Source organism: Lethenteron reissneri, unplaced genomic scaffold (assembly GCF_015708825.2).
Source record: "Lethenteron reissneri isolate LAM-NWPU_2019-01 unplaced genomic scaffold, ASM1570882v1 scaffold_147, whole genome shotgun sequence".
Taxonomy (NCBI): Eukaryota; Metazoa; Chordata; class Hyperoartia; order Petromyzontiformes; family Petromyzontidae; genus Lethenteron; species Lethenteron reissneri.
Window position 1 is genome coordinate 1 of NW_026891190.1, and position 71,874 is coordinate 71,874.

At 50.0% G+C, this 71,874-nt stretch overlaps 4 protein-coding genes across 4 annotated transcripts; all 4 read left to right on the plus strand.

The window, feature by feature from the left end:
* The first annotated feature begins 4,129 nt into the window (after positions 1-4,129).
* On the plus strand, positions 4,130-27,307 carry LOC133362419 (zinc finger protein 239-like). The gene is made up of 3 exons (XM_061581361.1): positions 4,130-4,150; positions 15,271-15,363; positions 24,808-27,307. The coding sequence occupies exon 3, from the start codon at positions 24,818-24,820 to the stop codon at positions 25,976-25,978; it is 1,161 nt and encodes a 386-aa protein (XP_061437345.1). The 5' UTR covers positions 4,130-4,150; positions 15,271-15,363; positions 24,808-24,817; the 3' UTR covers positions 25,979-27,307.
* Positions 27,308-37,389: 10,082 nt separating this feature from the next.
* On the plus strand, positions 37,390-42,994 carry LOC133362420 (zinc finger protein 239-like). The gene is made up of 3 exons (XM_061581362.1): positions 37,390-37,437; positions 38,863-38,974; positions 40,778-42,994. The coding sequence occupies exon 3, from the start codon at positions 40,852-40,854 to the stop codon at positions 41,929-41,931; it is 1,080 nt and encodes a 359-aa protein (XP_061437346.1). The 5' UTR covers positions 37,390-37,437; positions 38,863-38,974; positions 40,778-40,851; the 3' UTR covers positions 41,932-42,994.
* An 11,624-nt stretch (positions 42,995-54,618) lies between these two features.
* On the plus strand, positions 54,619-56,161 carry LOC133362421 (interferon-induced very large GTPase 1-like). Its single transcript, XM_061581363.1, has one exon. It carries the CDS (start codon positions 54,988-54,990, stop codon positions 56,023-56,025), a length of 1,038 nt encoding a protein of 345 aa, XP_061437347.1. The 5' UTR covers positions 54,619-54,987; the 3' UTR covers positions 56,026-56,161.
* Positions 56,162-56,547: 386 nt separating this feature from the next.
* LOC133362417 (interferon-induced very large GTPase 1-like) lies at positions 56,548-61,580 on the plus strand. Its single transcript, XM_061581359.1, has one exon. It carries the CDS (start codon positions 57,304-57,306, stop codon positions 59,863-59,865), a length of 2,562 nt encoding a protein of 853 aa, XP_061437343.1. The 5' UTR covers positions 56,548-57,303; the 3' UTR covers positions 59,866-61,580.
* The last annotated feature ends 10,294 nt before the right edge of the window (positions 61,581-71,874 follow it).

The following is a 71,874-nucleotide window of genomic DNA, read 5'->3' on the forward strand; positions in this document are numbered from 1 at the left end:
TCACGTTTACGGTGACTTTCAGACCGCAGTCCACTCACTGGCATTGACTATATATCTTGTACTAGCTGTACTACCCGGCTTCGCCCGGGACTTGTATCCACCACGGCCGGCCGCCTTTGTCTCCCCAGTGGCGATGTTAATACGCCACAGCAGTTACTCGTTTGAGGCAGAGTCGACCTAGGGGAGGTTCAAATAATGGTCACCGGTGGTGGCCGTGAGCGGGAATCGAACTGGGTTCGCCGGGTTGGTAGCGCAGCGTAGCGTTAAGCACTACACCCACCGATCCTCACACACCACACACGCACAGACACACACACAGACACACACACAGACACACGCAGACACACACAGACACACACACACACAGACACACAGACAGCACGCTAAGCACTACACTACCGCTCCCCACACACCACACACGCACACACACAGACACACACACAGACACACACACAGACACACAGACACAGGCAGCACGCTAAGCACTACACTACCGTTCCCCCTACACAACACACGCGCGCGCGCGTCCATAGGTACACATACACGCGCTTGCTGCAGACACACACGACTTTCAGGGTGCGTACGGCAGTAAACGACTGAAATAATAAAACGGCAATGCTGCGCAAGGAACGCCTTAGACCTGCAACACATTTGTGTAATGCGAGCGTAAACACACAAACACATACAAACACATACACAATACACACACACATACATGCAGACACACAGACAGACACATAACACACATACATACACACACATACATACACAGAAACACATACACACACATACATAGACACACACATACATACACACAAACACATGCACACGCGTACATACACACATACATACAGACACGCAGACATACACATAAAGACATACAAAAAAACCCACATACATACACACACACATACACACACACACATACATACACACATACATACATACACACAGACATACACATAAACACATACACACATAGACATGACCCGGCTTCGCCCGGGACTTGGATCCACGATGCCCGGCCGCCTTTGTCTCCCCAGTGACGATGTTCACACACGACAGCAGTTACGCGTTTGAGGCTGAGTCGACCTAGGGGAGGCCCAGGTCCGTTTCAAATAATCGTCAGCGGTGGTGGGCGTGAGTTGGAATCGAACTGGGGACGCTCAACCAGCTTAATGACTATTTGTACAAACATATAAAGAATCGATTATAATAAGCAGGCAAAAGTCCACATTATAGACTGCCAGTACACGCACTCAGCTTCATAAGCAGGCTAGAGTGTACATGATAGAGTGGCAGTACGCTCACCGAGCTTAATAAGCAGGCTAAGGTCTACATGATAGACTGGCAGTACGCTGACCCAGCTTAATGACTATTTGTACAGTGAACATTTAAGTAATCGATTGTTGGCGCGTTGGGTTTAAAAGTAATATGAATTGCACACATTGTGGTGGGGGTGGAGTGAAAAGTACGAAAAACTTTGATGAATTTACCTCAGAGTGGCGTGGTGGGTGTCGAGGCCTAGTAGCGTGCAGAGCCTGCGGCCTCGCCAAAATTGGGCACCCGGCAGAGGCAGGGTACGGGTGGCGTTCCTTCCCCCGCCCCTCAGCGCTCCAACAATACTGTGTAATGGCTATTATTTAATTAATTACGGAGCCTATGAAAGTGGCGAAGGCGTGGCTAGCCATTGGCAGGGGCAACCGCCGTCCAATGAAAGTGCAGCCCTTGGCGAAGGCGTCGCTAGCCGTTGCCAGGTCCAATGAAAGCGGCGAAGGCGTCGCTAGCCGTTGCCAGGTCCAATGAAAGCGGCGAAGGCGTCGCTAGCCGTTGGCAGACTCAACCGGCGTCCAATGAAAGTGCGTATGGTCCGGCGACACACACACACACAGACAGACAGACATTCACGATTTTATATATATAGATTCTCCACAGGGAATGGATTCTTTGCTCCGCTGCAAGTCTCCTTTCACCACTCTCCTATTGACATATTTCGTTGCTTCCTTTTAGTATCTTTCACGCGATGGTCAATGGTATAGTGTATAGCAGATATAAATAGTATAAAATTGTAATGTTTAATACAATATATAAGGTAATATACAGTATCGTAATTGTATAGTGAATATACAGCAGTGTGGTATACAGTAGGGTGGGTAGAATAATACTTATGGCAATATTAAAGTCGAAGGTATAGAGTGGTGTATAGTAATACAATATATAATTTAATGCTGGGTTTGTCTATGGTAGTATATAGTACGGGGTAGACCCGTGTGATGTAAGAGAAAAAAGTTTAGCTGGAAGCATATTATATTTTTTGCGACATAGAATTGTAATGTATTACTTCCTGTTAGTAGCTCCGCTTATTGGAGAGTATATTTAGTATACTGATGATACTATGTAGTTTAAACTTTAGTTTTTTAAGTGGTTGTTAAGTAACTGCAGCTACATACTATTAACATTCCTTCCCTTTGTTAATGCTACCCCCATCCCCTCCCTTTGATGCTGCTAATCCTGCATAATGCACGGGCTTAATGACTTTGAAACCCCCCGCCCACCTTCTACGCATTTCCCATAAATATGCTAAATTCCTCTTGATATGCAAATTCTTCTGTCAAGGCACTCTTCTTCCCACCTCCCCCCTCCAACCCAGCTTAAATATACGCTCCAAACTAGGTGGTGCTTCATTCTTCACCTGAGGACGGCTGCTTGCGTTGTGGCCGAAACGTCGTGAGAATTATTTTATTATTTTTATTATTTTATTACTTCCCTTCTCCGTGACTTTACCGAAAGAACCAAGAAGATGGGCTCCTAACATGGTTGAGCAATAAGGAGCCATCCCTCGACTGCACCCGGGCATCGATCACATGCAGTACACCCAGTAGCAACACATACATATTACACTATATATACACACATACACACAACAATAAACTATTTGACACTGTTGTGACATCACCACGTGCTTGTGCCAGGCACTGTGCACTTTAAGGCCATGTGAATTGTTGAACGCCTGCTGGCTGGTCACAAGACAGACCCAGATACAATGGGTTGACTGAGATAATTGGCAGATGCATCACCTGTGTCCTCTACTGTGCCAGCTCGATGTGTTTTAGCCACCCGGCGCTCCTCTCATTTGTAGAGAGCGTCGCTCCTCTGCCCTCCGTTGTTGCTGGAGGGTGACTGCCTCCAACTGTCCAGTAGCGTCCTTCACGAGCCTCCTCCTCCTCCAGAGGCCGATCTTGACACCGCTGGTACCAGTCGTGAACAAGTTAACTCAGCTCCACATCCTCCTGTATCACATCACTCACACATCGTCCTGTATAATATCATCTCATCTTTAGCCCATGACACACACGTTTAGGCTCCTGTATATAACTTATCAAAAGCTGCTTGGGCATGCAGTGGCTGGGCATACGGGCACATGACCCAGCCGACGCAGCCTCGCCTGTTGGAGGAGTTCACCGATGGGACTGTCCAGATCTTTCAAGGACTTGCGAGCTCCTCACATAAAGCAGCCTGCTTCAATCTAGGCGAGATCGAAGGCAGCGGCGGTAGTAACGTGGGCAGCAGTAGCAGCTGTTGAAAGTGATCACTTATGGCCTACAAGAACCTTGATCCGTCCCTGCAGCAACCACCACTACTACGAGCACTAAAACCACAACCAAAACAACAACTACGACCACAACTACGACGGCCGCAACTACAACCACTACGACCACAACAACTACGACCACAACAACTATGACCAACACAACCACCACAACTATGACCACCACATAACAACCACCACCACAACCACAACACACCACCACAACACAACCACCACAACACAACCACCACAACACAACCACCACAACACAACCACCACAACACAACCACCACAACACAACCACCACCACAACTACGATGTCAGCACCTCTGCTCAGAGACTCACAGAGTCGACTCCCCGACGTCACTTCCTGGTTCAGGGGTCGTCTCGTGACGTCAACGAGCACGTGACGCTCCCCTGCCCCTTTTCTTCCCCCCCCCGCCCCTTTTTCCCACCCCCGCCCCTCACTCTGAGCGCGTTTCGCGCTCAATGACGTCACGAGACGACCCTTGAACCAGGAAGTGACGTCAGGGAGTCTACTCCGTGGATCTATGAGCAGAGGTGCTGACATCGTAGTTGTGTTGTGGTGGTTGTGTTGTGGTGGTGGTGATTGTGGTGGTGGTTGTGTTGTGGTGGTGGTTGTGTTGTGGTGGTGGTTGTGTTGTGGTGGTGGTTGTGTTGTGGTGGTGGTTGTGTTGTGGTGGTGGTTGTATTGTGGTGGTGGTAGTTGTGTTGTGGTGGTGCTTGTGTTGTGGTTGTGTTGTGGTTGTAGTTGTGGTGGTTGTGTTGTGGTGGTTGTAGTGGTGGTTGTGTTGTGGTTGTGTTGTGGTTGTATTTGTGGTGGTGTTGTGGTGGTGGTGGTTGTATTGTCCGGCAAAACAACCCCCTACCTCGCAGTGCCGGACGGGCAACTCTGTCGTGGACATCGCTGTGGGGGGAGGGCCAATGCCCATTGGCCTCTCCCCTCATGGCGTCTGTGACCACCACAGTGGCTAAACGGGGGCTTTGGACAGGTGCTAGGGGCTGGTAACCCCTCCACCTTCAATTAATTACCACTAAACCACGACGTAAACATAAATATGTAACTAATAAGCTTGTGGCGGAGGTCCCGGGGGAACAGGGGTCCATGACGTCTCCTGGCCAAACCCCAATTGGCGGAGCCAGGAGATTGAATCTTCACCCACGGGGCTCCTCCAGAAACAACGAAAAGCCACTGCCTGTGGCCACGTGGAATGTTCGAACGCTCACTGCGGAGGAAAAGCTGCCACTCCTTTGTCAGGAGCTGGATCAGTACCGCCTGGATCTGTGTGGCATGCAGGAGGTCCGGTGGACTCGTTCTGGCTCCTGCCACCATGAGGGTGGACAGTCCTCTACTCGGGGCAGGAGACTGCCAAACAACAGGGTGTGGCTCTTCTGAACAAAAGAAGGAAGGGGGAGTGGGAGCGTGGCGGTGAGGTGTGGGAAGCTGTAAGCCCCAGGCTACTTTGGGCTCGCCTTCCCATCAACCGGAGGCGAGGAGTGGTGGTCGTGGTTACTTATGACCCCACTGAAGACGAACATCCGTGGGGGGATGCAGGGAAAGCCGATGAGGCAGATGCCTTCTATGACCTCCTGTCACAGGTGCTGGCTAAAGTGGCCACTCAGGACAGAGTTATCTTGTTGGGTGACTTCAATGCCCAAGTTGGTCATGATACTGGCACCTGGTCTGGAGTGATTGGAAGGCATGGGCCTGATCAGCTCAATAACAATGGTAGGAGGCTGTTAGATTTGTGTGCATCCCATGGGCTTGTAATTACCAACACGCTCTTCCGGCATCGGAGCATCCACACAACATCATGGATGCATGCCGGGTCCAAGCCAGAACATCTGCTGAACTACATAGTGACGGACCAGCGGATGCGAGCCCATGTCCTTGACACCAGGCCCTACCGTGGATCTGATCTGCCCTCTGACCATCGACTGGTCATCTGTAAGATGCGCCTGCCATTCTTCCACTCCGGTGTTGGGTGTACACCCAGGACCACATTCCAACCTAAAGTGGCTTGGTCTCAGATGATGAGTTGCAAGCGAGAATATCGCTTGCGGGTTGACATCGTCCCCCACTCCTGATGTCGAGGGTAAATGGGCGAGGTTTAGGACTGTGGCTCATGCAGCTGCAATGGCTGCTTTGGGTACGTGGTCCAGTCCTCCCCAGAGACCCTGGCTGACAGAGGTGTTCAGGATAGTTGAGAAAAAGCGACAGGCCCACTCTCATCGGCTACAGCATCCCACGTCGGAGAATGAGGAGGCTTACCGCAGCCTTCACTCGGAGGTTCGGAGAGCCGTAAGGCGCTGCAAGGATGGGTTGTGGTCGCGGGTTGCTGAGGAGATGGAGTCTGCCTCAGTGGCCCGCGATCACAAATCACTATTGAACTCCATCAAAAAAGTAACCTGCAGCACCACACCTATTACCATCATTAGGGGAAAAAACGGCGATCCAATCTCCGACAGGTTTGCAGATTTGCTGAGCATTTCTGTGAGGTCCTTGGGGAGGGGACATCCCTCAGCCAGGAGAACATCATAGCACAAAGTGGGGATAACTCTGCTGAGGCTGCAGTGCCTCAAGTATTGGAAGAAGTCAACCCCTGTGAGTGGCTGGCTGAGGTGGCATCTGTTGATGAAGCACTGAAGGCGATCCGGATTCTGAGACCAGGAGAGGCACCGGGCAGAGATGATCTCGCAAGCGAAATGCTGAGGGAGGGTGGCGTTTGTGCACAGACTGCCTTATATGACATCATAACAACAGTCTGGACCACTGGACGGGTTCCGCAGGATTGTAAGGATGCCCTGGTGGTCCCCCTCTTTAAAAAGGGGGACCGCACAGACTGTAACAACTACAGGGGCATCTCACTCCTCAGTGTGCCGGGAAAGGTCCTGGCAAGGATTATTCAACATCGCCTTGCTAGGCACGCTGAGGAGAGGCTTGCGGAGCCCCAATGCGGTTTCAGGAAAGGCCGGTTCTGCACAAATGCCATATTTTCTGTCCGTCTGCTACAGCAGAGGTGTAGGGAATTCCAACAAGACCTACATCTCTGCTTTATTGACCTGGTCAAGGCCTATGATACCATCAGTAGGCCTGGGCTCTGGGTTGTTCTTCGTGCTTTCGGAGTCCCTGACCCTCTGCTCATGATCATTAAGGACCTTCATGATGGTGAGCGGGCCCGGGTAAAACTACGTGGCCGGAAGTCAGAGCCTTTCCCTGTACACCTTGGGGTGCGACAGGGATGTCCTCTGGCTCCCACATTATTTAACATCTATTTTGACCACGTAGTTCGTGAAGCCTTCAATAGCTATACCGGGGGAATTTCCATTTGGTACAGATATAATGGGAGGCTGATCGATGCCCGGGTGTGATCAAGGGACGGCTCCCTATTGGTCAACCACGTTATGTATGCTGATGATTTGGTAATAGCTGCTCATTCAGAGGAGAAGTTGGAGATGCTGCAGCTGAGACTGGAGGGTGCCACAAAGAGGTGTCGCCTTACCATCAGCCCCACCAAAACTAAGCAGCTGCCTGGGTATTTTGTACCATCGGACACTCCACCCCCACAACTCCCAATCGGTGATGGGGCAGTAGTGGAGAGAATGGAGAGTTTCCCATACCTGGGCAGTGTGCTTATGACCGGCTCCAGTTTAACAGCAGAGGTGTCACTCCGAATCAGTCGAGTGGCTGTGTGGAAGCTACCTGGTCTGTCACTCCGCACAAAGCTTCAGGTCTTCTCGGCCACAGTCATTCCCTCCCTTGTCTACGCTTGCGAAATGTGGACCCCCCTAATGGAGCCATCTTCGCCGGTTGGAAACATTTAGTCTGGCCTGCCTACGATCCATCCTGGGTTTAACCAGGCTGGATTGTGTAAGGAGCTCACAAATCCTTGAAAGATCTGGGCAAAGTCCCATCGGTGAGCTCCTCCGGCAGGCAAGGCTGCGTTGGCTGGGTCATGTAGCCCGCATGCCCAGCCACCACATGCCTAAACAGCTTTTGTTCGGCCGGATCGAGGGGGCTAAACGGGCGCGGCACAGGCTAGAGAAGAGATGGAGTGATGTGGTACAGGAAGACGTGGAGCTGAGTGGACTTGCCGATGACCGGTACCAGCGGTGTAAAGATCGGCCTCTGTGGAGGAGGCTCGTGAAGGACTCTACTGGGCAGTTGGAGTCGCCCTCCAGCAACAACGGAGGGCGGAGGAGCAACGCTCACAACAACGAGCGGAGCGCCGGGTGGCTAAAGCACAGCAAGTTGGCACAGTAGGGGGCACAGGTGGTGCATCAGCCAGTCATCTCGGTCATCTCAGTCAGTCGACCCGTGACACCTGGGTCTGCCCCGTGACCTACCAGCGGGCCTTCGACACTTCACGTGGCCTCAAGGTGCACATGGCCTGACACAAGCGTCGTGGTGACATCGCCGCCACTTAGTGGCGAATGGCGGTTGTTGTGGTTGTTGTGTTGTGGTTGTGATGTGTTGGTGTTGTGGTGGTGGTTGTGTGGTGGTGGTGGTTGTTGTGGTGTGGTGGTGGTTGTGGCGGTGTTGTGGTGGTGTTGTGGTGGTGGTTGTGTTGTGGTTGTGTTGTGGTGGAGGTGGTAGTGGTGATTGTGTTGTGGTGGTGCTGTGGTGGTTGTGTTGTGGTGGTGTTGTGGTGGTTGTGTTGTGGTTTTGTGGCGGTGTTGTGGTGGTTGTGTTGTGGTTGTGTTTTGGTGGTGTTGTGGTTGTATTTGTGGTGGTGTTGTGGTGGTTGTGTTGGTGTTGTGGTGGTGGTTGTTGTGTTGTGGTGTGGTAGTGGTTGTGTTGTTTTGGTGTTGTGGTGGTGTTGTGGTGGTGGTGGTTGTGTTGTGGTTGTGTTGTGGTGGAGGTGGTAGTGGTGATTGTGTTGTGGTGGTGCTGTGGTGGTGGTGGTTGTGTTGTGGTGGTGTTGTGGTGGTTGTGTTGTGGTTGTTGTGTGGTGGTGGTACTGGTTGTTGTTTTGTGGTGGTGTTGTGTTGTGGTGGTGGTTGTGTTGTGATGGTGATGTTGTGGTGGTGTTGTGTTGTGGTGGAGGTGGTGGTGGTGGTTGTAATGTGGTGGAGGTGGTAGTGGTGGTGTTGTGGTGGTGGTGGTTGTGTTGTGGTGGTTGTGTTGTGGTGGTGGTTGTTGTGTTGTGGTGGTGTTGTGGTGGTGTTTGTGTTGTGGTGGTGTTGTGTTGGTGTTGTGGTGGTGGTTGTGTGGTGGTGGTTGTGTTGTGGTAGTTGTGTGGTGGTGGTGGTTGTGGTGTGGTGGTGGTTGTGTTGTGGTGGTTGTGTTGTGGTGGTTGTGTTGTGGTGGTGGTTGTGTTGTGGTGGTGGTTGTGTTGTGGTGGTTGTGTTGTGGTGGTGCTTGTGTTGTGGTGGTGCTTGTGTTGTGGTGGTGGTTGTGTTGTGGTTGTGTTGTGGTTGTATTTATGGTGGTGTTGTGGTGGTTGTGGTGGTTGTATTGTCCGGCAAAACAACCCCCTACCTCGTGGTGCCGGACGGGCAACTTTGTCGTGGACATCGCTGTGGGGGGAGGGCCAATGCCCATTGGCCTCTCCCCTCATGGCATCTGTGACCACCACAGTGGCTAAACGGGGGCTCTGGACAGGTGCGAGGGGCTGGTAACCCCTCCACCTTCAATTAATTACCACTAAACCACGACGTAAACATAAATATTGAACTGATAAGCTTGTGCCGGAGGCCCCGGGGGAACAGGGGTCTATGACGTCTCCTGGCCAAACCCCAATTGGCGGAGCCAGGAGATTGAATCTTTACCCACGGGGCTCCTCCAGAAACAACGAAAAGCCACTGCCTGTGGCCACGTGGAATGTTCGAACGCTCACTGCGGAGGAAAAGCTGCCACTCCTTTGTCGGGAGCTGGATCGGTACCGCCTGGATCTGTGTGGCATGCAGGAGGTCCGGTGGACCGGTTCTGGCTCCTGCCATCATGAGGGGTGGACAGTCCTCTACTCGGGGCAGGAGACTGCCAAACAACAGGGTGTGGCTCTTCTGAACAAAAGAATGAAGGGGGCGTGGGAGCGTGGTGGTGAGGTGTGGGAAGCTGTAAGCCCCAGGCTACTTTGGGCTCGCCTTCCCATCAACCGGAGGCGAGGAGTGGTGGTCGTGGTTACTTATGACCCCACTGAAGACGAACATCCGTGGCGGGATGCAGGGAAAGCCGATGAGGCAAATGCCTTCTATGACCTCCTGTCACAGGTGCTGGCTAAAGTGGCCACTCAGGACAGAGTTATCTTGTTGGGTGACTTCAATGCCCCAGTTGGTCATGATGCTGGCACCTGGTCTGGAGTGATTGGAAGGCATGGGCCAGATCAGCTCAATAACAACGGTAGGAGGCTGCTAGATTTTTGTGCATCCCATGGGCTTGTAATTACCAACACGCTCTTCTGGCATCGGCGCATCCACACAACATCATGGATGCATGCCGGGTCCAAGCCAGAACATCTGCTGGACTACATAGTGACGGACCAGCGGATGCGAGCCCATGTCCTTGACACCAGGCCCTACCGTGGATCTGATCTGCCCTCTGACCATCGACTGGTCATCTGTAAGATGCGCCTGCCATTCTTCCACTCCGGTGTTGGGTGTACACCCAGGACCACATTCCAACCTAAAGTGGCTTGGTCTCAGATGATGAGTTGCAAGCGAGAATATCATCGCTTGCGGGTTGACATCGTCCCCCACTCCTGATGTCGAGGGTAAATGGGTGAGGTTTAGTACTGTGGCTCATGCAGCTGCAATGGCTGCTTTGGGTACGCGGTCCAGACCTCCCCAGAGACCCTGGCTGACAGAGGTGTTCAGGATAGTTGAGAAAAAGCGACAGGCCCACTCTCATCGGCTACAGCATCCCACGTCGGAGAATGAGGAGGCTTACCGCAGCCTTCACTCGGAGGTTCGGAGAGCCGTAAGGCGCTGCAAGGATGGGTTGTGGTCGCGGGTTGCTGAGGAGATGGAGTCTGCCTCAGTGGCCCGCGATCACAAATCACTATTGAACTCCATCAAAAAAGTAACCTGCAGCACCACACCTATTACCATCATTAGGGGAAAAAACGGCGATCCAATCTCCGACAGGTTTGCAGATTTGCTGAGCATTTCTGTGAGGTCCTTGGGGAGGGGACATCCCTCAGCCAGGAGAACATCATAGCACAAAGTGGGGATAACTCTGCTGAGGCTGCAGTGCCTCAAGTATTGGAAGAAGTCAACCCCTGTGAGTGGCTGGTTGAGGTGGCATCTGTTGATGAAGCACTGAAGGCGATCGGGATTCTGAGACCAGGAGAGGCACCGGGCAGAGATGATCTCGCAAGCGAAATGCTGAGGGAGGGTGGCGTTTGTGCACAGACTGCCTTATATGACATCATAATAACAGTCTGGACCACTGGACGGGTTCCGCAGGATTGAATGGATGCCCTGGTGGTCCCCCTCTTTAAAAAGGGGGACCTCACAGACTGTAACAACTACAGGGGAATCTCACTCCTCAGTGTGCCGGGAAAGGTCCTGGCAAGGATTATTCAACATCGCCTTGCTAGGCACGCTGAGGAGAGGCTTGCGGAGCCCCAATGCGGTTTCAGGAAAGGCCGGTTCTGCACAAATGCCATATTTTCTGTCCGTCTGCTACAGCAGAGGTGTAGGGAATTCCATCAAGACCTACATCTCTGCTTTATTCACCTGGTCAAGGCCTATGATACCATCAGTAGGCCTGGGCTCTGGGTTGTTCTTCGTGCTTTCGGAGTCCCTGACCCTCTGCTCACGATCATTAAGGACCTTCGTGATGGTGAGCAGGCCCGGGTAAAACTACGTGGCCGGAAGTCAGAGCCTTTCCCTGTACACCTTGGGGTGCGACAGGGATGTCCTCTGGCTCCCACATTATTTAACATCTATTTTGACCACGTAGTTCGTGAAGCCTTCAATAGCTATACCGGGGGAATTTCCATTTGGTACAGATATAATGGGAGGCTGATCGATGCCCGGGTGTGATCAAGGGATGGCTCCCTATTGATCAACCACGTTATGTATGCTGATGATTTGGTAATAGCTGTTCATTCAGAGGAGGAGTTGGAGATGCTGCAGCTGAGACTGGAGTGTGCCACAAAGAGGTGTCGCCTTACCATCAGCCCCACCAAAACTAAGCAGCTGCCTGGGTATTTTGTACCATCGGACACTCCACCCCCACAACTCCCAATCGGTGATGGGGCAGTAGTGGAGAGAATGGAGAGTTTCCCATACCTGAGCAGTGTGCTTATGACCGGCTCCAGTTTAACAGCAGAGGTGTCACTCCGAATCAGTCGAGCGGCTGTGTGGAAGCTACCTGGTCTGTCACTCCGCGCAAAGCTTCAGGTATTCTCGGCCACAGTCATTCCCTCCCTTGTCTACGCTTGCGAAACGTGGACCCTCCTAATGGAGCATCTTCGCCGGTTGGAAACATTTAGTCTGGCCTGCCTACGATCCATCCTGGGTTTAACCAGGCTGGATTGTGTAAGGAGCTCACAAATCCTTGAAAGTTCTGGGCAAAGTCCCATCAGTGAGCTCGTCCGGCAGGCAAGGCTGCGTTGGCTGGGTCATATAGCCCGCATGCCCAGCCACCGCATGCCTAAACAGCTTTTGTTTGGCCGGATCGAGGGGGTGATGTGGTACAGGAAGACGTGGAGCTGAGTGGACTTGCCGATGACCGGTACCAGCGGTGTAAAGATCGGCCTCTGTGGAGGAGGCTCGTGAAGGACTCTACTGGGCAGTTGGAGTCGCCCTCCAGCAACAACGGAGGGCGGAGGAGCAACGCTCACAACAACGAGCGGAGCGCCGGGTGGCTAAAGCACAGCAAGTTGGCACAGTAGGGGGCACAGGTGGTGCATCAGCCAGTCATCTCGGTCATCTCAGTCAGTCGACCCGTGACACCTGGGTCTGCCCCGTGACCTACCAGCGGGCGTTCGACACTTCACGTGGCCTCAAGGTGCACATGGCCTGACACAAGCGTCGTGCTGACATCGCCGCCACTTAGTGGCGAATGGCGGTTGTTGTGGTTGTTGTGTTGTGGTTGTGATGTGTTGGTGTTGTGGTGGTGGTGGTGGTTGTGTGGTGGTGGTGGTTGTTGTGGTGTGGTGGTGGTTGTGTTGTGGCGGTGTTGTGGTGGTGGTTGTGTTGTGGTTGTGTTGTGATGGAGGTGGTAGTGGTGATTGTGTTGTGGTGGTGCTGTGGTGGTTGTGTTGTGGTGGTGTTGTGGTGGTTGTGTTGTGGTTGTTGTTGTGGTGGTGGTACTGGTGATTGTGTTGTGGTGGTGTTGCGTTATGGTGGTGGTTGTGTTGTGATGGTGATGTTGTGGTGGTGTTGTGTTGTGGTGGAGGTGGTGGTGGTTGTGATGGTGGCGGTTGTTGTGTTGTGGTGGTGTTGTGTTGGTGTTGTGGTGGTGGTTGTGTGATGGTGGTGGTTGTTGTGGTGTGGTGGTTTTGTTGTGGTTGTGTTGTGGTGGTGGTTGTGTTTTGGTGGAGGTGGTAGTGGTGGTGTTGTGGTGGTGGTTGTGTTGTGGTGGTGATTGTGTGATGGTGGTGGTTGTTGTGTTGTGGTGTGGTGGTTGTGTTGTGGTGGTGTTGTGTTGGTGTTGTGGTGGTGGTTGTGTGATGTTGGTTGTTGTGTTGTGGTGTGGTGGTTTTGTTGTGGTGGTGGTTGTGTTGTGGTGGAGGTGGTAGTGGTGGTGTTGTGGTGGTCGTTGTGTTGTGGTGGTTGTGTTGTGGTGGTTGTATTGTGTTGTGGTGGTGTTGTGGTGGTGTTGTGGTGGTGTTGTGGTGGTGGTTGTGTTGTGGTGGTGGTGGTGGTTGTGTTGTGGTGGTTGTGTTGTGGTGGTGGTTGTGTTGTGGTGGTGTTGTGGTTGTGTTGTGGTGGAGGTGGTAGTGGTGGTGTTGTGGTGGTGGTGGTTGTTTTGTGGTTGTGTTGTGGTGGTTGTGTTGTGGTGGAGGTGGTAGTGGTGGTGTTGTGGTGGTGGTGGTGTTGTTGTGGTTGTGTTGTGGTGGTGGTTGTGTTGTGGTGGTGGTTGTGTTGTGGTGGTGGTTGTGTTGTGATGGTGGTTGTGTTGTGGTGGTTGTGTGGTGGTGGTTGTGTTGTGGTGGTGGTTATGTTGTGATGGTGGTGGTAGTGGTGGTTGTGTGGTGGTGGTTGTGTTGTGGTGGTGGTTGTGTTGTGATGGTGGTTGTGTTGTGGTAGTGGTTATGTTGTGATGGTGGTGGTGGTAGTGGTGGTTGTGTGGTGGTGGTTGTGTTGTGGTGGTGGTTGTGTTGTGATGGTGGTTGTGTTGTGGTGGTAGTGGTGGTTGCGTGGTGGTTGTGTTGTGGTGGTGGTTGTGTTGTGGTGGTGTTGTGGTGGAGTTGTGGTTGTGTTGTGTTGTGGTGGTGTGGTGGTGGTTGTGTTGTGGTGGAAGTGTTGTGGTGGTAGTGGTGGTTGTTGTGGTTGTTTTGTGGTGCTGTTGTGGTCATTGTATTCTTGTGGTTGTGTTGTGGTGCTTATGGTAATGGTTGTTGTGTTGTGGTGGTGGTGGTAGTGGTGGTTGTGTTGTGGTGGTATTGGTTGTGGTTTTTGTATTGGTAGTGGTGGTCGTGTTGTGGTGGTATTGGTTGTGGTGGTTGTGGTGTTGATATGGTTGTTGTAGTTGTGCTACACATCTCATTTATAACAAATGATGGCTCAACGAAAGTGGCTTATCACCTGGAATTGTATAGCACCCACAAACTTTAAAATGTTAACTACCTCGCCTTGTATGCAGGAGGTCGTGGGTTCGATCCCGACCCTGATGCCTGCTGTATATTTGGAGTTTTCACGTCACTCATCATCACTACGGTGGCTATGAGATGTTAACTATCTCGCCTGGTATGCAGGAAGGTCGTGGATTCGATCTCGACCTTGATGCCTTCTTCATTTTTGGAGTTTGCGGTGTCTCTCTCTCTCCGTGGTCCCGTGGATGTTTTCTCTGGGTTCTCCGGTTCTCCCCCCCTCTACATTTAGAAACAGGCATTGAGATTATTTAGATGATTTGCCGCTGTAATTGTCCACGTGATACGCCACTTTTTTATCTATAATTTGTGATAGCCAGGTCGCTTATACATCGGTGAGCTTCGCCTGGTAGGATTGGGATGGCTTAGTTTTATCTGTATGTGTGTGTGTGATTTGTTTCTCTTTATTGTACTGTGCGCTAATATCGTGTTCTTACCCCGTGCCCATACTGGACATCTGTGAAGAAGTGATTTACATCTCATCAGATTGCTCCTGCAGTATAAATACAACATTCTGATTCTGTTGTGATTGTTGTGGTGCTTGTGGTTGTTATTGTGGTGCTGGTTGTCGTGGTGGTTGCTGTGGTTGTCGGTAGTTGTAGTGGTTGTGGTGGTTGCGGTTGTTGTGGTGGTTGTAGTAGTTGTGTTGTGGTATTAGTGGTTGTCGTGGTGGTTGCTGTGGTTGTCGGTAGTTGTAGTGGTTGTGGTGGTTGCGGTTGTTGTGGTGGTTGTAGTAGTTGTGTTGTGGTATTAGTGGTTGTTGTGGTTGTTTTGGTGGTTGTCTACCCAGCTGAAGCCTCGCCGTCCAGGCTGTGACAGCGACTCGCTAGAGCGTGGGGCTTCTCCGCCGCTCTTCACTGATGGCGATTCTCTCTCTGTCTCATTTGTCCTCAGCCTGGCTCATTGCTTCACCTCACTGAGGGGACGACACTCGGCCGAGTCCTTCGCTACTTTCCTGTCCCTTCGCTGTGTCGTCGTTCTACACTGGTCCGTCTATAAATCATCCGTCCTGGTTGCCACGGGATGTTGTGCCAAACCTTCAATATGTTACTTGGATTTACGTTATACAGTTGTTTTTCCCATAATTGCTTTCTCCTTTTGTAACGATATCGATTGAGGAGCACAGCTGTGGATCAGGTGTCTCGAGTGTAACTTACGTCAGCGTTTCATGTCTGGCCTACTACTACTCTGTGCAGGGCTGGCTATTTACTTTGGATGAATTATCCTCGTTCACTTTGTCTCAAGCCTGCTGTACCTCACCGGTGAGATCCTCACTTTCAGGACTATCCTTGACAAATCTTTGCAACAGTGGGGGGCGGTGTTGCCACTGCGTTTGTTATAATTCACTTGGGTAGTTTGCAGGCAACTACATTTTCAGCATACAGATGCTATTTCAATTGCATTTGGGTTTTTTTTGCATGCATTTTTTTAATGGACGGAAACCCGCAAACTCTGCGCAGAAAAGTTCGGGCAGAAAGGTTCAGGCAGAAGAGTAATTCCTGTGTGAAGCCCATTGAGCTAAAAAGCTCCTTTTCAAGGGCAACTCGGTCGACAGACAACATCAAAACATTACACATTAGCACCCACTCACTTAATCACTGACTCACCTACTCACCCACTCACCCACTCACCCATTCACTTACCCACCCACTCATCCACCCACTCATCCACCTGCTCACTCACTCACCCATCCACTTGCCCGAACAGTTTGTTAAGGCTATACGGGGGGGACTTTGTCATTGTGTATATATTATTTCTAATGTGTATGTGACTGAGCGAGAAGGACATCCAGCCCGTCAATACAAAGACATCAAACCTAATAATGCAACTCAGAGAGTCAGCTAAAATCGCAGGAAGGATGGAATGTATTGACGTGCTGGATGTCCTTCTTGCTCAGTCACCGATGCTGCGACATACTAGGCAAGTCACCGTACATTGACATGCTAATCTCTCACAATACAATGGCCACTTCCACAGCCTTAGGGAGACCATCTCTAGCCCCGCCCTCTTACCCTGAGGCTTCACCCATCTCAGGCCTATATAATAGACCTTGTTTCAGTAGCTTCTCTCTCTCACCTGAAGATGGTCACTTGTGTTGCGATCGAAACGTCGTGATCTATTAATTTTCTATCTACGTGACTTTACCGAAAGAACCAAAGATTATGGATTCCTGCAGTCACGAAAGCTTCAAATCAAGATTGTGTGTAATGTGGATGTGTATCAATGGGAGGTTGTGGAGACAGTGTAGAAGTTTCCGTACTTGGGTGGCATGATTTTGACCAGCTCCGGTTTGCAATTTGAGGTCTCAAGCCGAATCAATTGAGTGGCATTATTTTTTCATCAGCTGCACAACGCTGTGTGGAAGCTACCTGGTCTTTCACTCCATACATAGTTTGAGGTATTTTTGACCACAGTATGCCCTCCCTTATCTATGGTTGCAAAACGGGGAGCCCTCTAACTGAACATCTGTGACAATTTGTACTTTTCAGGCTAGCCTGCCTATGATCCATCCTGGGTTTAACCACAATGATTCATGTGAGGGGTTCAGGGATCATTGAAATATCTGGACACAGTCGCATCAGTTTTGGTGAGATGTTAACTACATCGCCTGGTATACAGAAGGTTGTAGGTTCAATACCTGCCTTGATACCTATATATTTGAAGTTGGTTTTGTTGTCCCCGTGGTCAAGTGGATTTTAATCCGGTCCTACAGTTTTTCCATCCACATTTAGAAACGTGCGTTCAAAGTATTTGGCTGCTATACATTTCCACATCATTGTAAGCCGCTTCGTTGAGATATTATTTATGGCCAGGTCGCTTGTTAAAAAAAGCTACGTATCTCAGCGGATCTTACCTGGTAAAATATTAATAGTTTGTAGTTTTAAAAAGTAATAATTGAGCTCCTCCGGAAAGCGAGTCTGCATTGGCTGGGTCATGTAGCCCGCATGCCCAGCCACCGCATGCCCCCAAGCAGCTTATGTTTGGCTGGGTGTACTGCATCTAAGTGTATATTGTCTGTGTATATTGTGTTTAATGTGTGTATATATCTGCTGGGTGTACTGTGTGTGGGTGTGTAATGCGTATGCATATTGCGTATATTGCGTGTAATGTGTAGGTGTTGTATAATGTGTATGTATCATGTATATTTCGTGTAATGTGTGTGTATATGTAAAGTAGTAACTCGGCAGGAGACGACTTCACGGGTAGCACACTCTTTATTTTCACCAACTTGTAGTTACACGGATGACTAACACCCTACTTCGTTACACGGGTGACCAACACCCACTTAGCTACACGGGTGACGGACACCCACTCAACTACAACTTCGTTACACGGGTGACCAACACCCACTTAGCTACACGGGTGACCAACACCCACTCAGCTACACGGGTGACCAACACCCACTCAGCTACACGGGTGACTAACACCCACTCAGCTACACGGGTGACCAACACCCACTCAGCTACACGGGTGACTAACACCCACTCAGCTACACGGGTGACCAACACCCACTCAGCTGTACTGACACGGGCTCTTACGCCCTGTAGCCTTCCGGGACACACCCAGCCGGGGTGCCCGTCTCGGCTCTGGGTACCACCGTCCCGACCCACACGGGCGTCGGACTACGGTCCCCCCAGTCTCGGCTCCGAGCCACACAGGGCCCCTACCTCCTCCACCCCGTCTTCGGTCTTCAACTGGTTAACACTGACCACGAGTGCTCTCGCGCGTCCCCCTTTATACCCCTCCTGCGGACGTCGCTGAGAGTACTCACTTATCTGACCAATCACTGCGCACTCGCTACGATCCTCTTTTCCCAGCTTGTGTGAGCGCGCCTCACCACCGGCGCGCGCGTCCCTGCCACGCCCACACCGCGTGCCCAACCCCGCGCCCCGTGATCCATCACTCCCGGCGCACGTCAATACCACCACTACATCACCCCCTACCACATAGCTCGCAGCCGACCCGGCTGCTAATAAAACATACAACACCCCTTCACCCCCACGTGTGCCCCGTAACATAACACAAACCCTAACAACACAACATGAACACCGCAATCCGCAAAACCCAGCAACCGCCACACCCGCAACAAGAACAACATGCACAATCCGGCGAATGGCAACGATACTGTGTATGCGGAAAGAGTAACAATAAAAAAAAAATTTCTTTAATCATTTTCTCTTCTTTTCTCTCCGACTCATGCAGCGTCCCGATGTCCGAGCGTCCCTTGAACGGGACATTACCCTGGCAGAGGGGGAAGCCGGCAACGAAGTCGGGCTTTAACAAAAAAAGAAATTTTTTTTTTTTTTTTTTCATGAAAAGTGTTGCGTCCTTGACCGAGTCCGCCTTGCCGGACCGTCGTACGGCACAGTACGCAGTTGGCCATCCGGCGGCGCCGGCAGTTCAGGAAGGCATGGGCCAGGCATCGGGGCTCCGTGCGAGCCGCGGGGTTCCGGTTCCCGACGGTCAACAGCCGTCAGGTCCGAGACACCTGGGGGTGGGTCAGGTGGAGACACGTGAGGATCAGCCTGCGACACATCCCTCCCCGAGTCGACGGTCACATCACACGCTCGGTCGTCACGGCACAACCCGGGGTCACGTGGTGCCGCGTAGGGTTTCAGTCGGGAGGAGTGCACGTACCAACGGCGTTTTCCCCATTTAATCTGTATACTCTGGGGTCGTGCAACCCGCACAATTTCCACCGGTCCCCTCCATGGTCTCAACAGTTTGGGGGACGTAGCCAACGGTGCGTGTGGACAATGCAGCCAGGCCTTATCGCCCGGTTCCCAATTGTGCGTATGCACCTTCCGTTCACGCAATCGCTCGTTCGCGATCTGCCGAGAGCGTGAATTCAACCTCGCAGCCTCCCGCGCCTCAGCCAATTTGGCGATGTTAAACTTAATGTGGTCTGCCAATTTTGATTTCGCACGTGGCTGTGAAATCCCCAGTTGGACGTCCATGGCCGGATCAGCCTCCCGCCCATACATCAGAAAAAATGGAGAAAACCCCGTCGCCGCATGGGGTGCCATCCGATAGGCCGCTAGTACCCCCGGTACCTGTAAGTCCCAATCCACCTGGTCGTCGCATACCTGTTGGCACAGCATAGACGTAATCGTCCTGTTCAGACGTTCAACCATACCGTCAGTCTGCGGGTGGTACGGGGAGGTACGTACTTTCTTTGTACCCAACAGGTCGCACACCTCGCGCAACAAAACACTCGAAAAGTTTTTCCCTTGATCCGTCAGCAAGCGTTCGGGGGCGCCTTTGTCCAAAACGTAACCTTGGACAAAGGCGTCCGCCACCGCCGCAGCCGACTGGTTGGCGAGTGGCCACGCCATGGGCCAGCGGGTGAAGTACTCTACGCCAACCAGCAGGAACTTATTTCCCCGAGGTGTAGTGGGAAAGGGCCCCAAGATGTCTAGCGCGACCAATTCGTTCGTGCGCGAAACTTGAATGGATTGAAGCGGTGGATTAGCCGCTATTTGTGGCGGTTTTCTTTTAGCGCACCCTACACACCCCTTAAGAATGTTCGCCACGTCACTGCCCATCCCAGGCCAATAGTAGTCTCGCTGAATGAGGGCGAGCGTTTTATGAAACCCCAGATGCATGAGTCGTTCATGGGCAGCCAGGACGACCTTACCCCGTACAGCAACCGGCACCACAAGCATGTGACGCCGGGACATGGAGTCCCACTTCATCAAGAGGCCCTGTCTGCACACCCAGGAACCGACCCGCGTTTCCCCGCCCTCGGGAACGTTAACCTTCCGACGTAGCGCGAGTAGGGAGCTGTCGGCCATTTGCAGACGGCCCCACTCGATGAGAGGCAATGCTAACAGCGAGTCCCTCCCCGTGGGGGCGTCGACCCCCGTAGTATCCGTGGCGGCTAGCACTACTTCCGCGGGGACATCGACAGAAGGTTTACACCGCGCCGATCCCAACTGACATGCGCATTCCGTACGCGTCGGCAACCGTGACAATGCATCCGCGTTCGAGTGGCGCAACCCCTTGCGGTAAATCGTCGTGAATTGGTAGTCCTGAAGGACCTCCAACCATCGGGACAATTGGCCCGATGGCTGCGCCACCCGCATAGCGTATTGGAGAGCCGCATGGTCCGTGCGAACCGTAAAGTGACGGCCATACAGATACGGCCTGAATTGCTGTATAAAAAACACAATCGCCAGCAATTCACGCCGTGTCACGCAGTAGCGTTGTTCCGCGGGGGACAGAACCCTGCTACCGTAGGCGACCACCCGTTCGACCCCCCCGACCACCTGTGAGAGCACTCCCCCGATACCCGTGTTACTGGCATCCGTGTCGAGCACAAACGGTTGCGTGAAATCGGGGTAACACAAGGGGGGAGCCTGCACCAAGGCGTCACGAAGGGAGCAGAACGCGGCCTCCTCCTCCGGCCCCCAGTGAAACCGCACCCCTTTAGCCGTCAAGGCGTGCAGGGGCCTGGCTATGGTGGCAAACTGTTTGACAAAACGACGGTAATAGGAGGCAAATCCTATGAAGCTGCGGACTTCAGTAACAGAGGTCGGTGTTGGCCATGAGCCGACGCATTGCGTCTTAGCAGGGTCCGTCGAGATCCCCGAACGGCTAACGATATGGCCCAAATACCTGACCGATTCCCGAAGCAGAAAGCATTTAGCCGGTTTAAATTTAAGCTTCGCGGAACGCATCCTGAGAAACACTGCCCTCAGTCGCTGGAGGTGCTCCTCAAAAGTTCGGCTGAAAACGATGATATCATCGAGGTAAATCAAACAGGTGTCCCATTGAAGGCCTGCCAAAACCAATTCCATGAGCCTCTGGAACGTGGCAGGAGCGGAATGTAAACCCATGGGCAATCGGTTGAACTCAAATAGGCCTCCCGGTGTCCGGAAAGCGGTTTTAGGTTTTGATTCGTCATCGAGGGGCAATTGCCAAAATCCCGAAAGCAAATCGAGCGTCGAAAAAAACTGTGCTCCTGCCAAGGCATCCAGCGACTCATCCATCCTGGGGAGCGGATACGCATCGGCCATTGATATTTTGTTTAGGCGGCGGAAATCAACACAGAACCGCAGGGATCCATCCTGTTTTTTAACCAAGACGATAGGAGCACCCCACGGACTGGAAGAGGGCGCAATGATGTCGGCCGCCAACATGTCATTTACTGCCGACTGCACATGCTCCTTCTCGGCTGGACTGAGCCGGAAGGGATTCTGTCGAATAGGGGCCGCGTCCCCAGTCTCTATGTGGTGGCGCAACAGGTCTGTGCAGCCAATGTCGTACTTGTGCCTGCTAAACACGTCAGCGAACTCGAGCAGCAAGCCCCTCAATGCACCCAACTGCACACTGGACAAGGTACTGGACCCGGCACACAACGCGTCCAACCACTCCGTCCCCTCCTCACTTTGGGGATGCGTATCGACATGTGAATCGGCGTGAGCAACGAGCTGTTCCTCGACGGGTAGCGGCGCGGCGTGAGCGAGCACCGTTCCCTGCGTAATCACGGCCAGCCGCGACCCAGGATTCAGGACCACAACGAACGGCTCACTGTCCCCCCTCACCATGGTCTGGGCCACCGCTAAGCCGAGGTCCCCTTTAGCCCTGTTAGACGGCCCCAATAGAACTCCCTGCGCCCCCGCATCCGCCCCCAGTTGTTTTCTCAACCGAAGGGGTACCAACATTTGCGATCCCGGGGGCACCCGTACAGTCCGGGTTGCCAGCGCCTGCACCGTCGCACAAGCCGTGCGTATCTTATTTGGACTCTTCAAAAACTCAACCCGCCGACCCGACGGAAGCTCAATGCAGGCCTGGTCTATGAGAATTTTTATGGGCATTTTAGACAGAAAGTCCGTGCCTAGTAAACAAGGAACGGCCAACGATGATGATACAAAAATAGGACCCGCCAATTTAATGTCGCCAATACAAATATTCGCCCGAATCTGGCCGATGATTCCCAAAGATCCCCCGTTTGCCGCGTAAAATGGTACGTCCACCGGCAGAAGTGGTCGACATTGTACGGGAAGAATATTATAAATAAGGTCCGAAATAATAGTGGCCGACGCACCCGTGTCCACGAGCACCCGGACCTCAACCCCGTCAATGTACCCCGTTACCACGGACGACCCGGCCGACGCAGCCACAATCCTGTGGGCCAATTCGGACCACTCGACTGCCTTCGGGCCGTACGCGGACCCCTCTCGCCGAACCGAACCCCCGGCGCCCATACACGGTCCCCCCACCGCTAAGCGGCGATCCGAACGTGCCGTGCGTGTGGACCGAGCGTGTGAGGTGCCGCGACTTGCCGGGTTCAGTTGGGATGTCTTGAGTCCCTGGTCGTCGTCCGGACGTGGTCCCGCGGTGCGTTGACGCGGGGCCCGGCACCCGGCCGCGACGTGGCCCCGAAGGCCGCAGTTGTAGCAGACGACGAGGGACGTCGTAGGTTTCGGTTGCTCCAGCTTGCGGGAGGAGCGTGTGGGCGAACGACCTCCCGGTCTCCACTCCCCCGGCCTCGAACCCGCGAAGGCCTCCTCCCGAGGCACAGCAGGCTGGGGTCCGCTGATCGTGGCGGCCGGTGCCCCGTTCTCCACCGATGCGCAGACGACCGTCGGCTTCCGCTGTAGGACCTCGTAAGCGTGGATACTCGTGGCAATCCCCAGGGAGCAGATGTCCATCTCGTCCGCCGCATTAATGGGAACTCCCAATCCGTGGGCCAGCGCCAGCAGCTGCTCCGTCACCATGGCGTCCTTTCCCTCCTTGTCCATGCGGGGAAAAGCTGAATCCGCCAGGGCGAGCAGCGCCGTGCGATAGGCGAGCGTTGTTTCTCCAACCACCTTCCGCCGATCGTAGAACTGGTGGCGACAGGTCGAGGGCGGCCCGAACACCTTGGCCAACAGGTGCAGCGCGGCCTGGAGCGTTGAGCGGGACGACCTCGGGGCAGACGTGAAGGCCGCAAGCGCGTCGTCGTCGAGCATCGCTGGCAGCGCGCGCAGGGCCGTGGTGTCGGACCACCCCGACATTTCTTGATGCGCGATGAACCGTCGCTGGAAGGCTCCCCAGTCGCCCCCGTCCGCCTTGAACACCGACAGCGCGGGCAATCGTTGCTGGAGAACTCGATCGTCGTCGTCGTCGTTGGAACGATTTTCCCGCGCGCTGCTGTGGTTGTAGAAAATGTCGGCTCCCTCTGCAGGCGCAAAATGGAGAGCTCCGGCGCTCGCCGATGACGCGGGCTGCGCTGTGTGGAGACCTCTGGCCACGTGGTGTCCGCGTTTCCCGCCAACCGGAGGCGGACCCTCAAAAATGGCGCCAACTCCCAAACTTTTGGCGCGAAACGCCTTATGGCGGGAACCCTCCAGCCGCGCCGCCTCTTCCAACCCCGCAGGCGTTCCACCGGCCGCTGGAACGGAGATCTCCGCCAAGATCGCAGCGGCGGCGAGCAGCAACTCCGCCAGGCGGGAGTGTGCGTCCTGCAGGCTGGTGTCGGAGGCGGGCGGAGCATCGGCCATTTCCGCGAAGTGCTGCATCGGCGGCAACTCCTCGTCTTCTCCTCCCGAGGGTGGTGTCACCGGTACGTCGTCGTCTCCCCGGTCTTGCACGTGGGAACGAGAAGTCTTCCTTGTGTCCATTCTCCTTGAAGACAGGTTTACTTCTGACGCCAGTTGTAAAGTAGTAACTCGGCAGGAGACGACTTCACGGGTAGCACACTCTTTATTTTCACCAACTTGTAGTTACACGGATGACTAACACCCTACTTCGTTACACGGGTGACCAACACCCACTTAGCTACACGGGTGACGGACACCCACTCAACTACAACTTCGTTACACGGGTGACCAACACCCACTTAGCTACACGGGTGACCAACACCCACTCAGCTACACGGGTGACCAACACCCACTCAGCTACACGGGTGACTAACACCCACTCAGCTACACGGGTGACCAACACCCACTCAGCTACACGGGTGACTAACACCCACTCAGCTACACGGGTGACCAACACCCACTCAGCTGTACTGACACGGGCTCTTACGCCCTGTAGCCTTCCGGGACACACCCAGCCGGGGTGCCCGTCTCGGCTCTGGGTACCACCGTCCCGACCCACACGGGCGTCGGACTACGGTCCCCCCAGTCTCGGCTCCGAGCCACACAGGGCCCCTACCTCCTCCACCCCGTCTTCGGTCTTCAACTGGTTAACACTGACCACGAGTGCTCTCGCGCGTCCCCCTTTATACCCCTCCTGCGGACGTCGCTGAGAGTACTCACTTATCTGACCAATCACTGCGCACTCGCTACGATCCTCTTTTCCCAGCTTGTGTGAGCGCGCCTCACCACCGGCGCGCGCGTCCCTGCCACGCCCACACCGCGTGCCCAACCCCGCGCCCCGTGATCCATCACTCCCGGCGCACGTCAATACCACCACTACATATAAATTGTGTGTAATGTGTAGGTTGAATGACATGGAGCAGAGATGCAAGAGACAGCCCGGTGCTAGAAGGCACCAATGCGAGCAGTTTACATACGGCACGGACCACACTGGACACATGAATCTGCACCAGAATTTACACATGGCCAAGAAGCCCTTCAAGTGCACTCTATGTGAGAAGACATTTAAACGGTCATCACACCTTAAAATTCACCAGAGAACACACACAGGCGAGAAGCCTTTTAAATGCACTGTGTGTGGAAAGGCATTTGCTGATTCAGGAAATGTTTTGCAACATCAGAGGACACACTCAAGCGATAAGCCCTTCAAGTGCACTTTGTGTGAGAAGACATTTAGACAGTCATCACAACTTCAAATTCACCAGAGAACGCACACAGACGTGAAGCCCTTCAGGTGCACTGTGTGTCAGAAGGCATTTCGACGGTTATCCCAACTTCAAAGTCACCAGAGAACACACACAGGCGAGAAGCCTTTCAAGTGCACTGTGTGTGGAAAGGCATTTGCAGATTCAGGAAATGTTTCGCAACATCAGAGAACACACTCATGTGATAAGCCCTTCAAGTGCACTTCATGTGAGAAGGCATTTAAACGGTCATCACATCTTAAAATTCACCAGAGAACACACACAGGCGATAAGCCCTTCAAGTGCACTGTGTGTGGTAAAACGTTTACACAGTCAAGATCTCTGAACGTTCACCAGAGACAACACACAAGCGAGATGCCCTTTAAGTGCACGGTGTGTGGGAAGACATTTGCAGGGTCAGACAACCGAAATAGGCATGAGAAGATCCACAAGGAGATGGAGGTGGAATCAAAAAGTGAAAGTGCTGTATTGAGCCCATTTTGCATGCAACAAGAAGCAGAAGACAACCCCAGTTTAGCAACGTGGCCAGCAGTGAAGGTGGATCATGAAGAAGTGAAGTGGGAATGTGAAGAATTGAAGGCGGAATGTGGAGAGGTGAAGTTGGAATGTGAAGATGTTAAGGTGGAATGTGAAGAAGTGAACGTAAAATATGAAGATGACTCAACTCCAGGACCCGACCTCCAGGTGGATGGAGGCAGCGTGAAGCAGGAGGAGAATTTGGACTCTGAGGGATGTAGAGGTGACCCCCAGGAGTTTGTGGATGTAGAGGTGTGGGTGCAGTTTTTGGGGGAGCGATCGTGTAGTGGTTAGCGCGATGTTCTGCGAGCCCTGCAACTGGAGTTTGACTCCCGTCCATGGTCAACATCGGCTATGATTATCTGACTCGGTCCTGGACCTCCTCTAGGTCAACTCAGCCTTAAATAAGTACCTGTTGCGGAGTGTAAACTTTTCCACCGGGGAGACAAAGGTGGTCAGGTGTGGTGCTGGCCACCCACCTCCTTGTGTACTGTGCCGGCCTTCATAGGTGCTCGCTTACAGCATTTGCTTGAAAAGTCTGTTTAGGCTATGAAGGACATATTTTTCTTCGAAGTTTTTGGACAAAGCAGTATAGGATGGCCCTGCACGTGTGGAGTTTGGGAAGGTCTTTAACCAGGAGCAGGACACAAATAATTCCCATAGCAGTCACCTTATTCACAGGTGTTTCCAGTGACAACAATGCATGCAGCTGTCGGCGTCATCCAACCAGTAATGATTTTTTTAATCCTTTATATTAAGTTCACTTGCTTGCTTGCTTGCGCGCTTACGACCGTGCAAATCTTTCGGTCGTTTTTTAACCCACTTCCCGTGATCCAATCGAGCTGACATTTTGCACACAGACTCGTTGTGCGTGACAATTTATTTTCGTGAAAATTTTTTCTCCTAAATTTTACACTTTTTAGGAATTTTTTTTCATATTTAATTTAAAATACCAATGTGATACAAATGAAACTCTTACTCAAGAAAAACAGAAATGAATAATAAAATAAAACCGATGCCACGCATATAAAGGATTTATAGTGAAAAACTTTGTTTTTACGGGTTAATTTTTTATTTAATGTAGGTGCCCTAAAGTCTTTGAAACCAGCTAAGAAGTTTCGTCTTTTGGCATCTCCATTCAGCCATCTTAGATCCTCATTCAAATTCTCTTAATTAAAATCACTAATGTTGAGGTGTGAATATAAGTTTACAACATAATTGCTATTATTATGTTTCTTTGTTTTAACTGCAATTGTGTGGAATGCTTTGATATCTGCCAGGCTGAGTCGCCCTTGAAAAACATTTTCTGCTCAATGAACCTTTCTTGGGAAATACACTTCTGGTTCTTATGATTTCGTAAATGTGATGGCTTAAAACAAATGTCTAGCATCATGAACGGATGATTATGCATTAACCGATTGTGAGTCTCTAACAATGTGCGTGTATAAGGGTCACGTTTAGAATATGGGATCTTTGGTACAGATCGATGGTGTGGTATGAATATGAGCAATGCCTTCTTGTATTCATGTGACTGCGGATGTTTGTGGGACGCAAAGTATCAGCTTAGATGTGTCATCTGCATCTCAAACAAATAATTGTTTCTCTTTGAAATAAATAACCCAATGGAACCCATCATTGATTTAAAGGTTGCATGCATCTAAACACCACTCTAAGTAAAAGTTCAACAGAAAGGAAAGCGTACAGCAATCCCTAACACTCTCGAGTTGAGTTAACTTGGTTTTGTGGTTTCGCGCAAATTCTATTGAGGTGCCAAGTTTGCCGATCGCTCACGACTATGGCTCACCCGTTCGTGGTTGACAGCGAGATTCCTGTACAGAACGCGTAACGACTGCACTGCTCGCGATGACGCTGCTGCTGCTGCCGTGGCAAAACACGTGGCGCCATCTTGTCGCCCTGTCTCCCAAGCGTCCCATCGTTAGTTGGTCCCATGTCACGTGTTGTTCCCAGCCACCAGTGAGGTTCGGCCGCCTGTGATATTTCTTCCTGTACGTGTCCAGTAAGTGTACACTGCAGGAAAATACGTGTCCGGTTTTGTGTATATGTGCACTCTTTTGTGTATGTACACTGCTGTGTGTGGATATTCGTGTATGCCCACTCGTGTGTGCTTTAACACTGTGAACTCTACCACTATTAGCTATAACCTATACACTAAAACACTATCAACGAGTTACACCATGAATAGATCCACCATAAACAAAGGTGTGGGATTACAATCTCATTAGAATTATTAGAATCCAATTGCTGTCGTATTAGAATCACACTACTCGTATGTGTAGTGGTGTAAACTCACACGGATACGAGATTCTCTGTAAGGGCTGTTGCCAGTTTATTGACTATTACACTTACGTACAGAATCACCGGATCACACCAGAGGTAGGTACTTGGTCCTTCCCGTGGACCGTCCTGGTACCCGCTTAACTCCTCGGCCTATCCTGACCCCCACTAAATCCCACTCCGACTCCGGGCAAGGGTCTTGGTGCCGAGTGGCGTGTCTTCCGTTCCCTCAAGAGTCCTCCGTTCCCTCGGCTCCCCAAAACGACCCCGTCCCTCTCCCCAGCTCTTTCCTGCTGATGCCCTCACTTCCACTACTCTACATCACCCCCCCCTCCCCCCCCCCCCCCCATAAAAACAGCCGTCCCGGCTGATAACACAACTTTAGGCCTGGCAGACAACCCGCAACGCCAGCACCCCGCAATTTGTAATTATGACCAACAAGAGAAGGAGGTCCGGGGTGCCAAGGGGGAGGTGATGTCTGAGATGGGGAACAACACTGAAGACAGGCAGGATGGCGGGGCGGTAAGGCCCCCTCCCCAGGGCGGCTGGCGAAACGATGTCCGTGATTACTGGCGGCCGGCCGGATGGCCTCTGGCGGTCAGCGAAACCGATCGGCCCTGGAGCGCGTGTGCGCTGCAGGTCCGCTACCATGGGCGGCGTCCAGTATCGAGTGTGGCGAGGCATCTGCTGATGCAGGTCCCGTTGTCGTGGGCCCCATGCATGGGACAGCAGGACCGACTTGGAGAGGTTCTGTGGGCGTACAGGCAGGTGGATTATTTTGCATAGCGTCCTGGGCCAGGCGACCCGGCTCGTCAGACGCATCACAAACCGGCCGCTCCGTAAGTGGGGATGGCCTAACTGAACGAGGTGGCACATACCTCTTTAACCTAGAGGGGTGGACTATCCATTGGCGGTGACCGTATCGAATGCGCACACACTGTGGCTTGCGGGCCTCAATGATGTCAACGGGACCTTGCCAAGGGCAGTGAAATGTAGGCAATGTACCGACGGGCACTTGCGGGCAATAGAACCAAGCCTTGTCCCCTGTGACCCATGGAACCCCTGAAGCCTGATGCCTTGGTAGGCGTTCGTTAGCCGCTTGGCGACTGGCCGAATTGTTAATGGCCGCCTGTCGAGCATCGTGCATTCTGTTGAGCGTGGCTCTCATTAACGCCGGCACGGCGGATTTCTTAAGAGGCGGCTGCAGACCCAATTGCACCTGCATAGGGGGCTTCGGTTCTCTCCTGTACATCAGGTAAAAGGGTGAAACCCCGTTGAGGCATGAGGAGCCAGCCTATACACGGCAAGGACGCCCGGAATCAGCAAGTCCCAGTCTGACTGAGACTCGTTGACATGGTGGCACAGCATGGACGTGAGAGTGCAGTTGAGACACTCAACCATCCCGTCTGTCTGAGGGTGGTAGGGCGAGGTTCGAACCTTCTTGGTGCCCAGGAGATCACAGACCTCTTTGAGCAGCCTTGAAGAAAAATTTCGACCTTGGTCGGTCAACAGCCACTTTGATAGATGTGGCCGATTGGTCTGGCAAGGGCCATGCCATGGGCCAACGTGTAAGGTATTCGACCCACACCAGAAGATACATATGGCCCCTTCCGGAAGTTGGAAAGGGTCCCAAAATATCGAGGGCCACTTGTTCGTTAACGCGCGAAACTTGGATTGACTAGTGGGGGTCGGTCCCGCGCAACTGGGGCCTTCCGGCACGCACAGTCATGACTTCCTTTTACAAATAGGGAAACGTCCCCTTCCATGCCTGGCCAATAGTGGTCGTGCTTGAGGGTCAACATGTTTTGTGGACCCCCAGGTGCATCAACTTTTCATGAACCAACCTCGTTAATCTCCCTCATAGAACAACAGGAACCACCAGACAATATTTATCGAGCTCAGGGTCCCTGCGCATGAGTAGGCCGTCGTGTAGGGCAATTGGCGGAGTGGTCGGCTGAGAGGGGGTTTGGCCGTCAGGCCTAACCCGGTGTCGCAGCTTGAGCAGAGAGGTATCCTGCATCCGCAAGCGTGACCACTCCTCTCTTAGGATTCCTAAGCCGAAGTCGATGGGCAGGACTTCGGTCGTCGCTACCAACTGCGCCCCGACGCTACTCATATCCCTACAGCGACTCGATCCCGTTGAGCACGCACACCCCTTCTCCTGAGGCTGCCTAGAGAGGCCATCGGCATTTTCGTACTGAGTACCCTTCCTGTGTATGACCTCGAATGAGTACTCTTGGAGCTGGCCCAAAGGCTGATAAATGTGCAATGAATATTGTAGTGGCGCATGGTAAGTACGAATGGTAAAGCGTCGACCGTATAAGTAGGGTCTATACAGTGGCACAAAAAAAAAACAATGGCCAACAGCTCTCTGCGGGTGACGCAATACCGCTGCTCGGTGGGTGACAATACTCGACTCCCAAATGCCACGACTCGCTCAACACCATCCACCACTTGGGACAACACCGCCCCTATGGCCGTGTCGCTGGCATCGGTGTCGAGCACAGAGGGCCGTGAGAAGTCTGGATATCCCAAGGCGGGCACATCTGCCAGGGATGGCCGGAGCGCGACAAAGGCCTCTTCCTTCTCCGTGCCTCAGCAAAACTTGTCCCTTTGCGGTGAGCGCATGGAGAGGCTTTGTGACTGTCGCAAAGTTGCGCACAAAGCGACGGTAGTAAGATGCGAAGCCAACAAAGCTTCGAACCTCAGCGACAGATGTAGGGGTCGGCCACGTATGGACGCACGACGTTTTCTCTGGGTCCGTGGCCACACCTGACGTGCTAACAATATGGCCTAGATACTTAACGGAGGGGTGCAGCAAATGGCATTTCTGGGGTTTGAATTTCAACCCAGCAGCACACACTTTTGTAAAGACTGATTCCAGCCGCAGCAAGTGTTTGTCAAACGTATGGCTGAAAACAATGACGTCGTCTAAATAAATCAAACAAGATTCCCACTGGAGACCTGCCAAAACCATCTCCATAAGACGTTGGAACGTGGCAGGGGCCGCATGGGGGCCCATAGGAAGCCTATTAAAATGGAACAACCCCTGAGGTGTGCGGAATGCAGTTTTGGGTTTGGATACCTCGTCCAATGGCAATTGCCAAAAGCCCGAAAGCAAATCCAGGGTCGAAAAGAACCGCACGCCTGAGAGGGCATCAAGCGAATCATCCATCCGAGGCAGGGGATAGGCATCTGCCACGGAAATCTTGTTTAACTTACGGAAATCAACGCAGAAACGAGACTCCCATCCCGTTTCTTGACCAGAACGATAGGGGCTCCCCACGGGCTATTGGAAGGGGAGATAATGTCCACCGCCAACATGTCATCCACGGCTGAGTGGACATGCTCCTTCTCCCTTGGGCTAAAGCAATGGGCATTTAAGCAAATGGGTGCCACATTCTCCATCTCTATGTGATGTTCTAGCAAGGACGTGCGGCCGATGTCGAATTTGCCGTGACTAAACACGTCGGTGAATTTGTTGATGAGTGTTCGAAGCTGGCGCCGCTCTGGGGACAGGAGAACGTTTTCATGACAGAGTGCATCCACCTAGGACGTGTCGTATTTTCCCTCAGGCAGCACAGCCACTGCCCACCCCCCCTCCAGCGTGGCCTTGACCGGTGGGAGGGCCGGGGACGCGTTTGCCACAATGATGCCCGCCGGGACTGTTACCTGCGAGGGCCCTGCATTGAGAATTTGTAGGAATGGCTCTTGATTTTCTGCCACAACCATAAGGGCACCCAACAAGGGAGGGTGTTTGTGAGAAATAGTTGGAGGGCGTTAAGAGGATGCCTGCCTCCAGAGTCAGAAATTGTAAGTTCCCACGCAGCCTCAAGGGTATGAGCATCTGTGATCACGGCGGGATAGTCAAGGAATCCCTAGCGAAAGCACGAACACTAGTGACACTATGCTTAATTTAGAGCTTTCGTGACTGCAGGAATTACTCTTTGGTTCTTTCGGTAAAGTCACATATAAGAAGAAAATAATAATAATAAATTAAATACTAGCATACGACGTTTCGATTGCAACACAAGCAATCATCATCAGGTATAAATGAAATAGAAACACAAATCTAGTATACTTAGAAATGTAATGTAATACAACAGAGAGTCGGATAACATAACAGTCATCACCTTACCTGGTTGATTACGTTCTTCCTGAGAATGCTAAATTTGAGAGAGAGATAAAACACAGAACCAGAGACATATAGACAGACATATAAATAGAGACAGATATCACAGAGATACATAGAGAGAGAGAGAAAAGTACATAGGCACACAGAGAAACCACGTCTCTGTGTCGAGGCCTTAAATAGAGAGAGGGAGCGGGGGCGGAGAGAGAGGGAGGGGTTAAAGAAATTAGCATGTCAATGAGTGGCACGCTGCAGAGAGGGAGATGGACAACAGCCGAGACACACAGAGAGAGCAAAACATAAGAACGGCAAAACGAGTGGAGACAGAGAAAGTACACTAAATCAAATAAACCTCGCAAAATTTTGAAATATAATGCAATGCAACACAGAGGGTCGGTCATTACACAACGCATAGCCTGGTTGATTACGTTCTTCCAAAGATTGCAAAATTAGAAGTTAAGTGTGAAATTTGTAATACACAGACACGAAGACCGATACACAAGCAGAGAGAGACAACAAAAATCCAGAGAGAGAGAGAGAAAAAACAAACTTAAAACTTCCCCGTAGAAGTGGTTCAGACTTAATTTGGAGCTTTCGTGGCTACAGGAATTACTCTTTGGTTCTTTCGGTAAAGTCACGTATAAAGAGAAAATAATAATGAATTAAATACTAGCATACGACGTGACACTGGCTGCAAGAGGGGTCCACACCGTAGAAGAATTCAGAAAGGTCAAGCGCTGGCCTGATAGTAACTCGACGCAACCCTGGTCGATGAGTATCTTCATGGACATTTTGGCCAGGAAGTCCGTGCCCAAGAGGCATGGCACTTCGAGCGTCTTAGAGACCAAGACGGGACCCTCCAGTTGAATGTCCCCAACCCGAATGAATGTCACAATATGGCCCACTATACCCAGACTGCCCCCATTTGTGGCAACACACGCCCCCTGCACAAGTCTCAGTGGACCAACGCTGCGTGGTAGCAACTCGAAAATGCATTCTGATATAATGGTGGCCGACGCCCCCGTGTCCACCAAAATGCAAATCTCTACCCCTTGTATGTAACCTGCGACCGCGGAGGAATCCGCCGCGGCCGCCACCACGCGATGCGCGAGCGCAGCCCACCTACTGACACGTGTGGGCCACCCGGATACCGACGGCGAGCGAGTACGATGCGAGACAGAAGTTTGGGAGGTGACTTGATGAATGTGAGCCCTATCTCCACTGCGTGCATGAGGTGGAGGGAGCCCCGGGCCCCGGGGACGTTGTGGGCGCATCCTCGGACCTCTCCTTGTCCTCTGACCTCTCCACCGGACGGTACTTGCGCTTCGCCACCAACTTGGACATGATGTAGCAGGTTCGTTATCACTTCTGACTCCAGTTGTAGTGGTGTAAACTCACACTGAGACGAGATTCTCTGTAAGGGCTATTGTCACTCCCCCTTACATACCCGCTCGGCCATGCCCTGGTAACTTCCAGCACATTCCCCTGGTAAATTCTTCCAGCAGACTCTATCGTCTTCTCCGTCCCTTCGTGAACCTTCTCTCGTACCTATTAATACCCACCTCCGCTATAACCATTGCCATGTACAGTACCCTAACCCCCCCCCCCCCCCCCCCGTTAAAAAAATTAGCCGTCCCGGCTATAACTGAAATTTTATAATAAGAAACTGTATGTGGGCAGCAATGGGATCGCACAAGGGATTCGACTTCTTGTCACAGCAGCCCTTTTGTCCACTTCAGCAATTGTTTCTTGCTGTGGATGTCCCACCTGATGACGGGCGCTTGTGTTGCGCCCAAAACGTCGTGATTTAATTTATTTTATTTTATACCTACGTGACTTTACCGAAAGAACCAAAGAGTGTGAGCTACCCTGTAAAGGGTGTACTGTACATTCTTGGGCAACCAATACACAACTTCGTTAACCATAGATTTACAACTCGCCATCAATATGTGTGTGTCGTCGAGCAGCACATTTAACTCGGTGACACTCGTTCTCGGGGCCTCCCTTGATTACTCCGTCGGCCCCCCTCATCGCGGCCATCTTCATTCCGGTCATTCCTGAGAAGAGAGTAAGCGAGTGCGGGGGTAGTATTTCTGCGAGGAGAATGCTCCCCTCCCCGGTATTCGTCATGACGCCCCTGGGCCCGGCCTTTTTGAACTTCCCGTGACGTCATCGCACCGGAAGGTCCGCGTGACGTAATGTCCCCGACTACTCTTCTACACATAAATGACATGTCGATGTCATGACTATATACAGTGAGGGAAAAAAGTATTAGATCCCCTGCTGATTTTGTACGTTTGCCCACTGACAAAGAAATGATCAGTCTATTATTTTAATTGTAGGTTTATTTGAACAGTGAGAGACAGAATAACAACAACAAAATCAAGAAAAACGCATGTCAAAAATGTTATAAATTGATTTGCATTTTAATGAGCGAAATAAGTATTTGACTCCCTCTCAATCAGAAAGATGTATGGCTCCCAGATGTCTTTTATACAGGTAACAGCTGAGATTAGGAGCACTCCCTTTAAGAGTGTGCTCCTAATCTCACTGTTCACAGAAGCAATCAATCAATCATATTCCAAACTCTCCACCATGGCCAAGACCAAAGAGCTCTCCAAGGATGTCAGGGACAAGATTGTAGACCTACACAAGGCTGGAATGGGCTACAAGACCATTGCCAAGCAGCTTAGTGAGAAGGTGACAACAGTTGGTGCGATTATTCGCAAATGGAAGAAACACAAAAGAACTGTTAATCTCCCTCGGCCTGGGGCTCCATGCAAGATCTCACCTCGTGGAGTTGCAATGATCATGAGAATGGTGAGTAATCAGCCCAAAACTACACGGGAGGATCTTGTCTATGATCTCAAGGCAGCTGGGACCATAGTCACCATGAAAACAGTTGGTAACACACTATGCCGTGAAGGACTGAAATCCTGCAGCGCCCGCAAGGTCCCCCTGCTCAAGAAAGCACATATACATGCCCGTCTGAAGTTTGCCAATGTACATTTGAATGATTCAGAGGACAACTGAGTGAAAGTGTTGTGGTCAGATGAGACCAAAATGGAGCTCTTTGGCATCAACTCAACTCGCCGTGTTTGGAGGAGGAGGAATGCTGCCTATGACCCCAAGAACACCATCCCCACCGTCAAACATGGAGGTGGAAACATTATGCTTTGGGGGTGTTTTTCTGCTAACGGGACAGGACAATTTCACCGCATCAAAGGGACGATGGACGGGGCCATGTACCGTCAAATCTTGGGTGAGAACCTCCTTCCCTCAGCCAGGGCATTGAAAATGGGTCGTGGATGGGTATTCCAGCATAACAATGACCCAAAACACATGGCCAAGGCAACAAAGGAGTGGCTCAAGAAGAAGCACATTAAGGTCCTGGAGTGGCCTAGCCAGTCTCCAGACCTTAATCCCATAGAAAATCTGTGGAGGGAGCTGAAGGTTCGAGTTGCCAAACGTCAGCCTCGAAACCTTAATGACTTGGAGAAGATCTGCAAAGAGGAGTGGGACAAAATCCCTCCTGAGATGTGTGCAAACCTGGTGGCCAACTACAAGAAACGTCTGACCTCTGTGATTGCCAAGGGTTTTGCCACCAAATACTAAGTCATGTTTTGCAGAGGGGTCAAATACGTATTTCCCTCATTAAAATGCAAATAAATTCATAACATTTTTGACATGCGTTTTTCTGGATTGTTTTGTTGTTATTCTGTCTCTCACTGTTCAAATAAACATACCATTACAATTATAGACTGATAATTTCTTTGTCAGTGGGCAAACGTACAAAATCAGCAGGGAATTAAATACTTTTTTTCCCTCACTGTAGGTACGTTTCTGGTGACTTGTTTTATTTGGTATACGTTTCACTCCCGTCGCGCGTGTGTGTGTTTATGTATCGTTTGTCGTTCTAACTTGTCTTAGCCCCCGTGCCCCTTACTGGATATCTGCTACAAACATAACTCCGTAGCTAGTTCAATATAAATAAAGATTCTGATTGTGATGTTTAACAGAGTGACTGTAAGAATCCGCAATAATGAAACCGGCGTGGTGCTGATGTTGCTGCTGCGTTCCTGGGCGCCGCGGCGATCTCGCTCGCCTGCTGTGCAGGAGGTTGTTGGTACGATCCCGACCCTGACATCACATAGCAAAGGAGACGTTAACTACCTCGCCTGGTGTGCAGGAGTTCGTGGGTTTGATCCCGACCCTGACGCCACGGTGGCTATGAGATGATAACTACCTCGCCTCGTATGCAGGAGGTCTCGTAAACAAAACGTGTACAATTCGTTACTAACCGCAGTACCACCAGTGTGTTGGGAGCGCTAAACCCAATACTGCAACATTTACAATTTGAGTAACCCGTGACGTTTCGCTGGTAATTACATCCGGCATCATTGGGCGTTTTTTTGCCAGAATTGTTAACGACACATCTATATATCATGGTACCTTTTCTGCCAGTATCACACTTTGATACTGACAAAAGGTAACCCATGAAATAGCTTCCCACACAACGAACTATATATGTTCTGATAGTGGCATTGTCTTTGTACTGTTCGCCTTTTGGCGTTCTCTGGTCTGAAACTGTTAATGTGACTAGGCCATAAATAAGCTGCTGTCTCTGGTGTAGGCCAATCAGTTTCAATATTATAATTAGCCAGAGTGCACCGCTGACTTGCAGAAGTGATGCTGGATCCACAATCCTTCAATCAATGCTTCCAGATCTGAAGCCATCCTGATTGGCACCAGACAGTATCTCCCCAGTCCAAGCTTCCTTTTATTAATCAATCAATGAAATGTAAAGTCTGTTCATATATCTTAATGAGAGGATTGATATGGAGCAGTAATTAATTTAATCACCTGTAACTAGAGTATGAGGCCAAGTTCCATTGTAAAGACATGGATACCTTATGCATGGAAAGGTCAAATACACAATATCACCAGATTAAGTTTTTAGGAAGCAGATCATGGCTACGACTCTCCCCCCGCCCCTCTTCCCCCCTTCCACCTCTCTTCCCCCCCACCTCTCTCCCCCCACCTCTCTTCCCCCCACCCCTCATCCCCCCCCCCACCTCTCTCCCCCCCACCTCTCTCCCCCCATCTCTCTCCCCCCACCCCTCATCCCCCCCCCCACCTCTCTCCCCCCCACCTCTCTCCCCCCATCTCTCTCCCCCCACCCCTCTTCCCCCCCACCTCTCTCCCCCCATCCCACTCATCCCCCGCCCCTCACTCTGAGCCCGTCTCGCGCTCGATGACGTCACGAGACGACCCCTGAACCAGGAAGTGACGTCGGGGAGTCGACTTCGTGGGTCTCTGAGCGGAGGTGCTGACATCGTAGTTGTTGTGGTGGTGGTTGTGTTGTGGTGGTTGTGGTCGTGGTTGTGGTGGTCATAGTTGTCGTGGTAGTGGTTGAGGTGGTCGTAGTTGTGGTCGTGGTTGTGGTTGTCGTGGTGGTTGTCGTTGTGGTGGTCGTGGTTGTTGTGGTCGTAGTTGTTGTTGTGGTCGTAGTTGCGGTGGTCGTGGTTGTCGTGGTCGTTGTGTTGTGGTGGTTGTAGTTGTGGTCGTAGTTGTTGTGGTGGTTGTAGTTGTGGTCGTAGTTGCGGTGGTCGTGGTTGTCGTGGTCGTAGTTGTTGTGGTGGTTGTAGTTGTGGTCGTAGTTGTTGTGGTCGTAGTTGTTGTGATCGTCGTTGTGGTGGTCGTAGTTGTTTTGGTTGTGGTTTTAGTGCTTGTAGTAGTGGTGGTTGCTGCAGGGACGGATCAAGGTTCTTAAAGGCCATAAGTGATCACTTTCAACAGCTGCTACTGCTGCCCACGTTACTACCGCCGCTGCCTTCGATCTCGCCTAGATTGAAGCAGGCTGCTTTATGTGAGGAGCTCGCAAATCCTTGAAAGATCTGGACAGTCCCATTGTGAACTCCTCCAACAGGCGAGGCTGTGTCGGCTGGGTTCATGTGCCCCGTATGCCCAGCCACTGCATGCCCAAGCAGCTTTTGTTAAGTTATATACTGGAGCCTAAACGGGTGTGTCATGGGCTAAAGATGAGATGAGTGATATGATACAGGACGATGTGTGACATCACGAAAAGTCAGACCCCCCTCAAATATGACGTCACAAAGTTCTGCCCCCCCCCCAAAACCATATTTCCTTTTTGAAAATAAAAATGCTTCAAATCACTTTAAACTATTGTCACTGTAGTCCGTATTTAATGTGGCGCTGCACTCTGATGTTGTAGGAGAGAACACGTATTAAATTGGAGCTGTTGGAAAGCTGATATTTAGCATAAATTCACGTGAAAATATTCAACGCTTAACTAAAACTGCAAATGTTCAGAATATATTGAAATTCTATTATAAAATATTAAAAGTAATTATAAGTATAAAAAAATACTTACAATTTTGTAGTAGAACGAAGCAAAATGGAGAGTACAATTATAACAATCACATTCCACAGAATGAAAGCCCTGGTAGAATCATAAAAAAATTTTTACAATCATTCAAAAAATTTACAAAATGTATGCTTCTCCATGGAGAAGCAAAATGCTCCTTCATGGAATAAATAAAAGGTGACCTTAGTAAATTTAAATAATCAAATAGTTAATAATGAAAATTTATTAAAATTAGTGTTATAACAATTATGTTTATATTTATTTAAAGTTGTGCATTTTGATGTGACGTCACATTTCTCAAACCCCTCCCTCCCCTCCTTGTCACACATCGTAACAAATGTCTGACCCCCCTCCCCCCCCTAGGTGTGTGACGTCATTTATGGACAGCCCCTTATGTTTGCTGATGATCTGGTGATTGCTGCTCAGAGGTGGAGTTGGAGGCGCTGCTGCTGATCCTGGAGTGTGTCACAAAGAGGTGGGGTCTTACCATCAGCCCCACCAAAACTAAGCACCTGCCTGGGTATTTTGTGTCATCAAAGACTCTACCACCTCAGCTCCCCATTGGTGGTGTAGCAGTTGAGAGGTTGGAGAGTTTCCCATACCTGGGCAGTGTGCTTATGTCCAGCACCGGTTTGACAACAGAGGTCTCACTCTGAATCAGTCGGACAGCATTTTCATTTAAGCGACTGCATAATTCTGCGTGGCAGCTACCTTGCCTGTCGCTCCACGCGAAGCTTCAGGTCTTCTCGGATACAGTCATGCCTTCCCTTGCAAAATGTGGAGCCGCCTCTAACTGAACATCTGCATCAGCTTGTAATATTCAGGCTAGCCTGTCTATGATCCATCCTGGGTTTAACCACACTGGTTTGTGTAAGTTGTTAAGGGATCATTGCAAGATCTGGACAAAGTCTCATCAGTGGTGCCACAATGGTGAGATGTTAACTACATCACCTGGTATACAGGACTTCATAGGTTCAATCCGGACCCTGACATTTAGAAATATACTTTTAGAATATTTGGCTGCTAAAAATGTCCACGTGATGATAAGCCACTTTGTTGAGCTATCATTTGTGGCCAGGTCATTTCTGAAAAAAAGAGATCTATTGCTCAGTCTTCATTACTTGGTGTGCTAAAAATATTTAATCGTTTAAAAAAATCTGTGAGCTCCCCTGGCAAGTGAGTTTGCATTGGCGGGGTTATGTCGCCTGCATTCCCAGCCACCGCATGCCTAAGTATCTGTTGGGCTGGGTGTTTCATTTAGTTTAGTTTCATTTATTAGGTATAACCCTGTGAGCCATGGGTGCAACCGTAACAAAACAAAAACATGAACAAGAAACATCTTAAAGTGACTACATGCAACAGAAAAATCCTGGAAAAAACGGCAAAGTCTTCAAGAAAAAACACCATATTTCAACGCTGTGTGCAACAATCCCAGTGGGATGCAAGTCAAACAATAACCATAAGACAATTTAGATTAAAGTTATCAGCCTAACTCTGTGCTACAACAAACAAACATGGCTAAACCAAAACGTTTTCAAAATCACCAAAATAAAGCTATAAAAACAATGTAACAGTGATCATAGGAACTGATTCAATTTTAACAATAAACGATATACATAACATGTACGACCAAACTTTGCAGCCATAGTTGGCTGCATGAGTCATTCCATAACAGCAGGAGTATCAGTAGCAGAATCAAAATTGTTCAATACACCTTTACAGATCAGCACACTATAATCAAAACTCAAGAATATACTTTGTAGCAGTCATCCGGAATGATACATTTGATTTCAGGCCATTCTGAATAGCAGTGGCAGCTAGGGGTGTACATCTCCTCTAGAGCAGTTTTGAGTGAAGATCTCACAGGTAGTGATCCAAGTTGCAGTTTATTGGCGATAGCATTCCAGACCCTGGGGGCATCAATAGCGAAGGTCCTTTCTTCAGTATTTGTACGGCAAATAAGGAATGTGAAGCTGGTAAATTAGCAAAGACGTTAGGTCAAATTTGTTCTTTGAAACAGTGAGGAGATCCAGCAGGTAGTCTGCTGATTTTTTTGTAAGTACATCGTGAATAATACTACATGTGCGTGTATAATCTGTGTATATTGTGTGTAATGTGTGCATCTCATGTCCCCTGGGTGTACTGTGTGTCAGTATGTAACGCATGTGTATATTGTGTAAGGTGTAGATGTGTATAATGTGGAGGTGTTGTATAATGTGTATGTATTGTGTATATTATGTGTAATTGTGTGTGTATATATTTTGTGTGTAATGTGTAGGTTGAATGACATGAAGCAGAGACTCAAGACAGCCCAGTGGTAGAAGGAATCAATGCGAGCAGTGTCCATACGACATGAGCCACACTGGACACATTAATTTCAACCACAAATTACACATGGCCAAGAAGACCTTCAAGTGTACTATATGCGAGAAGGTATTTCGACGTTTACCACTACTTAGAACTCACCAGAGACAACACACAGGAGAGAAGCCCTTTAAGTGCACTGTCTGTGGTAAAGCGTTTCCACGGTCAGGATCTCTTAACGCTCACCAGAAAACACACACAGGCGAAAAACCCTTCAAATGCACTGTGTGTGGAAAGGCATTTGCAGGTTCAGGAAATTTTTTGCAACATCAGAGAACACACACAAGCGATAAGCCCTTCAAGTGCACTTTGTGTGAGAAGACATTTAGACAGTCATCCCATCTCCAAATTCACCAGATAACACACACTGGTGCCAAACCCTTCAAGTGCACTGTTTGTGGTAAATCGTTTACACGGTCAGGATCTCTTAACATTCACCAGAGAACACACACAGGTGAGAAGCCCTTCAAGTGCACTGTTTGTGGTAAAGCGTTTACACGGTCAGGATATCTTAACATTCACGAGAGAACACACACAGGCGAGAAACCCTTCAAGTGCACTGTGTGTGGTAAAGCATTTACTAAGTCAAGATATCTTAAGAATCATCACCAGAGAAAACACACAGAGAAGAAGCCCTTCAAGTGCACTGTGTGTGGGAAGTTATTCACACGGTTAGATGACCGAAATAGGCATGAGAAGATCCATGTGGAGAAGGAGGTGGAATCGAGCCCATCTCGCATGCAACAAGACCCAAACGACAACCCGAGTTTAGCAACGTGGCCAGCAGTGAAGGTTGAATGGGAAGAAGTGAAGGGGGAATGTGAAAAGGTGAAGAAGGAATGTAAAGAAGTGAAGGGTGAATGTGAAGAGGTGAAGGTGGAATGTGACAAGGTGAAGATGGAATGTGAAGATGAAGACTCAACTCCAGGCCCCGACCTCCAGGTGAATGGAGGCAGCGTCAAGCAGGAGGAGCATTCGGACTCTGAGGGAGGGCGAGGCGACCCCCAGAAGGTTGTGGATGTGGAGGTGTGGGTGGAGTTTTTGGCGGAGGGATCGTGCAGTCGTTAGTGTGCTGTCTTACGAGCGCGGGAACCCGAGTTTGATTCCCGTTCACGGTCGACATTGGTGACAATTATCTGAATTGGTCCTGGGCCTCCCCTAGGTCAGCTCAGCCTCAATTGAGTACCTGGTGTGGTACCTAAACACCACTGGGAAGACAAAGGTGGACGGGCATGGTGCTGGCCACCCACCCCCTCGTGTACCGTGCCGGCCTTTATCGGTGCTCGCTGCCACACTTGTCTTAAAAGTCTGTTCAGGCTCTCAAGGGGCAAATTTAGCTTCGAAGTTTTTGGACAAATCAGATTAAGAGGGCCCAGCACGTTTGAAGTGGGGGTCTGGAAAGATCTGAAAGAATTCCCAATGAGGTCACCTTATTTACAGGCATCTCTCATCTTAAACAACTACGCTGGTTTGGTCTTCTGCGTGCGTGGCCGTACGTATATTTATTTATTTACTGGCCCGCCCAGACAGCTCACTCTGATTCAATAAAAATTAAACAGCCAGAAGAGAGCGAAAGCATAGGTCTGGCAAGGTCTGCGCCGCAGTGGTGCAGTGCACTGTGGGCGCAGACCCTGCGCTGTGTGAGTGTGGTGTGTATGCAAGTGTGCGAATGGTAGTTACGGTAATATTACGTATATTTACGTAAAAAATGGGTGCTGCTTGCTGCGATTAGTGGAGTCCCCAAACAACTTTACCTTACGAGTAGGCAAAAGTCGCTATACAGTGAGTCTTAGCGGACTGAGCTGGCAGCTTCACCTGCCGGGACCACGGCCAGTTGCGTAGCGCCCCCTACAGTTTCGCCCATGGGTCAATACCCCCATGGGGCAACCCAGCTGACTGTTTGATGGGTACAATGGGTACTTTTTGTTTATCCGGCTTATTACCATTATTATGTATTGACGTTGATCACGTCTCCATGGACGGCTTGCTGTCTACTTCGGTTGTGGAATTGAGATGTTGTGCATGCTGCTGCTGGTAAGGGCATGTGTTGCATAATATGCAGCATGTGTCTGCGTATCATGTTTGCCACGGATGCAGTTGGCGTTACTGTACATTTATGATGTTTTGGAGTGCCAATCCCATCCACTTTGAAATGTAATAAATTGTCTAAAAAGGTTGCAGCCCGGCCCCCGCTGCTGTCACTCTCTGGCCGTTGCACAAGCCATATCGGAATTTGCGACATGCTAAAACAATGAGTACAGTGTCACACCACCCGGGTAACTCCCGGGATCAAAATGGGCATTGGAAAGTGATCGCTTTATTGAGATGATTATGGTACTACCACAGGGTATTGTGGACGGTTCAGGAGGAGGAGTGATCTGGATTTGTAAGTCTCACAGTACCGGTAAGAAGCGCCGGGTGGGGGATGCCCTCCACTGGGGCACAAATTCTGTCATTATTAGCATACGATCATGCAATGTTTCTATCTGCAAGCTGTCATAACTGAAACGATCCCCGTTATTGTTCGATTGAGAAATGGAGTGACCCACACCTCTGATACGATATGTGAGGAACCCAAAAATCTGATGCATGTGTAGGGGTGTTACAGAGGGGCTGTATACAATGGGATCAGATGGGAAAGAAACACAGTGGGCGTGGCTTAGTCGGTGCACGGGCAGGTGCTCCCAGCGACGTCCGCATCGGGCAGCCTGGGGGGCTGACTCGGAGCTGGGATCCCCCGGGGCCCCACCCCTCAGCGGGGGTTTTGGTATAAAAGGGGATGAGCCGGAGGGCTCAGGGAGAGATGTTGAAGCTAACCAGTGAAGATCGAAGATCGTCATAGATAGAGCCCTGGACTCCCTTGGATCGCCGCCCTTGTCAGGGCCGGACAGGATCGAGCCAGCGGCGTGGTCCCGAGAGCCAGAGCTGGTGCTCTTGTAAGAGCTGGTCTGGGACTCCGGGTACCGTGAGCCCGACTTACCAGTGTCGGGCTAGCTAGCCTTCCCTAGCCCGTTAGTGGAGGACCCAGGGGTAGGCTAGGCGTAGCTAGAAGTGTATCCCCATCTTCTTGGTTCTTTCGGTGAAGTCACGTAGAAGGGAAGTAATAAAATAATAAAAAATATAATAAAAATAAAACATAATAAAATTATTCTCACGACGTTTCGGCCACAACGCAAGCAGCCGTCCTCAGGTGAAAACCAGGTCCGTCGAGGCGACAGAGTCTGAATGAAACAGCACACGAGCTTGGAGCATATATATAAGCTGGGCGCATTGACAAAGGAATTTGCATATCAAGAGGAATTTAGCATATTTATGGGAAATGCAGGAATGTGATTAGTACTGCATATGCATGTGCATTATGCAGGATTAACAGCATCAAAGGGAGCTGCAGTTGCTGCTGCTGCTGCAGTTGCTGCTGCTGCTGCAGTTTCTGCTGCTGCTGCAGTTTCTGCTGCTGCAGCAGTTGCTGCTGCAGTTGCTGCTGCTGCTGCAGTTGCTGCTGCTGTAGTTGCTGCTGCTACTGCAGTTGCTGCCTTATCCATTTAATATAACACTATGTATTATTCTACCCACCCTAATGTGTATTACACTGCTATATATTTACTGTACAATTACGACACCATACATTACTCTGCACACTGCACCATGCCAGTGAGTGGAACGCGGTCTGAAAGTCACCGTAAACGTGAACACAATCAGTTAAGATCCGAAATGGTTTATTACGTCCTTCCAATGATTGCTAAGCCAGAATCCATCTTCTCGGTTGAAATTGTCTCTGTGTTTGTATATGTGGATCGCCTCATGAACGAATCTCTCATGATAGCCAGATGGCTTGCAGAGAACCTCTGTCTTGGAGAAGTCAATGTCATGTGAGCCCACTGAATTGTAACAGTGATCTGCCACGGCTGAGGTGTTTGTCCTACCGTGTTTCAGGTCTGCCTTATGTTCACGGATGCGGTCCGAGACATGTCGTTTGGTTTCTCCAATGTAACTGCTACCACAGAGGCAACTTAGTTTGTAGACGCCAGGGTACTGTATGTCTGGAACCACATCTTTTACAGACGGGACCAGATCACGGATTTTATGTACTGTGTTGAATCGGACCTGGATCTTGTGTTTAATCAGGATTTTGGAGATCTTTTTTGTGACCCCAGCAATGTAGGGTAAGGTGATGGTCTTGAAAGGCTCCTCAACAGGATCCTTCTTGATGGTTGGAGTGATGGCCTTGCGGATTGTGTAGTCGGAGTAACCATTAGCCTTAAGAGCTTGGCGTACGTGTTTGAGTTCACTGCCAATGTGTTCCTGGTCGGAAATGCATTGGGCTCTATGGGCCACTCTGTCTACAGGAAAGCCACCCATACGGATGCTTACCTAAAACCGGATTCCCACCACCATCCATCCCAGAAGAACTCCCTCATCAAGACTCTATACCATAGAGCCCAATGCATTTCCGACCAGGAACACATTGGCAGTGAACTCAAACACGTACGCCAAGCTCTTAAGGCTAATGGTTACTCCGACTACACAATCCGCAAGGCCATCACTCCAACCATCAAGAAGGATCCTGTTGAGGAGCCTTTCAAGACCATCACCTTACCCTACATTGCTGGGGTCACAAAAAAAAAGATCTCCAAAATCCTGATTAAACACAAGATCCAGGTCCGATTCAACACAGTACATAAAATCCGTGATCTGGTCCCGTCTGTAAAAGATGTGGTTCCAGACATACAGTACCCTGGCGTCTACAAACTAAGTTGCCTCTGTGGTAGCAGTTACATTGGAGAAACCAAACGACATGTCTCGGACCGCATCCGTGAACATAAGGCAGACCTGAAACACGGTAGGACAAACACCTCAGCCGTGGCAGATCACTGTTACAATTCAGTGGGCTCACATGACATTGACTTCTCCAAGACAGAGGTTCTCTGCAAGCCATCTGGCTATCATGAGAGATTCGTTCATGAGGCGATCCACATATACAAACACAGAGACAATTTCAACCGAGAAGATGGATTCTGGCTTAGCAACCATTGGAAGGACGTAATAAATCATTTCGGATCTTAACTGATTGTGTTCACGTTTACGGTGACTTTCAGACCGCGTTCCACTCACTGGCATGGTGCAGTGTGCAGAGTAATGTATGGTGTCGTAATTGTACAGTAAATATATAGCAGTGTAATACACATTAGGGTGGGTAGAATAATACATAGTGTTATATTAAATGGATAAGGCAGCAACTGCAGTAGCAGCAGCAACTACAGCAGCAGCAACTGCAGCAGCAGCAGCAGCAACTGCAGCAGCAGCAGCAACTGCTGCAGCAGCAGAAACTGCAGCAGCAGCAGAAACTGCAGCAGCAGCAGCAGCAACTGCAGCAGCAGCAGCAACTGCAGCTCCCTTTGATGGAGTTAATCCTGCATACTGCACATGCATATGCAGTACTAATCACATTCCTGCATTTCCCATAAATATGCTAAATTCCTCTTGATATGCAAATTCCTTTGTCAATGCGCCCAGCTTATATATATGCTCCAAGCTCGTGTGCTGTTTCATTCAGACTCTGTCGCCTCGACGGACCTGGTTTTCACCTGAGGACGGCTGCTTGCGTTGTGGCCGAAACGTCGTGAGAATAATTTTATTATGTTTTATTTTTATTATATTTTTTATTATTTTATTACTTCCCTTCTACGTGACTTCACCGAAAGAACCAAGAAGATGAATCCCTGCAGTCACGAAAGCTTTAAATCAAAGTGTATCCCCAGTTAGACGGGTGAGGGGGCCGATACCCCCTCCCGTGTTGTATGTCAGTGCTGTACTCTACCGACACGGAATAAATACGTGTGCCTCCAACCCCGGTGTCAAGGTCTCCTGGAACACTATTACACATGCGTAAAACATCCACAATGGGAATACGTAAACGTAAAAACACCAACAAAATACATTTTAATATAAGAAAAAAATAGGTGGCCCCATAGCGCATCTGTCTGTGTGTGTACAGACGGAGGATGCAGGGGCCAACCTGTGTGCGATCGGAACGGTGCAATTGCTGACCAATGTCACTGTGGATGGCGCACACGCTGACGCACACCGGAGCTGTGTCTTTGCGATGAAAGGGCATGGTGGAGCGCATATGGATGGTGCGTTACGAATAAAATAAAACAAAACAAACCGCTGGAAGCAGCCATGCGAGCAGGCTACGTGTCTGGAAGAAGCCTCACTCTTTCAGATGCCGTACCAGCTTCGTTAACTCTTCGCTACGATTCTGCTGTATTCCATGCCAGCAGATACGAAGGCTCTCTGGGATAAATTCTACGACGAATTGGCTCGCGATTACGAGTACCAGTACCGCCAGCTGACCAACAAAGAAGAAATGGTAAATCTTCTTGGTTCTTTCGGTAAAGTCACGTGGAAGGGAAGTAATAAAATAATAAAAATAAAACATAAAATAATTCTCACGACGTTTTGGCCACAACGCAAGCAGCCGTCCTCAGGTGAAAACCAGGTCTGTCGAGGCGACAGCGTCTGAATGAAACAGCACACGTGCTTGGAGCACATATATATAAGCTGGGTTGGAAGGGGGGGAAAGGGCGCTTTGACGAAACAATTTGCATATGAAGAGGAATTTAGCATATTTATGGGAAATGCAAGTATGTGATTAGTACTACTTATGCCCGTGCATTATGCAGGATTAGCAGCATCAAAGGGAGTGGATATGGGAAATGCAGGTATGTGATTAGTACCCACTTATACCCGTGCATTATGCAGGATTAGCAGCATCAAAGAAAATAAAAAAAATGGTAAAGTTCAAGACCCTTCACAGCCTCCACGAGTTCCTCACGGCAGGTGGGATGGCTCTGTCGGACTTTGACGACCTCCCGCAGCTTTCCGAGTACCCACACTTGGTCTTGGACTCGCTGCTTGAGAACAACCATATCCGCCGCGAATTGGACACGAAGGACTTCCCATTTCGACTTCGGCGCAAACAGTTCCGCATTGTCCCAGCCTTCGCGATGACCATCAACAAGGCGCAAGGGCAAACTGTTCACGACCTGGGATTATATCTACCAACGCCATGCTTCTCGCACGGCCAACTGTACGTGGCACTATCGCGAGTCACGGCAAGATCCAACATCAAAGCGCTTATTGAGGGACCTGACGACGAGGAGGAAGACGGAGTGTACACGAAGAATATCGTGTATCGCCAGATATTTGAATAAGTTGCATTCCATATTTCTATAACTTGCATTGTCGATTGAGCGTCTCATCAAAATACATATAATTTTACAAAAAAAAAACATAAAACAATCACCAAAACATGTATATTGTGTCCAGCCACTTTCAACTCCCCACCAACCAAGCATATACACACCGCCCGCGAAGCGGGCGGCAACTGCTAGTTACAACAATACGTGCAGCTCTCGGCGTCATCCACTCAGAGATTACCTTTCATTTGTAGTGCCTGAAATACGCGCCACACGCAGGAGTGGGTGTACGCGTGCACAGAGTACAGTGGGAGCAAACGAGGTCGAGGTTGTTATTGTCTTTTGGCGTGAGGAGGAGGCCAGAGACGGGTAGGGGGCGATTAAGGACACAGGGCGCTTATTGGCTGAGAGGTTGTTATTGTCAAATGGGGTACCACACTGTCTGGAGAAGGTAACAGGTGGTAGGGGGCGATTAAGGATACAGGGCGCTGATTGGCCAGGAGGTTGTTATTGTTGCCAAGTGGCACCGCGTTGTCTGGAACACGTTGCAGGTGCCAGCGGGGGCTGGGGGTGAGCGGCGTTGCGGGGGATGCCACCTGATTAATTAGCTTTTAATTGGCTTGGGGTTAAAGAGAGGGGGTTTTGAAGCAGACGGGAGTTCACGCCTGGAAGGAGAAGAATGTTGGAGCTGAAGCAGCAGAGCCAGAAGCATTGGAGAAGTATAGGGTAGCAGTGGAGATGTATAAGGTAGCAACGGAGAAGTATAAGGCAGCAGTGGAGAAGCCAGCAGAAGCGGCTGGGGCGTGGTGGCGAAGCCAGCAGAAAGCGGCTGGGGTGTGATGGAGAAGCCGATAGAGACACGGCGGAGTGTGACGGAGAAGCCGATAAAGAGCGTCTGAACTGTGACGAGGAGAGAGCGAGGCCGGCGGAACGCGGCGAGCGAGCGGAGAGCGCGCTGGAGGAATGTTGATTGGTGTTAGCGGAAGGAATGTTGATCGGTATTAGCGAAATAAAGTAAGAGAGAAAAGCAAGAAGCTGTCGTGTCAAGTTCAGCACTACACATTTAACGTAGCTACCCCAAAGCCTTGGGAACCACCTAAGAAGTTGCGTCTCTTGGAATCTCCATCCAGCCATTTTCTGTCCTCATTCAAACTGACTCTTATTAAAATCACCAACGTTTAGGTGTGAATGCTATTTTACATCATAATTACTATTATTACATTTCTTTGTTTTATCTGTAATTGTGTGGAATGCTTTTATGTTACTTACTGGCCCGAGTCGCCCTTAAAGCAAATCTCTGCTCAATGGGGTTTGCTCGGAAAATATACTTCTGGTTCTTCGGATTCTGTAAATCTGATGGCATTGAAAACATTCTTTAGCATTATGAACGAATGATTACGCATCAACCGATTGTGAGTCTCGATGTAACAAGTTGCGTGTATCGGGGTCACGTATAGAATATGGGATGTCTGAACAGATCGATTGTGTGGTATGAATATGAGCAATGCCCTTGTATTCATGTGACTGCAGATGTTTGTGCGACACGAACTGTCAGCTTAGAAGTGTAGGTACCATCTTCCTCTCGAGAACAATTCGTAGTTTTCTTTAAAATAAGGAACCTAATGGGACCTGTCTCCTATTGTGTGAGGCTTTCGCGACCAATATTATTCATAATCAACGTTTTTGAGTTTAGATCGCGTTATTTATAAATGTGTCGTAACCCTCCACCACCCGACACGGCCAATCAGTAAAAAAGTGTCACGTTGACAAAATACAAATAGTTCACTGCTTTATCCCACCGGTGTGTTGAAGTGTGAAACCACAACATTTACAATTTGAGTCGTACGACGTTTCGCTGGTAATTGCATCCAGCATCATCGGACAATTCGCCAGAATGGTATCGGGTGGTGGAGGGTTACGACGCATTTCTAAATAACGCGATCTAAACTCAAAAACGTTGATTATGAATAATATTGGTCGCGAAAGCCTCACACGTGTGTAATAAAAGGACTCAGACGCTTCTCGCTGACTCCGTGTCCTTTATTTGGGGTTCACGTTCTCCTTCCCACACGGCACTCCTCCTGAGACTCTCTCCCTGGCAGCCCCACATCTGCCTTCGCTCCCGTAGCCTTCCACGCTCCTGCAGTTCCGCTGCAGGCTCTTGGTGCAGCCCTCCGGCTGCCCCCACAGCAGCTCCATCGCTGCTCCCTGTTCCTCCGTGCGTGGCGATCTCGCCACCTCCCAACGTCAGCCCTTCGTGGCCTCTATGGCTATCTCGCCATTTCCTACCTCAGCCCTTCGTGGCCTCTGTGGCTATCTCGCCACTTCCTACCTCAGCCCTTCGTGGCCTCTGTGGCTATCTCGCCACTCCAACCTCAATCCTCCACTCTCTCTTCCACCCCGCTGGCTGGCGCCGTCATGAGCCCCTCAGCCACCAGGCTGAGGCACGGCGACCACCCAACGTGTTCACCACCCTTCACTCCCCCGACTGACCCAGATAGCTTCCTGTCTCCCCGCTATAACTTCTCCCCCACGTCACCCTGACTCCTCCCTCTCGGATCGTCATATCCGCCCCGCCCATTTACGCCCGCATTACACTACCCTCCCCCGTAGAGAAAATCCCAGCCGTCCTCGGCTGAAACAGAACAAAATAATGCGGCCGAAGGCATCACAATCAGGAGTCCCCCAGACACAACGGAGATTATAACAACAACAACACAAGCAACGAAAGGGGAGGTATCAGGAACTGGAACAGAACACCGGCCTGTCCTCCGCACAACAACAACAAGAATAAGAATGGCACAATGAACAAAAACGGCAACTGACACGCAAGAACGGCCAACGCGCACAACCCAGAAATGTGATGTTTTAGTGCGTGTCCATGTTGCAGTTCCATCCGCTCGGCTCAAGTCCAACGTCAAAGAGCAAGTGGTAGAGCAGAATGACGAACAGCGCTCAATTGCTCCTTCAAGTCCTCATTCAGCTAGCACACCAGGTAACACCCAGTGCGACGGGAGCTGAAGAATCTGTGACGAGAAGGAGAATCCAATCCCCTGAGGCACAGCACAACAACGCACATCCGCATGTCGTACACGACAGCCACCCGGCCTCAGGGTAGTGGAGATGATGTAAATCCAGCCCGCTTAAAAAAAACTCCCCATAAATACCCAAAATAACGCAATGGATGCCCCAGTATTTACATTTTAACAACAATATTATTTACACGTGACAACAACAACAACAAAATTTCCTGCTCTTACCCACCAGCAGTCCTCCCTTGAGGACCAGCACAGACATCGCACGTACACAGCATGTACCCACGGTCACTCTCAGCAACCCAACAAAACACCTAATCGCACACCCTCGCGTGGAGAGAGCCACGCTCCCCAGCGGTAACGTTTAACTCGCCCTAACCCCCACCGTGGTCGTCAACCCACAGCAACATCCACTGACCATACTCTCAGCTAGTGCAATTTCGGGGATGAGCAGCAACTCGGCCATGCTCCTCCCTTACTATCCCATCAGAGATGGACACACACCAGCCTCGTATAGTCCGATGCTCTATAGCCCAGGGAAGGTTCATCCCCCGGCAATGCCAGACCCCATGGACTCCCCCCACGGGGCAGTGTTCTCTTATAGAGACAATAACACCCTAACCCAGATCCCGTGAGCCCCCGGCACACCAGGTTCAGTCTGCCACCGCACAACTGAACCATGACTCCCCGAGCCATATGAGCACATGGCCCATTAGTTTAAGACATACCACGGAGGTTTCGCCTCCGGGCTGTCAGGTCAGCCATCAGCCATAGGCCGATGTGACCACAACTCGTGCATCACCCAATCAACAATGGCAGGCATAACAGATGGAATATTTGCCCCACCCCGGTTTTTCCCGCGCGCTCAAAAATGGCGTCCCCCTTTCCGCAAAGCGCATCGTCGCCATACCCCGCGTGCGCGCAAAATGGCGGCCCAACGTGCGAACACGTGGCCAGTTTTCTCCATTCGTGCACCCCAGCTTCCCTTAGCTGGGGGTCACAAGACGCATCCCCCGTCACGTTATAACAACCCCACCAACGATAGACGCACAGCCCCAGCTTGCTGCGCACAGCTGTCATATCGTGGAATTTTTAACCCATTATTTTACCAACCACATTGGTTACACAACCCAACTCGCCAAGCAACTCGTGGTTGCATGCGATCAACCGAATACGCGACGCCACTTGGCGCCAATTTACGATCCCATTAGCATTAACATCTAAGCCACCCACAACGGCGTCATCGCGCACCCTCATTTTCAAAAAGCTCAATTACCCCTATAACATACACGCAATGTCGTGTGCACAACACCCATACAACCAAATTTTTGGGTCCCCCTCTATAATATACACGCAATCTCGTGTGCACAACACCCATACAACCAAATTTTATGGTCCCCCTCTATAATATACACGCAATCTCGTGTGCACAACAACCATACAACCAAATATTTGGGTCCCCCTCGAATTTGTTACCAATTTCCAACAGGTACGCACAATATAATAACAATCTCAATTCCAATAGTCAACTACTGCATCGCACCCCATAACCATACAGAACGGTATAACAGCACATGCAATCAGCATATCGCGATCACATGCGTACATTTAAGCACAATAGCAAGCAGATCTGCAGGCAACCAACACACCATTAATCCTGTCGTAACTTTGCAGCAACAACACAATTATTCTCTCTCTTGCAACAATCGCATCGCACACAGCACCTCGCAGCACAATACCCCAAAAAAAATATATATATTTTTTTCCAATTAAGCCCATCACACAAGGTAACCCACAAATAATACAGCGCAAGATACCCGACGCTCCCAAGTTAATAATTAACTTCACCATCAAGATAACAACTCCACGCAGCAGCGCACACACACAATTTGACACTCAGCAAATACAGCAGACTCTCCGTCCATTCTCAACACACGCACACACTTATATTGACACCAAGCAACAAGCAGATAGCGCGTTCATCGTTATTACACACATATACACACAGTCCGAACCGCGCTCCGCACAATCGAGTCATAAGAGAAAACCAAAATAGCCCCCCCGGCCCTCGAAAGATGAGTGAGGTGTGTGTTAAGGCCGGGTGCGTATCGTTATGACTCGCCCGGGGCTGCAGCAAGAAGAGGACGGCAGGGTGGCAACTTGAGACGCCTCGCAGAACTCGTTCGGCGACTTGACGGCTCCGTTGTCACGCACCCGAGCCAGGACGGGAAGCTCCCGCCCCAGCAGCTGCAGCATCGGCGTCTTCTCCTCGCAGCACCCCCTCGAAAAACAGCAGCTCACAGCAGGCTGCTCACCCCGCGGCACCTCCAGATGGCAGCGCAAGGCTGCCTCTCCGCCGCGATGTTGAAGATGGCGGCGTCCTCCCGCCGCGGTGAAGACAAGATGGCGGCTTCCCGCCGTTTTTCCCCTGCCACGCCCAAGATGGCGTCTTCGTGCCACGTGGCAATGGCGCTGGCAGCGCAGGAAAGGCAGAGGCCTGCGGATCACCACCGGGCCTCCCCGTCGTCGTCCTCGGCGTGGTGAAATCACACAGTTGCGCCAGCACGATTTTCAAGGTCCCCATCTGCATCGCCATCTGTCTCCATCGTAAGTTGGCGTCCTCCGGCTGACAGGTCCACCAACGCGGCGACACCTTGCTCACCCGGACCCGTACTCGTTCCAGAACGGATCTCCTCTTCCATCGCAGGCAGGTCCACCGTCTGAGGAAGGTCGTCGTCGTCGGATGATGTAGCAGGAATATTCTTTTTTTCTTCTTTCTCTCAGTTGTTTTGAGATGCCGTTTCACTTCTGACTCCAGTGTAATAAAAGGACTCAGACGCTTCTCGCTGACTCCGTGTCCTTTATTTGGGGTTCGCGTTCTCCTTCCCACACGGCACTCCTCCTGAGACTCTCTCCCTGGCAGCCCCACATCTGCCTTCGCTCCCGTAGCCTTCCACGCTCCTGCAGTTCCGCTGCAGGCTCTTGGTGCAGCCCTCCGGCTGCCCCCACAGCAGCTCCATCGCTGCTCCCTGTTCCTCCGTGCGTGGCGATCTCGCCACCTCCCAACGTCAGCCCTTCGTGGCCTCTATGGCTATCTCGCCATTTCCTACCTCAGCCCTTCGTGGCCTCTGTGGCTATCTCGCCACTTCCTACCTCAGCCCTTCGTGGCCTCTGTGGCTATCTCGCCATCTCCAACCTCAATCCTCCACTCTCTCTTCCACCCCGCTGGCTGGCGCCGTCATGAGCCCCTCAGCCACCAGGCTGAGGCACGGCGACCACCCAACGTGTTCACCACCCTTCACTCCCCCGACTGACCCAGATAGCTTCCTGTCTCCCCGCTATAACTTCTCCCCCACGTCACCCTGACTCCTCCCTCTCGGATCGTCATATCCGCCCCGCCCATTTACGCCCGCATTACACGTGTTGAACATAATAATTATAATAACGCGCCTTTCCCTAGGCAATATCTGGAGAGGAAGATGAGGAACGCTCAAGCCAGGCTCACGATGAACTTGCACGAATGCTCAGAGACGTGGGTTTTGACGAGGTTTACTGGAAACAGAAACTGCGCGATGTTCTGCTAATTTCTAGTGCACAGACGCTGCTTCACGTCGACCGTCAGGAATGCAAAGAACTGGACTCGCATTTCCGTATATCGTGGGAAAAAAAGGCGTTTTATAAAATGATTGGCATCGATGCTGATGATGGTGTTCGTGATAAGTGCGTTGACTGCCTTCAGCACGAAGTGGAGAGGGCATACAGCGAGTACTCGGCTCTCAGATCTCAAAGCGCTCCCAAGGCTCAGGCGTACGTCCTTTTTAACGATTTGAGTACAGGAGCTCAAGACTAATGCACGGAACTCCAAGAAAAAAGAGGAACATCTCACATTCATGAAATCCCTTTCTAATGCAACCATCTGCACCAAAGTGTCAAACGTGGTGCAGGTTCATGATGGAAGCCCCATTCATTGCGAACAGACAAAGGAAAGTTTTAAATCTCCTGTTTCTGGGACTGCATTGGCTATTTTGCAGACACGGGAAGTTGAGAGTAAAACAAATGAGACTGAAAGGTTTATGAATCTGCTTGAAAGGCTGGCACTACAAAAATACTACTCAAAAAATATGCACACAGGGGATGTGTGTGTTGTTAAGTCAGCAATGCGTACAAAACACCCACGCACAGAACAAGAACTTGCCTCTTATTTTTTGCAGAAACTGATCATGGGTAACTATGAAGCACGGTATGTTCGTGTTCAGAGTGAAAATGAAAGCTATGAGACCATGAATAATAATGAAAACTCTAATTACGACGACTTTTTTAAGCATGATGATACATTGAGTCGTAGAAAGGGGCTTGCAACAAACACTCAAACCCACATTCACCCCATGGATTTGCAAATGACAATTTACCATTGTGGAGACAATTTCGTGAGGCAGTACATTTACACCAAACTCTCATTTTGCCAGTTTGCACTGCCGCTTTTAGTTCCAAATCCTCGTAGCTCAGAAATAGAATTCCCTCTTTGGGCATTCCGACAGATTAACAAGAACTGGAAATGCCGTGACACATCTACTAACACCCTGCAAACCAAAAGCTATGAGATTGTTAACGCAGACACTCCTCTTGTGTCCTTCATCAGATTTGGTGAATCGCCCACATCGAAATCTCAGATTCTGAACTCTCTGCTCAGTAAGCAAAAGCATGGCGTTTTCTTTAATAGGAACTGCAAAGGCAGCAGCAGGAATGGTCTCCTAATGGAAGGAGTCACAGAAGTCGCCTGGTATTGTCCAAGTGGGAGGGATGACGACGTCTTCAATGACTGCATAACCTTCACAAATCTGCACGGAGATGCGAGACGGCACAGAAAACAGGTGCAGTTTCTGCACGAGATATCCTCTTATCAATGTGATACTGATGTCAGATTGTGATCACAATGATGAAGCTAAACTCATTTTGAAAGAATGTCTGACTTCTCCAAAGCCTTTTGTTTGCCTTTGCGCTGACCAAGAGAGAATCGAGGGTGGAAATTCAAGGGCAAAAGTGAAAATTGCTGTTAAGAACAGAAATGAGGCCGATTTAATGGATGAATTGAAATCAACTCTCAATAATCTGTTGGCCATTTCAACACAAACGATCAACCTCGATGATTGCTCAAACACTGCCAGACAGCACGGCTTCACAGTTGATGAAGACGATGATAATTGTAAAGAAGGCAAGTCTAAGGCAGACGACTTACTGAGTCTTCTTGAGGACAAACCACTGTCTTCAATGAAGAAGACTTTTCTGCCTCTTCAAGGTAAATTGTGGCACGAGTGGTGTAAGAAAAACAAAGAATTAACTCGCTTGCGAGTTAAAGGAGACCAAAGCATTGAGGATTACATGGACAACATTTCAGAGGAAAAGAAAAACATACGGAGAGCCCAGCTTTTCAAATAATTTTATCTCAATGATCTAATGAGAACATTGATTGAAATTCTGCAGCATCAGCAAGACAAAGTAAAAAAAATACTTCCTGCTTTGGCTAAAGATATATTTAGATAGGCTGTCTGCAGAGTCCTTATCACAACTTAATCTGCAGTATCACCAGGCTTGGGCACGAAGTATTACGTTTAAAGGCAATGAAAGTGCTACAAAACAAGAGCTGGATAAAATATCTGTCGAAATTGGTGCCTCTTCTTTTGAAATCGATCACCTTTTCAGGGAAGTTGGCCAGATCTACAAAGAGTCACAGACACCACAAGGTACTGACAAACGCTCAGCTGCTTTGCCAGGCATCGCAGCAGATTTGATTGTCTCTGGGTTCCCTCTTGAACTCATGGACGGTGATGCCTCACATGTCCCTCTCTCTTGGATCAGCACGGTTTTGGACAAAGTGATTGAGAAAATCGGAGACAAAAAGCTGTTTGTCCTCTCCATCCTGGGTATGCAAAGCAGTGGCAAGTCCACGCTGCTGAATGCCATGTTCGGTCTCCAGTTCCCTGTGGGTGCTGGGAGATGCACCCGAGGCGTTTACATGCAGTTGGTGAGGGTGGAGGAAGAGTTAACCACAGCTGGGATTTGACTTTGTGTTGATAGTCGACACAGAAGGGCTCCGAGCCCCAGAGCTATCAAATGCGACACCCACTCATGCCAATTAGCTGGCTACGTTTGTGATCGGCCTTGGCAACGCGACTGTGATCAACATTTTTGGAGAGAATCCATCAGAGATGCAAGACATTCTACAGATCGCTGTGCAGGCGTTTCTGAGAATGAGGCAGGTTAAGTTGTCACCGAGCTGCGTGTTTGTGCATCAAAACGTAGGAGATGTGACCGCTCAAGACAATAACGAAGATGGCAGGAGACGCCTTCAGGAGAAACTCGATGAGATGACACGCTTTGTCGGTCAGCAGGAGCAGTGCGATGTTGATTCTTTTGACGAGGTGATCCGGTTTGACGTGGACTCCCACATCCATTACTTCGCTCATCTTTGGGAGGGAAATCCTCCAATGGCTCTGACAAATCCAAGCTACTGCCAAAATGTTCAAGATATTAAAAAAATGTTACTCAACATTGCTAAAAGAGAACGCAACGTCGTAAAGATATCAGCGTTCAAAGCACGAATTCAGGATCTATGGACGGCTTTGCTCTCAGAAAACTTCGTGTTTAGCTTCAAGAACACTCTAGAGTTCGCAACTTATAGCAAACTGGAAGAAATGTATGGGAAATGGACTTGGAGTCTGAGGAGTTATCTTATTCAAGAGGAGAATAATATGTATAAAAGAATTAACAACCGTCCAGACGTAACTTCTCATTTTAATTGCTCATATATTGAGCAAAGCGTTTTGCCACAATACAACGAGATCAGGAAAGAAATTGAAACATATTTCAATGGAAATGATGCTGAATTGTTGAGTCAATGGAAAGCGAACTTCGTAAAAAGATTTGAAGCAATTAAGGATGAGCTTGTGACTGATACTTACAAAAAATGTACTGATCTGATGAAGCAAAAGATTGCTCTGAACAAACTAGATCAAAATAGATCACGCTATGATGATCAGCTGATGAAGAAGAGCAAGGATTTGGCTTCAGAACTGAAAACTACTGCACATAAAGATATCCAATTGGAGAAAGAGTTCGATAAAATGTGGGAAGAATGGACCAATGAAGTAAGAAAAAGCATTATCCCACCTGGAAAAGTAGATTTTAGAATTCAAGTACAAAAATCACTGCAGGAGAAGTTTAAAAGTGAAACTGTATCCATGTTTACAACAAGTTATGAAGATACATCATTCGTGTTTTCTCATGAAGAGCATGTCGTGATTAAACGAAAACAATATTGGAAACCGGTAACCCTAGTAGCTCAATATTTACAAACCAGTTATCCACAGGAGAAGAATATGGTCAAAAGAATAACAGAAAATGCAGAACATGCTGGCAGGAAAATGATTGAAGTTCTTGAAAATCGGAAGCTTGGTTACAATGAAACCAATATACATGAAGTAATACAAGCTGTGCTGACAGCTGTAGATGCTGGTGTAAATGATACAGCTTCTAGTTACAATGTAACATTGAAGCTCACAAATAGGTATAAGCTAGATTTAGTAATGCACATTTTGGCAAAGGCTGAAGGGAGGTTTCATAAATTACAGAATGATTTCCACAGGGCAAATGATCCTCTAATATACATCAGCAGCAAGAAAGAAGATTACTTTAACAGCTTTAAAATTCGATACGAAGGAGCAACAAACACCACAATCTTTGCTGACACTTTGTGCAGCAAACTTAAAACAGCCATGCACCAGGCAGTCTGTGACAAAGCCAGAATTGACATTGCAAGCAAAATTAAGTCTGAATGTCCGGAATTCAATGGCAATCGATCAAATTTAGAAAAGTACATCATGATACATTTAGCAGAGAAGGAACTATTTCGGGAATATAATTTATACATTGATACACCAAACATATATTTTGAAAAATACATTTCAGAATATGTTGAAGAATATTGCTCAGCAGATCAAAATAAGATCATTGGTACAATATTACGATCATGTCTTGAGCTTTACGGAAACTATGTTTTTCATGCAATTATTTATGCATCAACAGCTGTCCAAAGAAACAACGGCGATGCATCATCGTGGCTGGAAGAATTTCATAAACAGCTTGACAACAGAATCCATTTACCAAGGCAGAGTCTGGTTAGAGCTCACTACAAAGACATTGATGACATCGCCTACTTTGGAGATGAACTTACCAAATCATTCAGAACCATGGTGGCACAGTTGAACGAACAATATTCTAAAGCATCCTTACAAGATTTAGAAGACGGAAGGAACACACCTCATGACATGCTGCGTGAACAGATGAGTGGGTGCTGGGTGCAGTGCCCATTCTGTAAAGCCATCTGCACAAACACGATACCAAATCATAAGGACCACAGCGTTCAGATTCATCGGCCACAGGGAGTGAATGGTATACATTGGTGTAACACGAGTTATTTTGTCATTGATAGTTGTACAAGTTTAGTTGACAGTAACTCCATGTTAACGCTTCCAGAAGGCAAGAACATACCATACAAGAATTATCGTGCAGCAGGGCCAGAATATGAAAGTTGGAGCATCACGCCAGTCTTAACTGAGCAGCCATATTGGAAATGGTTTGTCTGCAAATTTAAGTCGGACCTAGAGAAGCTTCACATTTTGCAATTCGAAGGCAGTGGTGCCATTCCAGAGAGCTGGAAAAAAATTACAAGGGAAGAGGCGATTGCAGACTTGCGGAAAATTTTATTTTGAACACTATTGATACGTTAACAAATGGGAACAATTGCTGAATTTAAACTCAGTTTGTCCTTTCCTTTTTTGTATTTTACATATACTTTTATGTACAGTAATCCATTTAATCTCTATCATCTGACAAAAGTGCCTTTAAGTTTATATTCACAATTAATGGGAATGATATATCTGTTGTAGTTCTCTCATCGTAAATATCATAATTAACAATGGCATAAGACTGAATTGCAGTAACTTTATCATTGGGTAGCACCATTCGGCCAATACATTGTCATAGATAATGTCAGTTAGTCGATAGAGATGATGTTGATGAATGTTGAGATTAGTCAACATAGGGATGGGACTTTAGATCTTGGATTGCTTCGTGCTTCGAAAGGAAACCACCTCCACGTTTGCCAAATTGGAAGAAAACGCTCTGGAATTTCACTGAGTTGCTCGGACTTGTCGTGTTTAACATCCATTCATAATTCTCGTAAATGGCACCCCTTCCATTCACAAATAACCTAACTTACTTAGTTATCTTAATATGTTACGTGAACACACTGCTCTCGGCTGACCACAATATACCGACAGACCTCAAACATCGTGATTGATCATTTAAGCGCTATCCAGGCTCAACCTACTCATTGTCTTAGATATGTTCAAAAGATAAAAACGTAGTTTTACAAGATGCGAAGTGAAAACACAGGAGCCTGCATTGTAAAGATAACTTTACTGTAGGGCATTACGTAGTTTAGCAATTATGCAAACGTGCCATTGTAAAAAAAAAATCACTTCTTCTTGGTTCTTTCTTTCGGTAAAGTAACGTGACTTTACCAAAAGAACCAAGAAGATGAATCCCTGCAGTCACGAAAGCTTTAAATCGAAATTTAATTTGTAACTTGTTTATATAAAAATCGTAAGGTTCCCATTGTTGATTGTCGCGTTCATAATCACACAAACAAGGCGAGTAAATACTCACACCTAATTTTCTCCCCCATGATGCACATGTACCATTGTGTTGTACTACGTCTTGAGATGCATGGCATTTAGACGCTGTATAAATACAAACTCCATTGTCATAAAATAAAAATATTTAAAAATGAGGAATTATGGTTACAGTCAAGGACCCGACCAATCTCCTTCATTTTCCACATTGCATAAAATTCGCACCACTTTGCCACATTCAGTTACAAGCTTCTGCCATTGGAATGTAGATGTTACGTTGCTGGCTTAAGGTTTTAAAATAGATATGAGGCGATGATTGGATGTTATTATCACCCTGCTCTAGTTTGAAAGAGAAAACTTTGCCACTTTTTTTGAAAACAATCTAAATGAGTTTACATGAACGTGGCCCTGTCACCGTGCGAGATTTCAATTATTATCGACAAATCTTAAGCCGTTTCGAATCGCATCGTGAAAAAAGCATCATGGCAAACCGATTCGTATTTGTCAGTGTTGGGCCTCGAAAGCCAATCACTTGTAATTAAATTAGTCCCCGCGGTGAATACAAACATTATGTAAGCGTGGTGAATTGTAATTGTGCATAATCAGATGACTCTCTAGACTAGTTTGCTTGACTTTTAATGTTTTTGATGATTTAACATAATGTTTAGATATTTGTCTTAACATTAATTAACGATAACATGCATCTAATTGTGTTTCTCATGATGCTAATGATTGGCGTTATCTTGATATGCAGTTAATGTCGTCTGTGGGGTATTGCTGATGCATGTAACTTGGGTAATTGTGATCATGGAGTTGTTTGTTCAATCGCAATGAACTTTGAAATATATCTGACATATATCTTGTATGAATAAACGCAAATCCTATGATATTAAACACGACTCATTTGAGTGAGCGTGTGTGAGTCTGTGTATGTGGAGGAGATCGGTGGCACCATGGTCTGTACAGCGCGACTCGAGTTTGCCTCCCTGTCACAGCCAACGTGAGTGGCGAGTGCTGTGGGGGCTGGCGCCCCCCTCCTCCTCTCCCCCCTCCTCCTCTCGCCGGGCCGCCGCCGATCGGGTGATCCCCCCCCCGCACCAGCGCCCTCTCTGAGGGACATGGCTAATGGCTGGCTCACCACCGCCCGGAGTTATCCCACACACTCCCCACGTACACCACCACTAATGCGGAGGTGGCTGCGTGCACGCATAGGCGCACCTTTGCTCACCATGGCTCGCGCTAAAAATAGCCGTATAAATATTGACGCGCATCTCCCCCTCCTGTTGGGTCGGCCTTAATCCGCTGTGCAAACACGCATGCTAGCGCAAACACGCGGGCACGACGACGGCCGTATTGATGGTAATCTACGTGTGCTCCACTGCTAAATGCTATGGTCGCTACCTGAACACATTGTGTTAAACGCGCTGTGTAAACACGCACGCAAACGAGTTTTAAATCACCCCTCCCTCGCCCTATTAATCGTGCGGCGCCGCTACACTGACGCGGGAGCCGTTAATGAATTACTGCCCGCGTGCCTCCCACACACCCGCTTGAATTACGCACCACGCCGACACTCTCCCACACACAGACATCACGCGGCGTCGGTGCTCTGTGCTAAAGTTGATTAACGGCGCGTCTATAGCAAGCCTTGTTGCAGCCCAGGGTAAATACTCAACGAGCAGCGCCGAGCCTTTCCCTATTCAATCCCTGCGTGTACTCTCCCTCTACTTCTCCCCTCGCAGACAGACTCACGGGGTCATATGGACGCGGTGGGAGTCGGAGGGACGAGGGTACGAGAGGGGTTGAGTCGTAGCGGCACTCGCCAGCGTCGCTCGGACGCTGCGAGCGGCTGGGAGTCGGACCGGGCAGCTCAACGGCTAGAGGAAAACTGCTCTCCCTCCCTCCTTTTATGCCGTCGGAATCCAAAGATTCAGGGTCACGTGGTGTTATCCTGCGCGGCCAATCGGGTGCCTACCTTTCGATTTTAAACCGATGCCCCGCCCCCTACCTGGAGCGTTGCTTCCCATTATGCCTCAATCCACTGTCTATGCCCCCGTCCTCCCACCCCATCCTGCAGCTTTCGCAGCTGCAGTCAGTCCAGGAATTTCCCTTCCACCTCCTCTTATGCGCTGCTTGCTGAGGGTTTGCCCTAGAAGCCCTATCCCTCTGTGCTGTGAGTGTTCTCATTGCGGTTCGCTCGGTGAGCTTCGTCGTGCCCATTCAATTCTAAGCTAATTCACGGGGGCTGCAATGCAATTCGGCCTGAGGGGTTTGGCCAATCTCCTGGCACTGGGAAACCGTGGGACATCCCCGCTAGGGGCCCCTCGGGTAAAAACCCATGGTACCAGGTGACCCCCCCACGAGACCCTACATGGGTGCGTGTGTGTATTTAGTAGGGGTGTGCGTGCGTTCATGTGGAAGGGTTGCTACCTGGGCCTCCTGTAGGGTGATACTCAGCCGTAAGTTGATACCTGGCACGGTGTAAAAACTTCAACTCAAATAAAATCAAGGTGGCCAGGCATAGTTCTGGTCACAGCACCCATCCTGTATTGTAACGGCTTTAATAGAGTCTCACTAAAAGCATTGCAAAACGGGGGACAATTATGAATTGGTGTGTGGAGGGTGGGGGTATTGGGGGTATTAGGGGATCGGTAGTGCTGCGGTTAACGCGCTCTGCTACGAATCCAGCCACTCGAGTTCGATTTACATTCACAGCCAACACCAGTGACAATTATCTGAATCGGTCCTGGGCCTCCCCCTAGGTCGACTCTGCCTCAAACGAGTGCCTGGTGCGATGTGGAAACATCGCCGTTGGGGAGACCGGGCGGCCGGGCGTGGTGCCGGCTACCCACCCCCTCGTGTGTGGAGAGGAGTTGTGGAGCTCTAAGAGATGTTCCCACCGAGCTACATGATAATAATTATTTATACTCGTAAGGAATCGCACAGTTATACTCCATTTCACCAAGTGAAAGAACGGCTCAGAGGCTTGAGGAGGAACCACAGACGAGCGGGAAGGCAGCAGCCAAGCAGAGAAGCAGCACCAAATTTACCCCCCAGAAATTCCTTGGCAAAAGCACACTTTCTGGATTCAACGTGAATGTTGAGGTAACAAACATTTAAATACTCTCAGGTTTTTTCGGTAAAGTCATGTAGGTAAAACATTAAAATTAATAAAAGTAAAATAAAATAAAAATCACGACGTTTCGGAGGCAACACAAGCCTCTGTCTTCAGGTGGAACCGTCACAACCACGACAGCTGTATCAAGTAAATGAGAGATTACAAGAGCTACCACTCCGTTTATATAATGGTTGGAGAGGGGGGAAGGGGCAAGTGCAGCACACTTTTTATTCATATGGTAAGGTGAGGCTTAAGAGGGTGAGCCTTTGTTATGGAGAGGTACGGTTTGTGACTCAACCTGGCCTACCTAACAATAGTGTGAAAAGGAGAAACATGGTAAACCTGTAATAGTTGTCTGTCAAATAAGATTGGTCAAATAAGTGTAGTTAAATCTTTTTTGCATGGTTGATCACATCTTTCCAATGATTACTCAGTTTGTAACCATCATCACGGTTGAAATTATGTCTGTGTTTGTATATTTGTATGGCTTCGTGTACAAACCTTTGATGGTAGCCAGGAGGTTTGCAGAGAACCTTGGTCTCAGAAAAGACAATTTCATGAGAGCCCACCGAGTTGTAGCAATGATCGGCAACGGCCGAAGAATCAGTTCTGCCGTGTTTCAGATCTGACTTGTGCTCGCGGACACAATCAGAAACATGACGTTTCGTTTCTCCAATGTAGCTATCACCACAAATGCAACTCAATTTGTAGACTCCAGGATACTGTAAGTCAGGAACGACATCCTTCACAGATGAGGAGGCCTGACGGATCCTTGGGACATTCTGCTGCAAAGAATGAAGTTACTGCATTAACCACACGTACTTGTGGCGAATATGCAAACAAAACACGCTCTTATAATGTGCGGCATTGTATTTGTAACTGATTTGGCCGACACCAGAGACAGCTTTCCGTAGGGTCTAGTCTCACCAGTGGCAGACCAGAGAACGCCAAAAGGCGAACAGTATAAAGACAGACTTGATTCCTTGCAAGAGGTTTCTATTTGATGTTTGAACATCTTAACATCTTCTTAAAGATGAATCCCTGCAGTCACGAAAGCTTTAAATCGAAATATTAACATCTGTTTTATTGCCAGAAAGGGTAAAACCTATTTTTTTACGTTTTCATACTTTAATACTGATAAAAAAAAAGTCCAACGATATCACGAGTGGGTTTGGAGGTGTCAATTTTAAAAGTAAGCAATCAACATTTTAAATGAGAGGTTTGTAGCAAAGTTGTAGTGAACTCGCGATAACGAATCACCAGCCCTGCCAGAAGAATGGGGCATTGTCAACAAAAATAAAAAACCTGAAGCAGCCACCTGGTTCAGGAAGAAACACTCACCCTGACAGTGCCCCATCTTAGTCAAGCAACGGAGCTAATTTCTCCGTGTGATGCCGCCGCCACGAAGCCGCTCGACGGGCGCCCCATCCCCGACCTCGCCACCACCAAGTGACGGAGCCGACCCCCGCGTCCCCCCACCTCACCTCACATGAACACACCCGCACGCATTTCCCCCCCCCCCCCCCCCCCATAGAGCTCTGAGGGGAAGTCAATTGGCCGACCGGTTTTAATCCGAGAAGCCCTTATCGGGATGACTTTCACGGTTTCCAGTGACCAGGGAATTGGGCAACCTCCCCCGATGCTACTTCACGGCACTGCGACCGGCATTAAGATTGCAAGGTCGCGGCGAGGAGCCACTCGGCCACCGCGGGTGAAACGCACCCCACGCATGCACGTATCGACGGAGCAGGCAGAGGGGCATGAGTATAGGACTAATTTGAATACGCGCCGAGCATAAGCATTGTTATGGAGGAGCATAATTAGAATAAACGCCGCAACACGCAGCGCATCTGATTAGCATAGCAAAGGCGCCCGGAACTGCCGCACGCACCCTGACTGGCGCATGCCCATTGTTAAAGAAAAACTGGGAGGGCACCACAACAGGCGGAGCAGCATCTCTTTGATGTAGGGACGATAAAAAGGGGGCGAAAACGGGTAGATCCCTCTCTTGCTCCAGCATCAGGCCACGAGACGCTCTCCAGCCCAGCGATCCGGACGTCCGTAAGATGCATCGAGGTACGCAGCGAGGACAGGATCAACGGACCGCCGTGGGCACCTAACCGTGAGTAAGAAGGTGAATTAGTATCATAAGCCGATAAATAGGGAATAGGTCCAGGGGTAGTGGAATAGGCCAGCTTCGTCGATTCATACTGATTTGACATAAATTCCCAGGTAGCCGAAAATAAACCATAAATAACCCAGCGCAGCCTCGAGTGGTCTTACGAGTCAGTGGAGCGCGTGGTGCTGTGTGCATGTGTGTGCGCTCGTAGCGTGGGGGGGGGGGGGGGGGGGGTCGGTGCGTCCACAGGTACCCGCTCCGTCTATCGCCGCAGGGACTCACGCGGTGTGAGGGCAGCGTCATTCGCCCTCCGACCCCTGACCCCCGTTCAGAGCGTGAGATTGGTGGAGAAACAACGCAGCGATTACAGGTGAACGAGAGCGGGCGGCGAGCTATGCCTCTCACACGAGCTCGCGGAGGTGTGGACCAGGGAGGGGAGTCGTCGGGCGATGAGCCCAGCGACGGCAGCAGCTGGTCGCAGAATAGCGAGGGGTCGGCAAAACGGCGGAGCCCCAGCCATCGGCACGCAGCAGGGAGGGACCTCAGGGACCATCGGCCCCAACATCTGCACGTCTCAAGTGTTGGGCCACGCTGGCCAGCATTGGACAAAGACGTTGACCGCTTTTCATCCAGCAACTTGAGAACACGGACGTAGGCATTTGTTTTTACTTATGTAGTGTTCAGACCGACACGACAGCTTCTCGTCTTTCCTCGGTTCTTTATTTAATTATATAGTTCCACATCTCTCCCGTCAACACCGCTCAATGTTCCTGCGTACACTCCAACCCACAACTCTCCGTCAACATCACTCCCGCCCTGCTGGCCTCGCTCGCTCCCTTCTGCTCCTCCGTCGATTCTCCTCTCCGCTTTCTCTCGCTCTCTCTCCAGCTCGGCTGCTCTTTATTAACTCCGTCGTCCCACTCCGTCGTCTCTCTCTCCACTGATGCTTCCGTTACTCCGCTGCTACCCTACACCGTACTCACTCTATCCACTGCTACCCTACTCTGTACTCACTCTATCCACTGCTACCCTACGCTGTACTTGCTCTATCCACTGCTACCCTACGCTGTACTCACTCTATCCGTTCGTCTCTTGTCCCAGGCACCAACTTCCATTTCACTCCACCATCTCACCCTTTATCCCCGAACCAATTACCCTAAATTAATTAGGTCATCCCCCGCAACGCCACTTGCCCCCAGCCCCCGGTGCTACGTGGCGTTGTTGTTCCACACACACCAGCGCCAATGTCAGACAACCGTCCCTCTAGTCCAATCAGCGCCCTGCGTCCTCAATTACCCCCGCCACCTGCGGACCCCTTAATTATCACGCCACCTTAATTTGTGCAACAACAACAACGGCTAGCCAATCAGCGCCCTGTGTCCTCGTTCGCCCTCACTGTCCGCCACGTGCCGCGCATATCGACCCAGCGCATGACGCTTGTCTCAAGCACTACACATATGTTTAAGAACGCCCATGTTTAAAAACAAATATACTCTACAAAAGAACAATTATGAGGGCACGTTTTTTCAAGTTAAAATCTTTTCAATGATTTCCATGTCTGGGACACTGTCTCGGTATCGAACAAAGCTATTATTTTAAAAAAACTCATGACAAGCAACTGATCTCCGAGAGGAAAATTATTGCAACTTAAAAGCAGCGCTTGAGCTCCCTAAAACCTGCAGCTGCTAGACCACCCAGATTTTATGACCTTCCAAAAATCCACAAAGTAGGTACCCCGCTCCGTCCTATCGTCTCCACGATTAACTCACCCACCTACAAACTGGCCCGATTTCTGTTCGAGACCCTGCTTCCTTTCACGGGCAAGTCCACCTCAGCTGTACTTAACTCAGCTCACTTGGTTTCTCTAATCAAGGACATCTCATTGTCTCCGGATGATTTGCTTGTCAGTTTCGATGTAGTCTCTCTGTTCACCAATGTACCTGGACTTGACACCATTACAATCATTGAAGACTTGGTCCAACATGGACTGAATCCAGATGTACCAACTTTGGTAAGGCACTGTCTTACCAACACATACTTCACCTGGAATGGTACATTCTACAAACATAATGAAGGTACCCCCATGGGTTCCCCCTTATCACCAGTGGTAGTGAATGTTTTTATGGAGAAATTTGAAACAGATGCCATTCAGACATCCACCCTATGTCCTTCCCTGTGGAAGAGATACGTGACACGTTCATCATCTGGCCACATGGCCTGCCAGCATTGAAACAATTTCTCAACCACATCAATTCCATACACCTGTAATAGCGTTCACGACTCTTGGACACCGGAGTTGGAGGCACACGGGTTTATTTGACACAGCACGTTCGTGGCATACAGCACTGGAGGGGGTATCGGCCCCCTCACCCGACTAGCTAAGGATACACGTCCTAGCTACTCCTAGCCTGCCTCTTAGTCCTCCACTAATGGGCTAGGGGAGGCTATCTGGCCCGACACTGGTAAGTCGGGCCCGGTACCCAGAGTCCCAGACCAGCTCTTACAAGAGCACCGGCTCTGGCTTTCGGGACCACGCCGCTGGCTCTGTCCTGTTCGGCCCTGATAAGGACAGCGAACCAGGGGAGTCCAGGGCTCTATCTAAGACGTCTTCAGTCTTCTCTGGTTAGCTTTTAACATAACTGCCGAGCACTTTGATACATCCCCTTTTATACCCAACCCCTCGCTGAGGGGTGGGGCCCCGGGGGATCATAACGTTCGAACCAGCCCCCCCCCAGGGTGCCTGGCTCGGACGTCGTAGAGGGCACCTCCCCGTGCACTTATGTAGCCCCGCCCACTGTGTTTGTTTGCCATAGGCTGCCATGCATAACGGGCTCTCTCTCTAACACCCCTACATCACCCCCCCCCCCCCCCCCCCCCGCATAGCTTGCAGCCGTCCCGGCTGCCAACATACAAAAAAAAATGACAATAAAAGTGCATTTACCCCCTGACCGCGCGTGTGCCTCACTATTTTTCAACAATAACAAGAACAGCAACAAGAACACAACAAAACGCAACAGCAAGAAGAGAAAACAACCCGACGCACCCCCCCTGAATAAATACGAATTCCTTAAAAAAAAAACAGCCTATATACAATTTGCAGGGAACCCACCACACACACAACACATGGTGAACCCAACGTATGTACATTCAATGGGCAGGGAACACACCACCCACACAACACACAATGAACACAACCTATGTACACATCTTCCGGCCTCACAACAGTCTGCACATTTTAGCGCGCGTCCTTGCAGCGGGCCCCTCACACGGGGTACCCCGGGTGGCGGACCGTCAGGTGGCAACTGTCCGTCTCGGAGTGAGTCCTCATCCGACGCCGCGCGACCTTTGGCATCCCCAGGAGGGGTGGTCGGGCGTGAGCCCGTCAGTCCTGATGCACCTGGAGGTGGCACGGCTGGCAAGGCATTAGGTGAGGGCGACGGAGACGGACCCAGTGAGTCGGTCGACCCCCCACATGTTTGGCCACGCGTGTGTGAAGTGGGGTTGTGTACCGCAACGAAGGGTTTTAATCTAGAGGGGTGCACGAACCACCGCCGCTTCCCCCATTTGATGCGCACGCACTGCGGTCGCAAAACCTCGACCACCTCCACAGGGCCCCGCCACGGCCGCACCAGCTTAGAGGAGGTTGCCAGTGGCACCTGGGGACAGTGCAGCCATGCCCTATCCCCCGGCTTCCACTGCATCATGTGCGCCCGACCCAGTCTGAGGCGCTCATTCGCTTTCTGACGGAGGTCCGAGTTTAGCATTGCAGCATCCCGTGCCTCTGTTAATTTGGCCAGATTAAATTTTACATGGTCAGCCAATTTAGTTTTTCCCTGCGGCTCGGGGATCTGCAGTTGGGCACGAACAGGCGGGTCGGGTTCGCGACCGTACATGAGGTAAAAGGGGGAAAATCCCGTAGCTGCATGGGGTGCCATCCGGTATGCCGCCAAGACCCCTTGAATTTGCAGGTCCCAATCGGTCTGTGAGTCCGAAACCTGCTGTGACAACATTGACGTGATGGTGCGATGCAGACGCTCGACCATCCCGTCAGTTTGCGGGTGATACGGGGAGGTACAAATTTTCTTCGTGCCCAGGAGCTCACAGACTTGTTTGAGTAGTTTACCGGAAAAATTTCTGCCCTGGTCGGTTAGCAGCCGCTCCGGAGCACCTTTGTCCAGGACGTATCCCTGAACAAAGGCCTCCACGATGGCTGCTGCCGACTGGTTGGCAAGGGGCCAGGCCATAGGCCAGCGTGTAAAATACTCCACACCAGTCAACAAATATCTATTGCCCCTGGGGGTGGCGGGGAATGGACCCAAAATATCCAGCGCGACAAGCTCGTTTATTCTGGACACTTTGATCGATTGCAAGGGTGGGTTAGACTCCCGTGCCGGCGGTTTTCGTTGCGCACACCGAGGGCATGATCCCAATAAATCCCCAACATCCCTCGTCATGCCAGGCCAAAAAAAATCAAGTTGTAGCAAGGCGAGAGTCTTTTGGGTCCCCAGGTGTAGAAGGCGCTCATGAGCGGCCCACACCACCTTGCCTCGCAACCCAGAAGGGACCACCAGCCGATGTCGATGGGATTTCCCGTCCCAATGCATCAGCAGACCTTGCACCATTTCCTATGCATCAGAATCACCCTTCACCCGCCCAGCACCGCCGACGTGACGACGCCACCCGAGGAGGGAGGTATCCTCCATCTGGAGGCGCCCCCATTCAGTGACGGGCAACCCCAACAGGGAATCTCTTCCCTGTTGTTCGATCGAATTAGTAATCAATGTTTCGTCGTCGTCGGTGGCTGCCAAGACCGGAACCGATACGTCTCCTGAAGGCCTGCAACGTCCAGACCCCAGGAGGCATGCACATTCGGAGGTGGTTGGCATGCGCGACAGAGCGTCCGCATTGGTGTGGCGAACGCCCTTACGGTAGGTGGTTTCAAAATCAAAGTCCTGGAGAATCTCCAACCATCGAGACAATTGTCCCGATGGTTGTTGAACTCGCAGGGCATACTGTAGTGCCGCATGATCTGTGCGGACGGTGAAATGCCGACCGTACAGATATGGGCGATACTGTTGGATGAAATAGACAATTGCCAACAGTTCCCGACGGGTGACACAATATCTTTGCTCCGCAGGAGACAACACCCGACTACCGTACGCGACCACCCATTCCACGCCGTCAACCACCTGGGAAAGCACACCCCCAATACCCGTGTTGCTCGCATCGGTGTCGAGCAAAAAGGGCTTAGAAAAATCGGGGTAAACCAAGGGAGGAGCTTTCATCAGGGCGTCCCGAAGGGAGCAGAAAGCAGCCTCCTCCTCTTGACCCCAGTGGAACCGAACCCCTTTTGATGTTAAAGCGTGCAGGGGTTTGGCAATCGTCGCAAAATCAGCGACGAACCGTCGGTAATACGACGCGAAGCCAATGAAACTCCTGACCTCTCCCACCGAGGTGGGAGTCGGCCAGGAGCTGACACACTGCATTTTGGCGGGATCGGTAGCAATACCTGAGCGCCCCACGATGTGCCCCAAATAACGCACCGAATCGCAGTAACAAATGGCATTTTTGGGGCTTGAATTTCAAATTAGCAGCCCGCATCTTTAGGAAAACCGCCCGCAACCTCTGGAGATGTTCGTCAAAAGTTTTACTAAAGACGATAACGTCATCCAAATAAATGAGGCACGACTCCCATTGCAATCCAGCCAAAACCAATTCCATCAAACGCTGGAAAGTTGCCGGCGCTGAGTGTAAGCCCATCGGCAACCGGTTGAATTGGAACAGGCCGTGCGGTGTACGGAAAGCAGTTTTAGGCTTTGAATCATCGTCCAGAGGAAGCTGCCAGAAT

Excerpts from the sequence above, each read along its gene's own strand:
- LOC133362419 (XM_061581361.1), top strand. The coding sequence starts at position 24,818 with ATGGAGCAGAGATGCAAGAGACAGCCCGGTGCTAGAAGGCACCAATGC.
- LOC133362420 (XM_061581362.1), top strand. The coding sequence starts at position 40,852 with ATGAGCCACACTGGACACATTAATTTCAACCACAAATTACACATGGCC.
- LOC133362421 (XM_061581363.1), top strand. The coding sequence starts at position 54,988 with ATGAAATCCCTTTCTAATGCAACCATCTGCACCAAAGTGTCAAACGTG.
- LOC133362417 (XM_061581359.1), top strand. The coding sequence starts at position 57,304 with ATGCAAGACATTCTACAGATCGCTGTGCAGGCGTTTCTGAGAATGAGG.